The following is a 72089-nucleotide window of genomic DNA, read 5'->3' as shown; positions in this document are numbered from 1 at the left end:
GATAAATGCAGCTAGATATGCCCTTTTGAACCATATATATATATATATATATATATATATGACAATTTAGTTTAATAAACATTATTTCCTCCTCTATCCAAACTAGAATCAAACAAAATTCAATCTCAAACGAATCCAGTCTTTTCTAACTAGGTTAGGGAAGTAACTCTCACTAATTCAATTGTTAAATGTTTCCAAACAAAGTAATGAAAGAAGAATATTTCAAATGTGGTTTGACCTGCTGACTAAAATGATATCATCATCGCAAATTAGGTGGCAGAAAAGAAATATGAAAGACTTCTTGAGAATCATTTCTTAGTAAATACTGGTGATTTGATATGATAATGATAGACTTAGTTTATCATCATGATTGGGTAGATCATCACAGCTAGCTTGTTTGATTTAACTCAATCGATACATACATACAGGTGACAGTAGGGGCGTCCAAGCAAAATTGAAAAATCAATTCGAATTAAATTAATCGATGAAAAACAAAATTTATTGTTAGTTCTATTTGGTTAAGTGCTAATATATATATTTTGTTGGTATTAATCAAGAAAAGGTCTAACCGTAATCGAAACAAACTATCAATAATATGTATCATTTTCTTAAAATTTTCATTTCAAAGAAATTGTATATTTTTTAAAACATAGTACTGCTTTTAAAGTCTGAATTCGTTATATATGCGCGGTTATCTGAAGAAATAAGTTCACCTAGATAAGAAAATAAAATGGCATGCTTCCTCCATAATTTTAAAATGTCTTATATGAAAAAAATTCTGTTAACCAAAATAACGAATTACTCCACTTGATAAGATATTTCAAGATTATGATTTACAAGGATAAAAATCAAGATCCTGCGAATTTGGGAACATGTTCGCTTTATTCCTTTCAAACTCCAGATACATAATGCACTTCAGTTCTTTGAATCTTTGTGTAGCTACTAGCTATAGGCTCTCTGTGCATAGGTATTAGGTTTCCCCCTCGTAGAGAATATATATTACTTTCTCTACATATATAGGAATAGGGTTTCCTTTTCTTGTGAAATCTCTGTTCTTTCATAATCAATTGTTGTAACATCTCATATTTTGGTGATGAATCATCATGTCCCATCTCCTACCCCTCCAATCAAAATATCAAAGGAATAGTTGTGGCTTAATGCATATACAGCGCCTGAAGTTATCTCTTTTTTCTATTTTGACACTTTAACTAAGTATTATTCTTATTAAACTCTTGAATTCATTCTCAAGTGTATTTATCAAACACAATCTGACTTACATAATATTTTATCTTCAATGTAGCAACATGTTAACATATATTCTAATTTAATTATGCCATTTTTAGCTAAGATTAACAACAATTGAGAGGGGGGAAACGAGTAAGCTCTTAATTAAGCTGGCAATGGAAGAGCAGAACCAACAGAAATCGACACATCCATGACCTAAAGAATAACTTACCACACGACTAAAATATTACTTCACCTTTATTACTACAATTTAATTTTTGCTTCTAATAAAAATAAGATTTAGAGGGTTTGATAGACACACTTGAAGATGAGTTCAGGGATTCAATAGAAACAATACTTAGTTGAAGTGCCAAAATAGAAAAAAGAGACAAGCTTAGGAGACTGCATATGCATTGAGCCTTATCTATTTTTGTTTTCTTTTTTCTTTTTGCTTTTTGCTTTTTCCTTGAACTATCTTGTCCCATATTACTTCTTCGAGACACACATACCCCATCTTTCACTATTTCTCTTCCACTACCCTTTTTAATTTGTCAGTAAAAGGGGACTGTATTCCAGTTGCTATGACTTTTCATTTTTTCGTTTTAACAAAGAAAAGAAAAGTATGGAACTTGCATTGCCATTTCAGAATTTTCACAGTAAATAGAAACGGAACTTTTCTAATGGAGAGATCATTGAATATCATTTTTTTGCGCGGATTGCCCTTCATTTGGGATGGTCTTTAATTTTTGCCCTTCAAATTGGCGGTTTTAATTTTTGTCTTTCGCCTAATTCCCCGAGGTTGTGGGTTCGAATCTTAATTCAGTTTAAAAAAAAAAAATCACAAGGCAGATGTTTGGATTCGTAAGATAGAATTTTGCAAAATTCTGCCTTGCGATTGTTTTTAAAATTTTTGACTGAGCGGGGATTCGAACCCGAGATCAAGGAATTTTTAGCGAAGGGCAAAAGTTAAAGACCACCAATTTGAGGGGTAAAAATTAAAGACCACCCCCAGTGAAGGGCAATCGTGTAAATTGCCCATTGAATATTACGCCAAAACGGTGGGGGTGAGAAAATATGACAATGGCCCATAGGTCTCGAACCTGCGACCTTCGCATTATTAGCACGACGCTCTAACCAACTGAGCTAATGCGCCTTGTTGTGTACTTTGTCAGTCTCAAAATACTTGTCGTCCTTACTAAAAAATACTTGTCTCAAAAACTTATCATTTTATTAAACCAAGATAAATTAAGTAGTTTCTTTACCCTTGAATTAGTTACGTCAATAGGCTGATTTTGTGAGTTCACATACCAACATTTAAGAGGTTCTCATATTGAGAAGAGATAATATGATAAAGATATGTTAAGAGGGTAAAATAGTCAAAATGTCACCCTTATAAATGTTTTCTTAAGGGGCATGTAAATGAAAAATGCACAACTATTTGGAACAGCGGGAGTAGTATATAACGGAGACTCTTCATATTTTATCACAGACATAGGTGGAACCCTATATGTAAAGAACCAAAGCCGCGTGTGAAACTGAAGTTTTCGGAAAAGGGGAAGCCATGAAGAGTAATGAGCCTCGTTCAACATCTTCTTGTGCAGCTTGTAAGTTCTTGAAGAGAAGGTGCACTCCCAATTGCCAATTTGCACCATATTTCCGGTCAGACGAGCCCAAGAAGTTTGCGAACGTGCACAAGGTGTTTGGAGCTAGCAACGTGATCAAGATCCTGAATGAAGTGCCACATGACCAGCGAGAGGACACTGTCAACTCGCTGGTCTACGAGGCTGAGGTGAGGCTCAGGGACCCGGTTTACGGTTGCATTGGAGCCATAGCGTCTTTGCAACGGAAGATGGCGGAGCTACAACATGATCTGATGGTTACTAGATCTCATCTTGCTTACTATGAAGCCAAGCCTAGCAGCACAGCTTCTTGTTCATTCGTGGATTATGATCCTCTCAATGCCAACATGCCTTCTGATTTTGTGGACACTTCCGTGTCTGGTGGATTCTTGGATAGCTTCAGCCAGAATATCTTTAACATGGACCAAAGTGGATCCACCAATGAATTTGGCCAATTCCCATTTCCATGATCACTCCATTGTGTTTACGCATTTCCTTGTATATACAAAAAGGAAGCGGCTCATGAAAGGTAATTTTCTTTGTTTTTGTACATGGTATGATTTGCCTAGTAAATGAAAGACTAATTTAGTCATTTGCTTTTCTGATTAACGGTTATAGCCACGTTTTCTTTTATGCTTAGTGTTAAGCCCATAAAAAGTCTGTGCACCTCATATTCAGAATACTCACATGGCGGAGCATTAACACGTATTTATATCCGTGAGATTATTTGATTGTAAGGTGTTCCAATATCTATCATTTTCTGACTGAGGTGCACGAACAACGCACAAAAGTTTCGAAAATCACAAGTGCTTTGAGCTATTCCAAAAAGTAAAAAGTATACCAAACTCGACAAGGATATGTTTTGAGCTCGACTTTCTGATATGATTGATACAGAGAAATATGAAGCAATACATATTCGAAGAAATTGAACGTGTTTTCTAAAGAGAAATCACGAAAATATCATAACCTAGGACAAATTCAAGTGCGATAAATGACAATCAACAAATTTGCGAGGTAGGATCACACATCAACATTGATTTCATATCACGACTTATACAATGTTTTTACACAAACTAAGTTATGATTATACTCTAGTAGCACTTAAAATATTAATAAAGTATTTCTTAGATATTCGATAACTGAAGCTCCACAGAGATAAATCCACAAGTATCCAGCAGCTTCTGAGAAGCACAGTAATAGTTAAGCTGCTGGTACAAAGGAAACACAGTTCTTTTATCGGGGTGTCTGAAACTCCGTCCCAACTTGTTAGTTCCTGCATTATCCAGTAATGTACCCACCATGTGATAGAATCCTGCCAAGCTTCAGTGCCCTACCCCAGCAACGATACAACAGTAAGCCTGGAGCCGGGCTTACAACATCAGTCCTTTTTCTCAAAGATGAAACCCGTGTTTCAATTCTTTGCCAGCATGCAATGACCTGCTTGATGGAGCAAATAGATGAGCCTCAAGGTGAACTTTTCACACACTCGAAATATCTTTTTTCCACCTTACAAAATGACAAGTTACCATGCAACAATTTACAAGCAACTAAGTGAATTAACCTTTGCTCAGCAATGGACTTCGTTGATTGTCCTTTGGAATGCAACTTGCTGCCAATAACTACGGCTTTTTAGATGTGAGATATGACCCTTAGGCCTAACCTAACCCCAAAAGCTAGTTCATGAGGGGAGGATTTACCAAGTCCATATAAGCAGGCCACCAATCCATTCCCCAACAAATGTGGGACTCTAACCCACTCCAACATTAGAAAATACGCTAAAAACAGAAGTGTAAGCAACATTAACATCATTGAGATTGCATACTTATCCAATTGCTAATCATTAGGTAAACAAGAAAAGTTGAAGATCTTCCTATCAAGTTAAAGTAGTAGTTAAAAAAGGACATCGAGAAATACTTCATACTATGTCCGATGAGCAAGCGAGAGACACGGAAGGACGGAGAATCCTATGCTCAAAAAGTGGTGCAAAGTACCATTGCACTTTCTTTTTCAAGTTAAAATTGCTCAATGTTAGGCCGACTCAAACCTATAGAAATCAGATATCACATTGAATTAACAACAAAGAATATAAAACCAGAGAGTCAAATCAGCCAAATTGTCTAATTCACAGTTTCTGGACATTTGAAAGTAAACACTAAACAAGCAATAAAAGTCTGTGTGCAAAAATCTGGCAAATGAATGGAAACTATAGAATCATAGAGCCATAGCACTGCAACCACTTATGCTTCCCTAAATTTAAGCCCCAGTAGTTGACAATCTCATACATCACGGGGACTTACTAATGTTAACTAGTGGTTCCACAATTTAAATACTAACGCCAGATGGTAGACTGTGGAGCAAAATAGACTGGGATGTATGACAATCTTTTAGCAAAGCCATAAGGCACTATCACTATATGCGGCCAAAAACCAATATCTAGCATTTAACAACTGCAAACTTGAGAGGGCTATACAGTAATAAGAAACACCAAAGGGCAATGATGTTTTATCTAACGATATGATAAATTGACCATGTTCTCATTGAAAGATAAAAGACAGGTTGGTTCAATATCATTGCTGCAGCGTAAACTGGATAAAACAAACTTGTGAGCACACGAGTTCAAAGTTGGGTAAACATTTACCGAAACAGGATTTTTCCACCTAACCAATTCAACTTACTATGGTTAAATGATTTAATGAAGTAAAATATATATTAATTAACCATGGTTAAGTTATATGTTCAAACACATGTCATACATCATTGCTTAGGTGCAAATACCCGCGGTCGCTAAGTTGGTCGATCTTTCGAGCTCTGATAGACCTTCGCCAACATCCTTCGAGTAGAGATACTGCCCTTTTCCAACTCTATTAGCTACTGCTGCTTCAAGTTCTCAGATCTCCTCAATTACCTTCTCACTTCAAAGTTAGCCAGAGCAAAACCTTTTTCACAATTGTATGCTTTAGCATTCCCTTGAGGTATTAAACTCTTGGTCCTTGAAGAAAACATGAAGGATCTAGTGCAAAAAATACTTGAACAAAACGATTATGAAATAAGAAAAAACATATTGTATAACACCAACCATGTTCTTTCTGGATCAAAAAATTTTCGTGATGTGTTTGTAGCCACATTGTTATTTCAAAAATTGAAAGAAAATTAGTCCATACCAGAAAGATCTAAAACTTGAACAAATCAATCCAGTAATAAATTCTAAAAAGCATAACATGCACAGCATTATACTTCATCTCCTTTTTTAATCTTTCTAACTATTTGTATCAAATCGACATTCCATTACTTTGGATCAAATTACATTCATAATCCGTATGCACCATCAAACGACTACTTGATGAATTTCCTTTTTAACTAACAAACACAACAAAACCAAGTCTTTACATTTCAAAAATGCTGCATTCATACATAACAATTATCTCAATCCATCACGACCTAACATTCAATTCATAGAAATCCTTCAATCTCGGACCCATTGTCAATCTCCTTTCACTCATCTCTTTCACAAGTTCCTTAGCTTCCTCGAATCTACTTCGAGTAATCAATTTGGTCGCCAATATACCAAAATTTTCCGCATCCAATTTCAAGTCTCTCCCTGCATTACACCTAACAAACTCAACCGCCTGTTCATAATAATTATACTTCAAAAACGCGTTGATAATATGCGTGTGCGTGCAATACAAAGGCGAAACTCCATCATCCACCATCCTCCTCAACAATGCCAACGCCGCTTCCAATTCCCCCGCTCTACACGCGCCTAATACAAGTGCATCATACGTCCTCGTATCCGCCCCTAACTCTTCCTCATCAATCTTTTCCACAACACGAGCAGCAGATGTCAAATTCCCGATGAAACAATAACCCGTCAACAAATAATTATACGCGGTCAAATCGGGACTAATTCCGTTGGATTTCATCACATCCAACATGCGCCACGCTTCATCGAATTCCTCTTTCTTCGTAAGCGCGTTAATTATAGGATGAAACGTGGCATTGTTTGCTGCTGCGTGTCCTTCACTCACCATTACTTCAGCAACGCGCGTGGCTTCCTTAATAAAATGCATTTTCGATAGACGCGCGATTAGACAGTCGTAAGAGCATTTTCTAGCGAAATTATTGTCTAATTGAGCTATCGTTTCTAATAGATCGTTAAGTATGGTGAGGTTAGTTGTGGTAATGAATTTGAAGGTGTTGTTTGTGTTGAAGAAACCATCGAGCACGCGCTTGTTGAGAAGGCGACCGACAGTTTCGAAATTTCCTTCACGGCCAGCTTGGTTGATGCGCGTGTCGTAGTAATTGCAACTGGGAATGCCTGGGATAGATGCGAGAGAAGAGAGAAAACGTGATGATTTTAAGGTAGAGAGCTTGCGAAGTGATAGCATTTTCGAGGGTTTTTGTTCAAGGAGAATTATGGATCGTGTAGGAAAGGGGATTCGGGTTGTAGAACCCAGGTGTCGCTTGATTTTGGGTGTGTTATTTTGGGTCATTTAGGAAAAGACCGGAAGTCATATTCCATGTTCGTGGACTGAAGCCCATTTACTACATACTTTGGGAAAGATGGGGGTCATTCGCACAAATGTTCTATCTCGGGTACTCTTTAATTTTTATCCCTGAAATTTGTGATCTTTAATTTTTGCTCTTCAGCATTTTTGGCACGGCAGAATTCGCTCCGTATAATTTCTGTTTAGCATCAGCATATGTATTATAACATACACACAAATTATGCCGGATAAGACAAAACTTTCAACACTCAACATAATATGAAAAACAATATAGTTTTAGATTTCGTTCGGCATAGTTTATGTTTAGTTACGGCATATGGTATCATAATATCCACACAAATTGTATCGGACAAGACAATTTTCAACACTCAACATAATCAGAAAAGTACCACAAAATGTATGTCACATAACTCAATTCCTACGTAATTTATGCCAAGCGAGGCAAAAGTTCAATTGCCGAAGATAAAAAGTTACAAAAATAATGCCTTGAGAAGCAGGTCTGAATATTTTCATTAAATAAGTAATAGGGCCAAAAATTAAAAACCAGTGCGTTCGAAGGGAAATCCGCGCAAAAAAATTGGAACAATGGGAAAGAGAAATTGATATAAATAGCCACGTATCAAAATAATAGCCCGTAAAGATATATTTTGTGTATATTATATATGAAATATACACTCTTATTACAAAATAATTTATTATATATATATATATATATATATATATAGAGAGAGAGAGAGAGAGAGAGAGAGAGATTTGACTAGCAAATCTAATTATTTTTTACCAACCGGTCAAATGTGTAACTTGCTCAATGAGAAAAAAGCCACTTTCTAAACCGTTAATTAAACTTTACGTGGTATGTCAAAAAATTGAGAATTTTACATCCACATGCGTAAAAAGTCTTCTAATTACCACTCATATAGGTACTTTTAACTAGGGCGAGCGTTCGGTTTTTTGAAAGTGGACACCGAACACCGCACCGAATTAATTCGATTCGGTTTGATTTTTTGCAGTTCGGTTCGGTTCGATTTCGATTTTTCTAATTCGGTTTTCTGCTTGTAAAATGGACTTTCTTTACCAGACGGCATGCCATTAAGCTCCTCAATATTCTGCTTCCATTCTGCATTCACCTTCTAGCTGAAGCTTTCTTTTACAAGTTTTAGTATATAAATATGTTTGGTTATTACATGTCCAAAATGCCTCTTGGTTCTTAGAAGTTGATGACACCAATTATTAAACTGAAGGTATGAACTTGGCTAATTAACTTTGATCTCACTTCTCAATATGGTCAAAATTCAAAATAATCCAAGGGAGAATTGATATGTGAGATGTGACAAATTTCGTGCTAGTTTCCTCCTCTTGCATAGTAAGATTTCCTTTAAGTTTGAACCTTCTTTTTTACTTTAAGCACCTTAGTACAAGCAACTTGTTCCCACCACATAAAAAGGAACAATATATGATCCAAGGCACAAAGATAGAAAATGAATTTTGATCAGATTCTTATAATCACCATATCTCACTAACCTTTCAAAGAACAAACTAAAAAGTAATACAAGAAAAAAAAAGAAAAAAAACAAGACTGATAACAGCTGACCCTATAACATTGTTTATACCTTGCACATGCAACTGGTGCTTAATCATCATTAAAAAGAAAGGTTGATTTATTAAGTTGGTTTTGCTTCCATCGGGAACTCTTATTCACAATATTCAGAGTCATACTGTGCTAGGCAGTAGACAAAATTATAATGATCTCAATACACTATATAGTAGATCTACCATACTCCCAAACAGAAACAAAAGTAAAAGATTCTTACCTGTAAATTTTCAGTTTAACCGAAAAACTGGTGAACTGAAACCGAACACCGAATTTGTTATTTAAAAAAAATACTGAAACCGAACCAAAATACAAAAAAAAACCGAATTAATTTGGTTCGGTCCGGTTTTTCAATTTTCGGTATTTATGCCCACCCCTACTTTTAACAAAATAACAAAACATATAATATTTTGCAATTAATATCAATTTAAGAGACAATGAGTACCCCTTGATTTTAGGGAAAAAGACATACAATGACCAACATGCCAAAGTAATCCACATTTGGGTCTAATGCCATAAGCTGGCCGGGTTGCCTAAACTATTCCCAAGCGATGGCCAGCCCAGCAGTCCAAACGCCTTTAAAAAAAAAGACTTTTTGTTTTAGTCGCCACTAAAAATCCGCTGAAAAAAGGGCTATTTGTGGCGACTTCAGTCGCCACTAAAGATCTACTCTCTCTCTCTTTTTTTTTTTTTTAAGTGGCAATTAAAAAAGTCTTCACTGAAGGTTAAAATTCATATTGAGCCTTCAACAAATGTTTCAAAACATGTATAATATATGTATACTTATACAGTGATTGAACTTTCAAAAAATACTGCAAAACATGTGTAATATGTGTATATTTATACGTTGATTGAGCCTTCAAGAAATATCTCAAAACATGTATAATAATTCTTATGATACATTTTTTATACATATACAGTAGAGATACATATCGCTTTAAATCTCTTATCCGAATCTCTTAACCTTATCTGACTTCTTTTTATGCTTTTATTGAGCCGAGGGTCTTTCGGAAACAGCCGTCCTACCTTGGTAGAAGTCAGGTCTGCGTACACTCTACCCTCCCCAGACCCCACGATGTGGGATTTCACTGGGTTGTTGTTGTATACAGTAGGGATACATATTCTATACAGCAATGATACATTTTATATACTAATGTAACCATCATGGAAAACTTAACAAACTAAAATATATCAACTACAAACTAATAAAATTAGTAAGTATACATTAATCATACATTTACTAAACATAAATTATACGTTAATTATACATTTATTATACATAAATTATACGTTAATTATACATTTATTATACACGTATTATACAATAATGATATAGTTTCTATATGTATGATACATTTTCTATACATATACAGTAGTGATACATATTCTATACAACTATGATACGGTTTCAATACGTATATGTATGATATATTTTTTATACGTATGATACACTTTCTATATAAGAATGATACAGTTTATATACATATGTTGGAATTATATATACACTTTCTATACAAGAATGATACAGTTTATATATACTTTCTATACAAGAATGATACAGTTTATATATACTTTCTATACAAGAATGATACAGTTTATATACATATGCTAGAATTATATATACACTTTCTATACAAGAATGATACAGTTTATATACACTTTCTATATAAGAATGATACAGTTTATATATTGTATATGTATGATACATTGTCTAGACGTATGGAACACTTTCTATACAATAATGATACAGTTTATACATAAATTATACAATAATGATACATTTTCTATACTTATGTGTGGAATATGTACAATATGTGATTCAGTAGTGTATAATCAATGTATAACTAATGTATAATATATGTATGATTAGTGAGTATACAATACATTTATTATATACAAATTACACAACAATGATAGAAACCTATGATACATTTTCTATAGATAGACGGTAGGGACACATATTATATACAACAATGATACTTTTTTATACGTATGATACAATTTTGATACATTTTCTATACATAGTTGATCTTTAGTGGCTTTTATTGAACGGAAAAAAATAATCTTTAGTGGCGACTTTTAAGTCCTCTTTTTTTTTTTTTTTTTTTTTTTTTGCAGCGGACTTTTAGTGGCGACTTAAAGGTCGCGCTGGCTACACTTGGGGTTTGGAGAAACATGAGCCATCCGGTGGGAATAGTTTGGGCCGGATGGCCCTTTATGTCCTTTTCCTTGATTTTATCCCCTAAAATTAGAAGATCGATTTTCCCCCAAAAGTAAGATTAACCCTTAATTTTAGTATCTAAAATTGAAAGAATTGATTTCCCTCCAAAACAAGATATTTCTCTCAGTTTCTTTCTCAATACTCCATCCATCAGCGTATTAGCCATCGTCCGTGACATCATTTGCCTTAATCTTGACATTAGTGGCTGGATCTGCTCCGGCACAGGTCCTGGAGCATCTCCGACAGCTTCTCCAAAGAGCTCAACGTTGTCAGTTGCGTCGCGCCCAATCTCCATGAGCAAATAGTTCAACGAAAGAGATTTGGATAGATCCAGCGCTGGCAAATCTCTTTCCCTTATTTTTATGTTTTGTATGGAAATAATTTTTGCATTCTATGGTGAATGGATGGAAATTATGGTGGTTCATGGTGGTTTTGTAGTGGTAGTTTGAAGATGGAAATGAGTGTATGTTCAGCATATGTTATTGTATATATGGTGTATGCCATGTGTATATATGGTATATGTTTATAGCATGTTCTATGTATCACAATACATGCATTGATATACGTATGATATACAAGTACATAAACATACAAGTCTGTGTATTGTTGTATGTTATGACATGTATATATCTTTTATTTTTTGTGTATCTGAATATATATACTTGTATGTCATGTGTATTTCAAATTGTATGTATTGGCATACAAATGGTATAAAATAATATACAATGATATACAAGTGTACATGGAGAGAAGAAGTTATATAAGCCATGGAAGAAAACTTCCGTGAAAAATCAACTGATAGACCAAGTTATTTGATTTTTTAGTGAAACTCTAGCAATTTCCAGCGGAGAAGTGGTGGATGGGGGAAGGAGTAGTGGTAGATGGCGGCAAAGCTGGCGACGAGGATTATTTGAAAGACAAGATAGGAAGATCTCCAACATTCTTAATTTCCTGAAATTTATTGGAGGTTGTATACATTTTGTTATAAAATTATTGCGAGTTGAAAATATGGTTCGACCGTTGGATAAGGTAATTAAGGGCCTGCTTTTCCATTACTAGGTAAATGTCCCACTAAATCTTAGCCTTTTTAATGCTGAGATATCATTTGAATGATCATACCCCCAGACTAAAATACCGAAACCTTTCAAAATTCGAATATACCCTAGCGATTTGAAATACATACCAAAAATATTTCCACAGTTAGGAATAACATAATTCAAACTTGAGGATATTTTCACGGAATGTCCACGAACGCTTCAAAGAGGTAGCATGAGTGAAATAATTCTTTTCACATTATTTTATTCATGGTATCACGTTCAAACTTCATGATTTTCAATGAAATTTCTACTGGAGTTTAAAAGAGATAGAGTAAATAATTTTTCATATTTAGAATGTAGATAGAAAATCCCTGTAAAATGATTCTTATACAATCAGACCCTCATTTGCTTTGCTTATCTTGATATTTTGCTGTGATTACTTGCATTTCAATCCTACTTTGAGTACACTTCTTTTGAGCTGAGGGTCTATCAAAAATAACCTCTTGCCCCACAAAGGTAAGGGTAAGATCTGCGTACATCTTACTCTCCCCAGACCCCCCATTCGTGAAATTACACTGGTTATATTATTGTTGTACAATCAGACCCTCTATAACGGTCTAACAACATTTCACGAAAAAATAACTAAGTTTTCTTTGGTACTTATTTTTTATGTTATATATACCTTACTATAATAACTTTGTACCTAACAATACAATTACAATTTTGTGAATTACATCTATAATAACCTTACCTAATTTAATTTCTCCCTTCCGTTGCTAATAATTTGGATAATTTTTATTTTGCACCCGTAATTAATTTTGAGCTATTAATTTAAATAACTTTCTTAATTTTGCACCCCTAATTAATTTTGAGCTATTAATTTAAATAAGTTTTTAGCTATTAATTTAAATAACTTTCTTATCTTTTATAGCATTAAAAATAATAAATAAATTTTTTATTGAATGATTTTTATCAATAACAAATAAATAAGATTTAAATATCAAATTTTTTTATAATTATATAATTGTTATGAAATAATATTAAAAGTATACGGCAACAAAAAATATAGTCAAAGAAGTTGGGGGAGAAAGAAATATTTTTATTGCTCTTTCAATTGATGTACAAATAAAATAAATTGAGTTCCTATTTGTAGAAGAAAAAAAGCTGTTGCGAGGCTTTTCAGGAAGCTGCTGCGTACTTTTCAAAAGTTGTTGACAAGCTGCCTGATTGAGCTACTTGCAAGCTGTCTGCTTTATTGCAAGCCTAATGAAGCTGCTAAGTTGTTGACAAGCTGCCTGCTTGAGCTACTTGCAAGCTGTCTGCTTTATTGCAAGCCTAATGAAGCTGCTGCAAGACTTTTCAAGGAGCTATTTGCCACTTGATTGCATGAGCTACTTGCAAGTTGCATGCTTGATTGCAAGTTTATCCAATTTCAAGTCTATTCAAGAAATCGTGCATTTGAATCAACATTAGTAATACAATGATTTATAACAATAACAATTAATTACTTTAAAAGATTAAAAAAATCAAAACAAACGAAACTACTGTAGAGAGGTTTGACCGTTATTACTTACTTTTTGTTATTATTCATCAACAATCTATGTATGTTATATCCTCTACATAATATGTTCGTGAAACATAGAATGTCAATGCTCAAGGGCGGTCAGACAATGCCATAAAACCATGACAATGGGTCGGGTCGGGTCGGGGGGTGGGGGTTGGGGGGGGGGGGGGGGAGGGGTTTGCAAAATTTCAATGGTTTTGCCTAAACCAGGAACCAGAATAAAGTTACTTTTTTCGTTTGGCGGGCTTAATAAGAACTTCTTTCGTCTCATACTAAGTGTAGCAAAAAAGAATTATTGCATAATAAGAGTTTGTTTGGATGGACTTAAAAAAGCCGTTTATAAGCAAAAAAAAAAAAAAAAAAAATGCCACAATTTTTTTTTTTTTTAACAGCTTATAAGCTGCTTTTTAGGCAAACCGACTAATTTATTTTTTTAGGCTTATTTTAAGTACAAAATAACTTATAAGTTGGCCAGCAAAACACTCAAAAAAGCTAAAACAACTTATAAGCTAAGCCAAACGAGCTCTAAGTGTTATCTTAGGAAATCAAGACATAAATTAACTAGTTTTTTCAAGTCTACCCTTTGACAAAACGTGACAAGTTAAAATAATATCTAAATGATGATTGAAAAAATCACATAATAATTTGGTATTGTTGGATTCCCAATGTCAAAAGATTTACTACTTGTGCATGCTCTAATTAAGAGGAAAAAGTAATTAATTTTTATTATGTAGGGATAATTTAGTAAACTTCACATTGTATTATTAATTTTCTTAATATGCATATTTTTGATAAAGGCGATACTTATTATGAGACGGAGGGAGTATGTGCAACTCTATTTCCTCCTTATCAAATTATTTGTCTCTTTATTGTTTTGTAGGTTTCTTAAGAAATATTACTAATTAAGAAGGATATTTGACTAACTTTCCTCTTATTTATGTCAAATTATAATCTCTATTCATTACATTACATGGAATTAGTTACAGAATTTGTCAGTAATCTCCAACTAATTAATGCTAAATAGCTTCAAGCTAATTTTTTTTTTTTATAATCCGTAGCTAAATATGATTAGCATGGAATTTTTGTTGTTTAGTTATAAAATTTTGTCCGCAGCTAATTCCTTATTTTCTAGTAGTGTTAAATGTTTATCCTATTTATGTATCATCTTCATTAACAATAAAATTACACTAAGAATAAAATAGTAAAAATTAAAAATTAAGTTTTAAACTCTAAAAAGATAAATAATTTAAAATAATTATTTTTAATAATCACCGTAAATAATTTGAGACCGTAGAATTACAAGTTAAGGATAGATAAGTCATAACAATTGAAGCTATCAGGCTGCCTCTTACTTTCTCTCTCTCTGGGGTCCAAACCTGTTTACATTAAATTTTCGCTACGAGTTCCGAGGCCTAGGGCGTTAATTGCTGCTGTTCACATGCTGTCATAGTTTTTGGCGACACCATTTGAGTCTCCCATGCAAATTTCTGCAAGTAAAAATCCTCCTCGCTGCGCCGTCGTGAATATTACTCACATTTAATGCTACTACTCCTCCATGGCGTTACTTTCAATATTGCAGTGGAATTTGTGGTTCCTGCAGGCTTCACACAAGCACAGAATGTGAACGAGACAACGCAGAAATTTGCACCTTCCTTAATGTACTCCCTTCGTCTAAATATGTGAGATATTTTTTATTTTTCAAGAGCTAATTCAATTAAGTTAGACCTGAATTTCACTTGATCAATTTAATATTTAAATTAAAATTTAAATATTATAACTATAAAAAAATACTATAAGTTGCAATTCTTCTCATACTAATATGATATAAATATATATTTTAAAGTGGTTCCTCTTATGCTTCGATCCTTCTTCGGATCCCGCATAGCGAGAGTTTAGTGCACCAGACTTTTCTTTTTTATAAATATACATTATACAATAACAACAACAACAACAACAACAACCCAGTGAAATCCCACATCTTGGGGTCTGGGGAGGGTATAATGTACGCAGACCTTACTCCTACCAAGGTAGGATGACTGTTTCCGAGAGACCCTCGGCTCAATAGAAGCATAAAAAGGGGGTCAGATAAGGTTAAAAGATTTAAAACGATATTGCAATGAAATAATGCAAGCGACACAGTAAAACAGGATAATCAAGGAATTCAAAGCGATATGGAAATGCAAATCACGAAAGCGGCACAGATAAAATAGAGTAATCAAAGTACAGAAAGTAGCAAATAATAACATAAATCAAAGCACAAGAAATTATAATGCGCTAATGCGCCTACTAATAAGGAAAGATAACGAGACTTATATACTAGCCTTCTACCCTAATGTGGGTCCTCCACACCTTCCTATCTAAGGTCATGTCTTCGGTAAGCTGTAACTGCGTCATGTCCTGTCTAATCACCTCTCCCCAATATTTCTTTGGCCTACCCCTACCTCTTCTGAAACTATCCATGGCTAACCTCTCACACCTCCGCACTGGGGCATCTATGTCTCTCCTCTTCACATGCCCAAACCATCTCAGTCGCATTTCCCGCATCTTGTCTTCCACCGAGACCACTCCCACCTTATCCCGAATAGCCTCATTTCTAATCCTGTCGCTCCTAGTGTGCCCACACATCCATCTCAACATTCTCATCTCGGCAACTTTCATCTTTTGAACGTGAGAGATCTTAACTGGCCAACACTCCGCCCCATACAACATAGCCGGTCTAACCACCACTCTGTAGAACTTGCCCTTCAGTTGTGGTGGCACCTTCTTGTCACATAGCACTCCTGAAGCTAGCCTCCATTTCATCCACCCTACCCCAATACGATGTGTGACATCATCGTCAATCTCTCCGCTGCCTTGCATGATAGACCCAAGGTACTTGAAACTACTTTTCTTTTGGATGGCCTGAGCACCAAGCCTAACTTCCACGCCAACCTCCTAAGGTGTCTCACTGAACTTACACTCTAAGTACTTTGTCTTGGTCCTACTCAGCTTAAATCCTTTAGACTCCAAGGTATGTCTCCAATCCTCTAGCTTAGCGTTAACTCCGCTACGAGTCTCATCGATCAGGACTATGTCGTCCGCGAAAAGCATACACCATGGCACCTCACCTTGAATTTGTCGCGTCAATCTATCCATCACCAAGGCAAATAAAAACGGACTAAGAGCTGATCCTTGATGCAACCCCATCACAACTGGAAAGTGCTCTGAGTCCCCTCCTACTGTCCTTACTCTAGTTTTGGCTTCCTCATACATGTCCTTGATCACCCTAATGTATGCTACAGGTACACCTTTAGCCTCCAAACATCTCCATAGGATTTCTCTTGGAACTTTATCGTAAGCCTTTTCTAGGTCGATGAATACCATATGCAAGTCCCTCTTCCTCTCCCTATACTGCTCCACCAGTCTCCTCACAAGATGAATGGCTTCTGTAGTTGAGCGTCCCGGCATAAATCCGAACTGGTTCTCTGAAATAGACACGCCTCTCCTCACCCTCATCTCCACCACTCTTTCCCACACTTTCATAGTATGGCTTAGTAGCTTGATACCTCTATAGTTTTCGCAACTCTGGACATCCCCCTTGTTTTTGTATATGTCACGACCCAACCCCGTGGGCCGCGACTGGTGCCCTACTTAGGCACCCCAACCAGACTCACAACCAGATTATCGTATTCAGACTCATTAAAACTCAACATGCGTTATTCGAACCGAAAATGAACAGCAGACGCCAGCCGCAAACATTTATCGAACACTTATCTTAAGCGGTCGCCCGTTCAAATTAGTCAAATCAAAATCAGAAAGGTGGCGGAATATACGTCGCCCAAATGCACACACACGTACAAACTCGGGGGCCGTCTTGGCCATAGTAGCGTACGGGCCGCTTAAGATAGCACAACAGATTCACATACAAACACACCGGACCCACGACCCACAAATCTGACTACAGGCCTCTAAACAAAACAGAACATATGAACATATGACGGGACAGGGCCCCGCCGTACCCACACATCCACAAATGTACCGAACACATACGTACAACGGAAGATATGTACCAAAAGTAGGCTCCGAATCAAGGGGAGCTCTCCAACACAGCAGAATGAGTAGCCTAAACTGGAGGACCACCCAAACGAGCTTCTGTACCTGCGGGCATGAAACACAGCCCCCGAAGAAACGGGGGTTAGTACGGGAGAAGTACTGAGTATGTAAAGCAGAAGGTACAGAAATCACAAACACAGCTGGAGTCAGAAAGAACAAACACACCGCCAACGTAAACAAAGCAAACCTGTGCGGGAGGCGAACGTACAAATGCAATCAAATCATGTATAGGGTTTAGGAACGTGGTCACCCCCCCGACGCTGGTGCCACAACACATCATAACTCCAGAAGTTTTCAAATCTCCGTACAGTCTCCAGACACATCATATCACACACACATCACATTATCAGAACATATCAAATGCCATATCACATCATAACTCCATAAACGGTAACCGGCCCTATGGCGAGGCCTCGGAAACCGTAACACATCATAACTCCCGAATATGTTATAGCGCGCACGATCACAAAGTCGGCCCGGGTACCGACGAACGAACTCATAGCAGACAGCACGAACAGAGTAGTGCAGAAACCATATGCATATCAAAAATAATTTACCGGACTTAACATATAGTTTACATATAGGTATATACCGACGCCAGAAGGCTCGGAGTAGGAATCAGATTGAACAAAATTTGTGTATAAAAGTTACGAAGTTCCAAACCGCCAAATCTTTAGAAAAAAGCTGTTTATAGGTCATTTTCCGAAAATCTCACATTATTCAAAGTACAAAACGTTCACTAACGGCATAGGAAGTTTCAAACGCACCATTGAGTCATAAACAAATGATCACTGGTCATAGCGGACGCAAACGAACCAAACAAACCGAATAAGGGGAGCCTCGGGGCTCGTGGGCCCACCTCGAGTCAAATTGAGGCGGCGGACGCAAATCACAGACCTTAGGCTCCCTAGAGCCATCTACGAAAGTTTCGGAGGGTTTCGGGCACAACCACAAAAGTTATGACGATTCGAACATTCCTTTGACCAAATGCCACAAAAGGGTTCAATTGCGCTGGATGAATAGTACCCAAACTTGAACCTAAATTTCCAAGAGCAGAGTTACCCCCGAGATTCCGATATTAACCTAATATGACTAGGACATGCCAAAAGAAGGATAGGTAGGCTTTACATACCTGGTTGGCGCCTTACGCTCGTCAAATCGCGATTCCCGTTTCGTCCGAAAACTGCAAATGGTCACTTTTACCAGTTACTATTCATGAGAGTTAGCATTTTCATCTTTGGGGCTATACTTGGCTACCGAAATTTCGGCAGCATTTCCCCTATAAATCTAACATCCCCGAGACTTGGCTCGGCTCAAAATACAACAACAACAACAATCCCAAACATCATTACACAATACAAACCACAATCAACCACACTAACTTCAAAATTGCACCTTATTACATAAGTTGGTAATTCTATATTCAAACTTCAAAATTCCAAATCTATTTCCACACTAGTCTATTCATTCACAATTATTCAAACACACCACCAACAATTTCCAAACCACATACAAACTTCCCCAAAGTTCATTACTTTCCATATTTCATTCAAAACACCAAAAGTTACGACGAACATTCTAACTTGCGTCGTTTCATTCCGAATTCATTATCATCAACCATAAATCATATTTAAAGTCTTTAGTATCATAAATATACTATGATATACACAAATATACCAAAGGTATACACTTTCCGATAACGTTCCGAAATCATTTTCTAACACCAAATCAATTCTTCAATCAATCATTTACGTTATAAAGGCCATGACGACACAACTAACAACCTTAAACGAAATCAATTCACACTTGTTTTCCCATCTAAGGCACACGGCCAAACACACCCTTTTCACACACACACGCCATGCACAAACACGACCCCATCCCATAATCTTCATGCTAATCCAATCACTAACACATACATATCCATTTCATAACATTAAGAGGACAAAATTCATACCTTTTCTTGAATTTCCGACTTGTCGCAAACGTCGCTCTTTCTCCAAACTACTTGTATCACGTCGGAGAGCGTCTTGAGTACTTCACAACTATGTAGAAATTAAGAATTTTGGATTAACAACAAAGCTTGGAAAATTATTTCTTTCTCCTTTTCTCTATTCGGCCGAACCCCCTTTCTCTTTTGTTCTTGAATTTTTGATTAAGTTCTTGATAATTCTAAGGACCAACATGATATATATCCACTTATAGGTCATGTGCATAGCACATGACCTTAATGAAATGGGCTTGGACTTGCTCCCTTGGCCGGCCACTTCACTCTTTGGGCCTCAATTTTTGTATTCAATTTTCTTGGCCCGATTCATTAAAAGTCCCGTTTTGTAATTCCCGAAACTAATTTCCGAAATTCCAAATTTACCCTCGGCCTTCCCCGAGGTCTTGACATTAATGATTCCATAACCAACATAGTCATATTTACTAAAATCAAGTTATGTCCTTAAAACACACAAGTCGAAATTATTTCTCGATTTCCAATTACACGAAAACACGGGACATAACAGTATAGAGGGATCATTACGCTCGACCTCCATTCTTAGGGCATCGTTGCCGTCTTAAAGATGACATTAAACAACCTAGTTAGCCACTCCAAACCTGCCGAGCTCGCGCTCTTTCAAAATTCCCCAGGGATCTCGTCAGGTCCGGTCGCTCTTCCCCTGCGCATCCTACGGACAGCACCCTTAACCTCCTCGACCTTAATACTCCTGCAATACCCAAAATCGTGACGCCTCCCTGTATGCTCCAAATCTCCCAACACGATGTCTCTCTCCCCTTCTTCATTCAAGAGTTTGTGAAAATATGACTGCCATCTCTGTTTAATGAGAGTCTCCTCTACCAATACTTTTCCATGCTCATCTTTAATGCACTTCACTTGATCCACATCGCGCGCCCTTCTCTCCCGCACCCTGGCTAGCCTGAACAATTTCCTATCCCCACCTTTCTCTTCTAGTTCAGCATAGAGGCGTTCAAAAGCTGCCGTTTTTGCCATCGAAACCGCCGACTTCGCCTCCTTCCTCGCTATCTTATAAAGTTCCCTATTCGTCCACATCTCCACCTCATCCTTGCTTTATATCAGCTTCGCATACGCCATCTTCTTTGCTTCCACCTTCCCTTGCACTTCTCCATTCCACCACCAGTCCCCTCGATGCCGACCACGACTACCTGTCGAGACTCCCAACACTTCCCTTGCTACAACCCTAATACAACTAGCAGTCCTATCCCACATACTGGTCGCATCCCCACTACTATCCCAGGCCCCCATATCCTTCAATTTCTCTTCCATCTCCAGGGCACTAGCCGTGGTCAAACTCCCCCATCTGATCCTAGGTCGATCATCCCCGACCCTCTTCTTCCTCGTCATCTTGATCCCTAAATCCATCACCAAGAGCTTATGTCGGGTTGTAAGGTTGTCCCTCGGAATGACCTTAAAATCTTTGCACAAACCTTTATCATCCTTCCTAAGAAGTAAAAAATCTATCTGAGTCTTAGCCGCCGAACTACGGAAGGTTACCAAGTGCTCTTCCTTCTTTGGAAAACTCGAATTGGCTATCACCAACCCAAAAGCTCTTGCGAAATCCAAAAGTGAAACTCGTCCTCCATTTCTGTCCCCGAAGCCAAAGCCTCCATGCACATCATCATAACCTCCCGAAATAGACCCGATGTGCCCATTGAAATCCCCTCCCACGAAAAGTTTCTCAGTAGGCGGTATGCCTCCCACTAACTCGTCCAAATCCTCCCAAAAGCGCCTCTTCTCCTCCTCGCGTAAGCCCGCTTGCGGCGCATAAGCACTAATGATGTTCAAAGTGGTCCCTTCAACGATCACCTTAATCGACATCATCCTATCGTTGACTCTCCTAACCTCCACCACCTGATCCCTTAAATCACTATCTACTAAAATGCCTACCCCATTCCTATACTTCGATCTACCAGAGAGCCAAAGCTTATATCCGTCTACCTCCTTAGCTTTAGGTCCTACCCATTTGGTCTCTTGGACACAAGTTATATTAATCTTCCTCCTCTTAAGGGTCTTAACTAGCTCTATGGACTTTCCCGTTAACGTCCCAATGTTCCAAGAACCTACTCTCAGTCTAGATGCTCCTTTAACCCACTTACTCCTCCTAACCCTCGTCCCCGTCCCCGTCCCTGAACGAGAACATGACCCTAGTCTACCATCAATATCCAAAGCCACGAAAACGCGTTTGAACTAATAAATTAGTCAAAGGTCTAAAGTCAGCAAATGTAGCTACAAATGTATGAACAAAGCATAGATATGAGAACCGGAGGTACCAACTCCAGTCGAAATGAACCTGATCGCCGCCGGAAAATACTGTTCACGTCGGAGTACTGTTCATGTCGGAGTACTGTTCACGCGGAGTACTGTTCACGTCGGAGTACTGTTTTCGCGGAGTACTGTTCACGTCGGGGGTACTGTTCACAGTGAAAAAATCGGAAAAGCTGCCGGAAAAATTCGCCGGCGACTGAGCAGCGGCTATCCGGCAGATAAAAAGGGAAAAAAGTAGAAGAGAAGAAGAAGAGGAGAAGAAAAAGGAAAAAGCGAAAGCAAAGTAAATGTAGCCGGAAAAGTCGCCGGCGTTACCTGGTCGCCGGTATTACCTGAATGTGATAGTGGCCGGAAAAGGATCTGAAATATCAGATATCAGATCTAATCTGATCTAAATCTCAGATCTGAATGGTGAAGGGAAGAGGAGAGAGAGAGGAGAGAGAGGAGAGAGAAAGTTAGAGAGAGGAGAGAGAAAGTTAGAGAGAGGAGAGAGATGGTCTCTGACCTGCATTTGATAAACATTATACAATATTGATAAAAAATTTATATAGTTTGAATTTGAAAAGGCAATAAGTGTCACACAAGTTAAAAATAAAGAGTATTACAGTATAGATGTATGTTTGATTGAGTGAAAAATAATCTTTTTTATTTATGACATGGGAACCGCAACCTCTACCCTTCGTGTGCGCACAGAGTAAACCCAACTCCTGTGTAATAACTCGCAAACCACACAGGAGAGATAACCCGCACTAGGCAAGCCCCGTGCGATGAGCTTGACCTAGAAGGCAAATTCCCTGCTGTCGTAAGCAAGGAGTTTCAAACCTGAGACCTCCATTATGAAACTCCCATGCTCAACCAACTTGAGGACCGCTTATTGTAGGATAATTTGTTTGATTCCGTTGTGGAGGAAGTTACTTAAGTTTGATGTGCTAAAGTGTATACTGTAAGTTTTTTATACCGTCAAGAAAAGCTAGCTCCTTATAACAAGTTTAATATGATAATTTAAACGTATAAAGTAATAACTTGTTATAAATAGTTAATAAAATTGATGGTCTAAATTAAATTTCTTTACATTATTTGTGTTTTTTTATCATAACTTAATCATAAAGGTTTAATCCAACAAGCATATTTGTTATTCAAAGCTAATATTGATGGCACTATGAGAACATAATGTTGTTTTTAGATTGATTTTGAAAAGTATTTTTGAGAAAGTCATGATTGTTGGAAATATTAACAATATTAATTAGTAAAAACGAAGAAAAATATATAATCAACTCCTCGGATGAAATGCGTCTATGCCACTGTCTTAAAAGTGATTTTCGGAACGACAGTGATGCAAATCGTTTAGCTCGATCGCTCCTCAAGGTTCCACAACACTTCCAAACATTGGAGTTTGCATAAATACAATTGCCCAAAAGGAGAAGGAGAAGAAGAAAAAAATTTACTTTGTCTTTGTTTTTTGTTTTTTTTTTGGCTTTGTCCAAAGATGATCCCGTAAGATCATATATATAGCAAAATAATTAGCTTTGTCTACAAACATTTTTGGAAGGCCATAAAGACAATTGTAATGAAGGCCGTAAAGGCAGTTGCCCATAAAGACAAATTAAAGCATTTTTCTTCATTATAAAGGCTACCATTAAGGTTCATAAAACATATAATCAATTCTGCTTTTGATAAAAAATAATAGTAGATATTATAGAAATTTCAAAGATGATTCTTATTTTTTATTTGCGATATTAATGATATAAGTATATATTTTACAATGATAATTCCTTTTTCAAAAGTATAATCTGAAAGGAAGCTTACGTGCTTCAATATTAATATTGTTACAGAAACTCCGATAAAATGGAGACTATAAAATTTGTTTATTCAAAAGTTATCGGCTTAATGCATATGCGGTCTCTGAATTTATCTTTTTTTTTTCTTTTCATTTTGGCACCTCAACTAAGTGTTGTTCCTATTGAACTCCTGAACTCGTCCTCAAGTGCGTCTATCTCCATTCCATAATAAGTGGTATTTTAGGCTTTTGATTTTGTTTCAAAATAAGTGGTGTTTTAGGATTTTAAAAAGAAATTGATCTTGTCCTTCTAAACTTACCCTTATTTATAATCAAGAATCATTAAGTACTTTTTTTGTTCCTAGGCATTAATTAGGAGTATGTTAGTAAAAACACTCATAATTTTCTAAAAATGAGTAATTTCTTAAGAAATGTGCATAAAACTTATGGACGGAGGGAGTAAATTACAATTATTCTTATATCAATATAATAAAGAAAATACATTTCGAAATGTTAATCAAACTTAACTTGAATCTCGAAAAATAAAAAGCACTACCTCATAAATTGGGATAAGAGTAGTATTTACCTTAATTAGTCGGGGAGCTTTTCATCATGTATAAATGAAAAATAAAAGGATAGTGAGGGGACTAGTGAAAAAAAGTTTTCCGCGTGTAAATATACCCTTATCTCCAGTTACCACAAGTCACATGGAGTAATTGTCTCAGTAAGTCTACCATGTTCGTCTTCTGTTATTCCAGTTCCTGACCTACTGTAGTTGATACAACATATTAAACGACAATTAATAATCCAAGGCAGTCAAAGATTTAAAAAGATTATCTTTCTAGGGCCTTCCATTAGATGGAGAGTTTTGCTTCTTTCCAACGACCAAAGTCGATCTTACAATATGGCCAATGAGGAGAAACATCTCCGATCCAATTTACCTGTTATTGTCATGTCTATTTTTCGCATACATTCTCAAGTGAATATTCGCATTAGTTAACCACATTAATATAACTATCTGTCCCAAAATATTTATCCATTTATAAAATTAAAATAGGATTAAATTAAATTAAAATAGAATTAATTAAATTTTTCTTATTTGCCCTTAACATTAATTATTTTTTAAAGTAATCAATATTAGTCAGAGTGCAATTAATTGGAGAAAAATAAAGGTAATATAATAAAAATACACTTTTATTTATGAGTCTTAAATGGCGTGCAAAAGAGAAAGTGGGCAAATAGTCCCTCCATTCCATAATAAGTGATATTTTAGACTTTTCATTTTATTTCAAAATAAGTGGTGTTTTAGGATTTCAAGAAGAAATTGATCTGTTCTTTTATACTTACTCTTATTTATAATAATCAAGAATCATTAAGTAATTTTTTTTCTAGGCATTAATTAGGGGTATGTTCGTAAAAGCACACATAATTTTCTAGGAGTGAGGTATTTCTTAAGAGGTATGCATAAGCTAAAAACACCACTTATTATGAAACGGAGAAAGTAATATGGGACGGAGGGCGCAACTAAGAAGATAAATTTATTTATTCTTTTTCATTTCATGCTAATGTGTCTTTCATCACTTTAATCTCTATTCACATTTATTATAAGAATAAAAGTGAAAAATAATTAATTTTATCTTGAAATTCTTTTATATTGACAAATATTTTCAAACTAACTATTTTTAATAACTATGACAAGTAAAATGCATGAGAGGGAGTATATCTTTAGTTTTTAAACTTCTTTTAAAATAGCTGTTTGATATCAAATTAAATATTATTTTGAACTAATTATTTTTAATAATCATGACAAGTAAAGCTTTAGTTTTTAAACTTTTTTCAAAATAGCTGTTTGACATCAAATTAAATACTTAAAGTTCAAAGGGAGACAGGAGTGACTTTTTCTATTTAAAAACAAAAATTCATGGTGCGATTGTAAGGTACAAGAATCATATACCAATATGTTAATGAAGAACACTTGTTTTTAGCCTCCTTACAACGTGTACACTACGCCGTACATCTCTGCTATACAATTTTAAACGAGATACTGTAGAATGATCTGACTACCCAGCAGCTCTCTTACGCTTCTTTAGTTCTGTGAAGAGAGTTCCTTGCACTATTAACTTGCTGGTGAAGTAACGTACTCCCAAGTTTGACAGAATGATAGTTTACACTTAATACTGCTCGCCCTGTATATACGCAGTCTCTACATGCCCCTGTTACAACAATAAAAAAGAATTGTTACATACGCTTCTGCGATATGGGAACATTTTAATGAGTTGAGTTTAATACTTTATTTTCTCTTAAAAAATCAGATGTCACGTCATTGAATTGTAGTCACATATATCATTAGGCCTGGGTGACCTTTTGATTAGAGCAGCAAAAACTAAATGATTTTTGTGATTATAAAAATAAAATAAAATAGGAATTGGCTTTTTGAGTAGGGCTAGTAGTTCAAGACTCCCTTATCTTTTGTTCAGTGTACATTTAAACTATATTTCATTCTAATTACCCCCTTAATTGAACGTGGTAATTTGACAGCATTCATGTCACGATCCGAAGTTTCTTAAGCCGTGATGGGCACCTATACCTCACTCCGATAAGCGAATATTTCTAGTTTTATCTAATTTTCATTAATTACTAGCATAAATTAAGCATGTAAATAAAACATTTATAAGTCATAAAGGCATCTCAATGGACAGAAGTAATCAACTCCCTCAAAATTGTGAGGAAAGTACTCCTTTCATTTTTTTAATTAGTCCAGTATATTACAATATAAATTTCTCTTTTACTTTTTTGTTTTAGCCAATCAAGATAGATTTATTTATTTTCTTTAATTTATCTTTCATTAAGTAATTATATTGGAGTATTACTACTCCAATAGTTAAATTTGAATTTTCAGTGCATAATTAATGCAAACAACTTAATAGATAAACACTACTCATTCTGTTTCAATTTGTTTGAACTTATTTCCTTTTTAGTCCGTGCTAAAATAAATGACTTCTTTCCTAATTTGGAAACAAATTCACTTTATAAATGATTTACAGCCACACAAATTTTCAAGGCTTATTTTGAACCACAAGTTTCAAAAGTCTTCTCTCTTTCTTAAATATCATGCCCAATCAAATGGATTCATATAAATTAAAACGGAGGAAGTATTATATAATATTTTAATGGACGTGCAAAATTAATGCTGGGCTCGTAAAACAACGAAGAGAGTGGTACTCTCCTCTTTTTTTCCCCTCTTATCGAAAGTAGTTTTAATTCTCTGACTTCCTGGCTCACTTTGAGTAAAAAATTATGTCAGCAAATGTTGTGGTCACACTCACACTTTCTTTTTTCATTATACGTCTTTTAGGGGTCGTTTGGTGCATGGTATAAGCTGGGATATTCCAGCATTAATTTTTTTGTATCATGTTTGGTAGATGGTATAAATTTATCTTGGGATAAATTTATACTTTATATCAAACAAAATGTAAAATGCATTCCATGGTATAGTATAAGCTGAGATATACCTTCTTTACCACTTATTCTGAGACTATTTTATATCATCTAGGAGATGATATTAATCCCGGAATAATTTTGGCCATGCACCAAACGACCACTAGTATTTTAAATTGGATTGTACGCATACTTTTTCTGTGACAAGAAGAATCCGAGTATCAACGTTTTGAATACTCAACTTATTGAAATTTAAATGCTAATTAGGCGGCGATGAAGGCCAAATGAGGCGAATAATATGAAAATATCACTGTCTTTCGCTTTTTTCATTCTTCGCTTTCCTATTGACAATTTTCCTTTGAGTTTAATTTGTATATTGTTATTGTAGAAAAATAATGTAAAATGGATAATAGCATTTCAGCTCCTTAACTATTGAAAAATTTCACAACAATCTCTTAACCAACCTCAAGGAAAAATATATATGTATACATTATTGGATAAAAATAAGGTATATCAGTCGTTTATAATTTGTCAGCAGATAATTATTCTCGAACGGGACAGTTCAGGATGTAAAATATCACTATGTGATAAAAAAAATCAATTAAAAAAGATCCCATTCATAGTGTTTGGGGACGAAAGTTTGATTGAGGATTAGAGAGAAGAGGTGGAAGAGAGGGCTCGGGATGGATTTAGGAGTCGTTATACAAGTCGTATGTGGTGAGAGTGGCACGTACGGTGACCAGGGGGTTCGCGTCTATACGTGTAACATGGTGCTTAGGTTTTTGTTCATCATAATATGTAATTAAGCGTATGTAATATTGAATTAATAACAATGTGTATTTTTAGTTCTATTTTGCATGAAATGTGTTACATGTAGACTATTTTTAGCATTATTTACACTCAAATATTGAGCAACGTTGTAATCTTATACATAGGCAATCAAATAGTGTCGTAATTGGTGATACAGGAAAAAAGGATTAAAAGTGCACCACTTTATTTAGTTGATATTTAAATATAATTAGCTAGTCAATTATTATAAGAATTAAAATCAAAATTTATTCCTATTATATCACGTAAAAAACTTAAAAGCATTTTCTTCCCGTTAATTAACCTTATGAGATAGTGTCAGAGGTCCAAGATGAAACGAAAGAAACTTGTCATGGACAAAAGAAAGTGGGGAAGTTCCCTTCAAAGTATATAAGACCACCGCCCTCATCCACCATTTACAAATACCATCTCTCTTTAACACCAGCCTTCCTACAGTCCTCTCTTTCGACTCATTGGCTAAACAAACAACGAGGCACCATCTCAATTTTCATCTCTTTGGAACCATACACACTATGAATAGCATCAGTGAAGACTTTAACCCCACCAACCAGGAAGAAAAAGCAAGTAAGAATACCTCAACTAGCAACAAGAAAGGTAAAGGTAAAGGAGGACCTGATAACAACAAATTCAGGTTTCGAGGAGTTAGACAACGCAGTTGGGGAAAGTGGGTGGCCGAGATCCGCGAGCCGCGTAAACGAACACGTCGTTGGCTAGGCACATTTTCCACTGCTGAAGACGCTGCTCGAGCCTATGATCGAGCCGCTATTGTACTCTATGGTTCAAGGGCTCAACTCAATCTCCAACCAAACACTAACTCATCCTCTTCTTCTTCGCCGTCTAATTCTAAACGCTCGAGTTCATCCTCTAGTGCACAAACTCTTCGTCCTTTACTTCCTAAACCTTCCGGATTCGATCTTTCTTTCTCTTCTACTATAGCTCCAGTTTCTGCGTCCGCAAATGCATTGGCTGCAGGTGGTTACGTACCATACGGATTTTATAATCCTGCCGTACAATATGCTGACATGTCCCAAGATCCTCACGAGCAGTTAATTCTTCAACAGGAACAGAAACAATACGGACCTTGTGATGGATATCTCGAGGGTAAGACCACTAAAGCAACTGGGGCGGTTTATTCTGATTCAAACCCTAACCCTAGACATCATTTTCAACAAGAATATCAGAATCAACAATATCAGCAAGAGAATTGTTTGTATGATGAGATAAACACTTTAGTTGGGTCAGAGGGTCCATCTTTGTCTCTATGTTCGACTCAAATGGTGGCTGTTGCACCGGTTGTTTCCGATTCGGTGGCGGTAGTGGGAGATCCAGGATCTCTGGTTTTGTGGCCTACTGGTGATTATAATTACCCACCAGTTGATATTTGGGATTATGGAAATGATCCATTCCTGTTTGATTTTTGAATGAAGAGGATTAGTAAGACTTATTTCTTGTTTCAAATTACATGCAAGAACATTGAAGCAGTAGTGTTATTCTGGTCAATTATCCTAAATTTGAACTCTTTAGTTTCTTGCGGAAGGAAATATTAGGAAGTCGGGAATAGCATTAATTCAAGCGGTTGCATGTTACTGAATCTGAGGCACAAGAAGGATTTTCTACGGCTTTAAATTAGTTGAGATATGAGAAAACATTAAAAAGAAAAATCATTTTGCATACTGCTTCATGTTAATTATGTGATGCACATTTTCTCCTCTCTTCTTTCACTTAATTAGTAAGCTTTTGTTTTTATGATTAATTTTCTTTATTTATGGCTTTTGCGTGTCGTCTAAAATTGTTTGACGTTCCACAGTTGTTGCTCGAAATAAGCTTTCATTTTTAGTATATTGTTGATTATATGTAGCTTGGTAATAGTATGGTTTGGTGAATGAAACGAAAAATGTGTTGATGAAATAATTATGTATGCATTCCCAATTCATGAATCTGGCATTTATTTTCACTTTTTAACTCCCAGTTCAGTTCAGCAGTAGAAATCGAGAACTCAAGTAGTAGTTCAACGAAATTCTAATAAGCCAGGTTTAGTAGGAGCTAGTTAAATATACAAAGATTTGATCAGTGAAATTACCTCAGCAGATCTTAAAAATTTTCAATTTAGCCTTTTTAGAGAATTTGAAAGAATCTTATAGTTTTCATGTAACAATTATATTTGAATCCACATAGACAAACAAAATAAGAATATACCAACTAAGAGCATCCAAAGCCTTAACCACTTGCTAGGAAAGGTGTTTCGGCCATTGAACCTCTAGGCAGCACCACAAGTCCATCTCTCTAGTTACAAAATATTTGTATCTAAGTGTTTTCCAGTGAAATGAGATTTAACTTAAAATCAGTTAGAGATTTGTTTTTATAGGATTTAAAGACAAGTGAGATATATCCAACCTTGAAAAATCTTTTTATGTAACGACCTGTTGATCGTTATAGCGCTGTTGACCCATTTACCCCCGTTGACTCTTTCCCGAGCCCTAGTAGTACGATTTTGACATGCGGGGATGGGTGGTATAGTCCTTGATGTGATCGGGCGGAATTTATGATGACTTATGTGAAATAGAGCCTTAAAGTGAAAAACATTTGACCAATAGTTGAATTTTGAGTAAACAGACCTTTTTTTGAAATTCGTCGATTCCGAGAGGTCCGAATGGTCGATTATGACTTGATGGGATGTTCAGTTAGGTTCACTCATTTATTTTCTTTAAGCATGAATCCATGATAGAAAATCTATAGATTTAAGAAGGAAGATGGGTTTTTATGTTTACTTCATTATTTGAGTTTTAGTCTTTGTAAATGAGATTCATTAGTGGATTTGACTAATCTAAGAATGAAATTTGATGAATTGGTGATTAATAGGCTTGCATCTTCCATTTATGTTGATGAATTGAAAGTTTGCAAGTTTGAGTTTATATCCAAATTGGGGGTTTTGACTTGAATGATGAAATTGACCTAATTTTGAGTTAATTTAGCATTTGAAAAGTATAATTGAACCTCTAGAATGTTGGGTTGCCGATTTCACCTTTGAAATACCTGTTTTGCCCTTATGGGCTCCTTTTCCCTCTTTTTCCATAGTTGATTTTGATTCGAAAGATAGTATAGCAATATGGGTATCGTTGTTTCTTATTTCTAACTTAGAATTCGATAATGGATAGACTTTGAGGCTCTTCGGAAAGGCAAGGTGAAGGTTTTATTGTTTGTGGCTCCCGCTCACAGGTAGGTTACGACTTACTTTATAGTTAGACTTCGATTAGCGAAGCATATGTAGAGTTAGTGATTGTCAGAGAAAGCATGTCACGACTTCGGGTATGAAGTCAGGATGGATTACCTAGGTTGGTACTGTTGTTTGATTGTGGGCTTGTTGACTTATTGTGATCTATTGGCTTATTGTCATATGTGCGATATTAGACTTGATACTTAGTCACCTTATCGTGATTGTGAAACTGCTATTGTTGCACCTCGCACTTTCGGAGCATGAGTATGCCACGTACTTCACCGTATTAATGGAGTATATCGGAGACGTCCCATGAAGTTTTGGAAGGTATAAGCCACGGGAAGTACGTAATAATGAAGTAAAGGATGAATTACGATCTCGTAAGTCGTAACCGGGAAGGACAACCTTGAAACCAAAGGACATGACCATTATCAAGTATGATTAATGATAGATATCATGTATGAAGAGTTTCGGAAGATTCCGGGCCAAGAAAATTGAAGAAATTAAGTTTGTCGAATATTTGGAAAAAAGTAGGCAGAATTTTGGATAGAATTTTGGGTAAAATTTGGAGGGGTATATCTCCAGGTATATTAGGAGTTTTAAGGTGTTTAAAAAGCCTAAAATGAAGTTCGTCGAGTCTAGTTTCCAACGCAACAAACCGCTCATCAAAAGGACATCGGAGTAGGGAGTTATGGCCATTTTAAGATGACCCATCCAAGCTGCAAAATGGCTTTCGCGGGTCCCACTTGGGAAAGTCGGTGGAACCGACTTATGAGGGGTATAAAAACACCATCAACCCTATTTTTCCAGCATTTTACACACCCATGAGTTCTAGAAATCTTCTAACACATCCCCTAAACATTTATAGCCCATTAAATCAAGAATTTAGCAAGATTACACCAAACTAGTCCATGAAAGGTGATTATTCTTGCTTCTACTTGAAGTTGTGGTGAGTTTGGTCTTGAAGAAAGTTGGTATGGCTAAAGTTCTTCAAGTATAAGGTATGTTCTTCATCCTACCTCTTATGATGAGTTGATTTGAAGGTTTAGCAAGTCTTAAAAGTGAAAATAGTTATGGAGGAAAGGTCATGAAGTGTTGTGTTGTACACTACAACATGAGGCATGTGTTGCTAAAAAATAAGTTGTAGCTAAATATGAAAATTTTCGTGGCTAAACACTTTAGCCACAATATTGTTTTCCGTAGCATTCGTAGCAAAATGTAGCGTAGCTAAAAGTTAGCTACAAACTTTACATGGTTCGTGGCTAAGGACTTACACTTATTGCTACGAATTTTTTTTGTGTTGTAGCTGCGATGATAGAAAATTTTTTGCCACGAAAAATATACTTATAGCAAGTGATTTTATTCTTTTGCCACGATGAATAAAAGTTGTAGCTATCTTCATATTGTAGCCACTAGATGTTGTGTTGTAGCAAAAGATTTAATTTGTTTGCCACGCAAACTCAAATTTTATGGTTGTTTCTATAGCTTAGTCTCGTGGCAATAGTACTCATATTTAGTTACGAATTAAAAAATTCATAGCTATGAATCAAAGTATTTGCCACAAATTTTCTCATATTGTAGCTAAGAATTCACACTTTTAGCCATGAAATAAATAGCATTATAGCTAAAATAATCTTCATTTGCTACGGAAAGTAAAAAATTACAGTCATATTCTTCATATGTGGTAATTGCGACAATATGTCTAGCTACGAATTCGAAAACTCATAGCTAAAATTCCTTACTTTTCTGTCACGATGAATAAAATTGTAGCAAAAGATTTTCTTTGTTTGCTATGGAAATAAAAATGTGTATCCATGTTCTCATTCGTGTGGCAAATATATGTATTTTTAGTATGAATTCAAAAATATCATAGCTATTAATTGAAAATTTTGCCACGAAATGTTAGCCTTATAATGTAAATGAGAATTCATTTTCGGCATGAAATTTATAGACAATCGTAGCAGAATATTTTCAATTGTATAATAAATACAACATTAAGAAAAAACGTAATATTGAACAATATCATTCAAAATAGTGAAACATCACTTTTTAAACTATCAATATACTTTTACAGGAGTAATAATAACTATTCATGTCTCCATTGATTTTGATGCTTCTGTCACTCCTCCAAAAGCTGCAATAACAATTAAAAAAAAAATAAGAAAATGATACAATAAATTATTCGTTGAAAAAATTAAACTTTATTAATATGATATTTTTTAGAGATCATATATTTACTGAATTAGTAATATAAAAAGATATAAATAAGCTACTTACAATTAGATTTGCATCATTTAATTGTCGACCTTGAGTTGCAACCATCATTCGAATTTTTTCTTCCCATCATTTACTCAAATCCGCTATCTTATTTCCTTTTCTTTCTTTATTTCTTCACCACCACCACCGGTAATACACTTTCGGCCGGCCAGATCTCTCTCTCTCTGTCCTCTGTTCTCTCTTTTCTTTCCTTCTTCCTTTTTTGTTTTTTTCCTCTTTTCCTCTATCTTCTACCCTGCGACCGGAAATCCTCCACCAGTAGGTTTTCGGGCAGTTTCTGCACAGGTACTCGAGTTTTCCGGCAGTTCCTGTCGGTGAACAGTGATTCCGGCCAGTGAACAGTATTTTCCGGCAGAGAACAACATTTCCGGCGGCGAACAGAGATTTCTTGGTGGTGAACAGGTTTTATTTACTTGGAGTTGGTACCTCCAATAGCCCATTTCTTGTCTTTTAGCCTTATAAATTTTGCCTGCTCCGCCTATTTCACCGCTTATAGACTATTGCTAACTTGTGCTTTAGTATTGATCCTTCGTTTGTCTTAGATTAACCTTTCACTAGCGTATATTTGCTTTACTGGCTTTGGTAAGGGATGGTAGACTAGGGTCATATTCTCAGTTGGGATCGGGGGCCAAGGTTTGGGAGGCTAAGGGGGCTGAGGGAGCTTCTAGGTTGAGAGTAGGGTCTTGGAATATTAGGACTTTATCGGTAAAGTCCATAGAGTTAGTTAAGATTCTTAAGAAGAGGAGGATTAATATAGCTTGCGTCCAAGAGACTAAATGGGTAGGACCTAAAGCTAAGGAGGTGGACGGGTACAAGCTTTGGTTCTCGGGCAAGTCGAGGTATAGTAATGGGGTAGAGATCTTAGTAGATAGTGAGCTTAGAGATCAGGTGGTAGAGGTTAGGAGGATCAATGACAGAATGATGGCGATTAAGTTAGTCGTTGGAGGGTTCACCTTGAACATTATTAATGCCTACGCGCCACAAGTGAGTTTGGACGAGAAGGTAAAAAGGTGCTTTTGGGAGGACTTGGACGAAGTGGTGGTAAGTATACCACCTACTGAGAAGTTATTCATAGGAGGAGATTTCAATGGGCATATTGGGTTTGTTTTGAGGGGTTATGACGAGGTGCATGAAGGATTTGGGTTCGGGGACAGGAATGGTGGAGGAGTCTCACTCCTAGATTTCGCAAAAACTTTTGGATTGGTGGTAGCCAACTCGAGTTTTCCGAAGAAGGAGGATCACTTGGTAACCTTCTGTAGCTCGGTGGCTGCGATGCAAATAGACTTTTTTCTTTTTTGAAAAGATGATAAAGGCCTCTGTAAGGACTGCAAGGTCATACCGAGTGAGAATCTTACGACCTAACATAAGTTATTGGTGATGGATTTGGAGATAAGAAGGAAGAAGAAGAAGAGGGTCGTGGATGATCGACCGAGGATTAGGTGGGGAAGTTTGACTCTGTCTAGTGCCCTAGAGATGGGGGAGAAGTTGAGGGCTATGAGAGCGTGGGATAGTAGGGGGGATGCGAGCAGTATGTGGGATAGGACGGCTAGTTGCATCAGGGAAGAAGCTAGATAGGTATTGGGGGTCTCACGAGGCCGCCGTGGTGGGCACTGAGGGGATTGGTGGTGGAATGGAGAAGTCCAAGGGAAGGTAGAATCAAAGAAGCAGGCATATGTGAAGTTAATTGGTAGATATCAAGGATGATGAAGAGAAGCGGATGAACAGGGAAAAGTATAAGATGGCGAGAAAGGAGGCGATGTTGGCAGTTTCGATGGCTAAAACGGCAGCCTTTGAACGCCTTTATGCAGAACTAGAGGACAGAGGTGGGGATAAGAAGCTATTTAAGCTCGCCAAGGCGAGAGAGAGGAAGGCACACGACTTGGATCAAGTGAAGTGTATCAACGACGAGGATGGCCAAGTGTTGGTACAGGAATCTCGCATTAGACAGAGATGACAATCATACTTTCATGAACTCTTGAACGAAGGAGGGGACAGAGACATTGTGTTGGGAGACTTGGAGCACTTGGATAGGCGTCGTAAATTTGGATATTGTAGGAGTATAAAGGTTGAGGAGGTTAAGGGAGCTGTTCGTAGGATGCGCAGGGGAAGAGCAACCAGACATGACGAGATTCTTGGGGAATTTTGGAAGAATGCAGGCAGGGTAGGCTTGGAGTGGCTGACTGGGTTGTTTAATGTCATTTTCAAGACAGCGAAGATGCCGGAAGAATGGAGGTGGAGTACAATGATTCCTGTGTACAAGAACAAGGGAGACATTCAAAGCTGCAACAACTATAGTGGTATCAAGCTGCTAAGTCACACTATGAAAGTATAGGAAAGGGTGGCGGAAATGAGGGTGAGGAGAGGTGTGTCTATTTCAGAGAACCAGTTTGGATTCATGTCGGGGCGCTCGACTGCAGAAGCCATTCATATTGTAAGGAGAGTGGTGGAGCAGTATAGGGAGCGGAAGAGGGACTTGCACGTGGTATTCATTGACCTAGAAAAGGCCTACGACAAAGTGCCAAGAGAGGTCCTATGGATATGCTTGGAGGCTAAAGGTGTACCTGTGGTGTACATTAGAGCGATAAAGGACATGTATGATGGAGCTAAGACCAGGTTAAGGATGGTAGGAGGAGACTCGGAGCACTTCCCTGTTATGATGGGGTTGCATCAGGGATCAGCTCTTAGCCCGTTTCTATTCGCCCTGGTGATGGATGAGTTGACGCGACAAATACAAGGTGAGGTGCCTTGGTGTATGTTGTTCGCGGATGACGTAGTCCTGATTGACGAGACTCGCAACGGAGTTAAAGATAAGTTGGAGGGCTGGAGACAGACGTTGGAGTCTAAAGGATTTAAATTGAGTAGGACTAAGACAGAATACTTGGAATACAGGTTCAGTGGCCTACCGCATGAGGCTGACGCGGAAGTAAGGCTTGGTACCCAGTGTTGACACCCAATTTTGTCCCTCCTTTATTCCTATTTTTTTTCTGCGGGCTTTTAAATTTATTAACGAGCTAAATAGTTTGTTTTCACTATTATTTTATTTGCTATTATTAATATCATTACTTTCATTTTCACTGTTCTACTATCAACATTAATAGTATTACTTTATCACAAGTTTTAAATGGTTCGTCATCGTTTCATTTTAGGATTTGTACTCGTTAAATTAATTTTACTTTATTAAACCCTTTACTTTCTACATACTAGTTATTAATTGTCTTCACATAATATATTTTTTACTGGTTATTAAGTTAAAAGCCCAAATAAATTAATTGAAGGAAGAAAAGGGCCACATTTTCGGACCAACAAACGGACCAGCCCATATATTAAATAGCCCAAATCAGCTCACCACTACAAACGGACCAGCCCATTACACATTTTAAATCCGACCCGGCCCACGGTTTCTATTTTCATCACCTAAAACCTAAACACAAAAGGGCAGCCGCACTCTCTCCTTCTCTTTCCTTCATCTTCCTCTCCTTCCCCTTTCAACCAAGAATCAAGTTCCTTTAGCCATGGCAGAACCCGCGCCCCCATTTTCGTGCAATACACACTCGTCCTTTTCATCTCTTTCCCCTTTCACACAAGGTCCATATTTCCCAACAACAATGGCAGATGTTGACCGACCCATTTTCGTGCAAATCTTCCTCCCTCCTTTATACGCGATCTGGTCAAACACAAGTGGCCAAAATAACTTCTGAAATTTCTGAAAAGAGAATCAACTTTAAAGATTTGATTCCGATTTCAAACGGCTATGCACTAAAATCCCGCCCATTTCGAACCCAAAAAACCCTAGCCTTTTACCTATAAATATGATCTTAAGTCATAGCCGAAGGTGGGGACTGATTCGGAAAAAAAAAGAATCCCGACTCTCTGTTTTAGTATCGGGTTCGATTCATCAAGAAAGGAAAGAAAAAAAAAAAGAGAAAAAAGATCCTTAGCATTTTTTTAGCTGGCAGTCTAAACTTTAAGATTGCTAAAAACATCTCGTTCTGTCTCGGTGAACTTTAGCCGCGACTAAGATATTCGGTTTACCCAACTTTAGTTTCGAAATTGTCCGTCGTATTCGAGAATAGATTCGAGGCTTCGCGTCCCGTTCACTGCACCCGACAAAGGTGATTTTTCCCTTCCTTAGTTGTTTTAATCAGTTTCTGTCGATTGCTTGCTGTTTCGTTTCACATTTTAGTTAAAATGTGGTATTAGGATGTTTTGGTGTCGTAGTCAGAAGATCAGCCTATCTATTCGTGACTTATTTGTTAATTAGCAAAGTATGCGATAAGATATTAGTTTATATGATGCGTTGGTTAAGTGATCATGTTTAGCTTAAATGCTGGTTGTTGTTGTTATTTTCCGCTGGTTCCCAATCTTATGCTAGTTCGGTTTATTTTTAGCTGGCTTTAGTTCCCTTTGTATGGAGTATGGTCGAACTGGTTGGTTTACTCTTTGTTATGTCAAATTGTTTGTAAACTGCTATTAGTTCAAGTTTTGTTCGGGTTAGGCGATCGGTTTTCATTTTCTAAAAATCTGTGTGTGTTATGTATGATCGAATGTGCTTGGAGTTTATGTAAAAGGTCAGTATTTGCTTGCCCCCTTTTTTTTTTTTTTTCAGATTCTGTTTTAGTGTAGTCTTTTCAGTGTGTTCGTTTTGTTTTGCGGGTTCTATCGCTATCTCACACTTTCGACCCATTGGTTGGCTCTGTTCTAGGTGTACTTAAGTTCGAGTATGAATTAGCTAATTAAATTCAAGAGTGCTTTCGTTTATTTGAGTTGTTGTATTATGAAATCTATCCCTACCTTTTTCCTTTCTGTGCCCACATGGGTGTTTTAGTCGTCTAAGTATGGCTTCTTCCTCATCTCAGTTTATTTCCTTTTTGTTAAGTTCTGTACGTATGTCAATTTCGTTATAGATTAGTTTAGTTCCGGAACACTGTTAGAGTTAGATAAAGAAGTCTCCTATATTCACCTTAAGGTTTTGTTTGATGTTTTTCTGCCATTCTGTTCCTGTTTGGGTTACAGTCTATCGGGTAAGCGGTTTAGTACTAGGATTCGTTTAAACGTGCGTTAGTAGAAAACATGAAGTTATCGTGACACCCTTCCAATATAGATCTGAATAGTAGCATTGTAATGTTCATGTGATTAGCTTGTAGTTCAATTTAAAAGACTATGCAATCTGGTTCCACTTCCTTTCATGTGATCATGATTCATGCGTTTTGAATATGTTAGGATCTTTAGCTGTCAATATGGTGTAGTATGAAGAGTAGACTAGTCAACCTAGTTTAATTGACGAATTTGTGGATGTTTCAGCATTACTTGGGTTTTCTGGAATATGTCTGTCTTACTATGTTTTCTCTTCTTCAAGAACAGAGGAGGTGGTAGAGTAAAGTCTGTCCATATATTCAACTAGTTCATCTTATACTAACAGCTAAAAGGGGTTCTGTTATAAGTACTACTACCTGCTCAAACGTTAATAGTTGATCCTTTAGTTAATTTAGAAGTTCTGGATCTGGTCGCATGCGTTCCATACTAATCTTTTTTTTTTTTGCATGTACACATCGGAGAAAACGGAGTCTCAATTCGGGACTCATCCTCTTCCACATCTGGCGTTGGGCTAAAGCCCAACATTGCCTCCTCTCGAGTCAGCCCATCCGCAGCCAAAAAAATAAAAAAGAATTCTGGGCCGAGGCCCATAACATTGGCAGCGAACAACAGCAATCCTAAAATGGGCTGAGCCCATTTAAGTCATTTTACTTCTTTATTGTATTTTCTTTGTGCATTTAATTTGTAATTACATGACTAACATTTTACTTGTTTTATTTGTTTAGATTAGACGAACCTTAGCGAAATTAGTCGGGTTGGTTTTTAGTAAATGGGTAGGAAGAACTAATATTTAACTCCATAGTTCCATTTTCTTTTTTATATTAAATTATCTATAGTACTTATAATATTTATCTATATTGAAATAACTGATTTTCAAGGGCGCGAAACCATGAACACATATTATACAAACATGAACTCAAATACATTTTATAAACAACTCTTCAAGTTTAAATCAAACACGTACATTTTTAGCTAGGCATAGTTAATAAACATGATAAAAAGGAGAAGGGAAATTCCATCTCGTCCGTACTCTTAAAAACAAAATTAGTTAAGGCCTCCTCCTTTTGAGTTATTTTCAATTACGTCTAAAACGTTACATATCCCGCGCTCCTTCAGTTCATAACTAAACTCTTTTATACAAATTATTATTTTTTGCAAGTCTTATTTTTAATAATATTATTACATTTTCCTTTAAAACTTTAGCAATATTTATAAGGTATTTCCCAAACATTTAGAACACTATATTTACACTTAGTCTAATTAACTCTAAGTCCGGTCGGTTAACCATTATTAATGGAACTTAGAGGATGCCTAATACCTTCCCTCTAAGTTAGTTGAACCCTTACCTAGAATTTCGGTTTCGTAGATTTAAAACGGAGTTAACTTTAGAAAATGACTTTAATAAACTTTAGGTGCCCTAATTCACCGTAAATAATTAGGTGGCGACTCCTAACTTTAAATAACCCCGGAATTACCCGGATGTTGTAAACTATTTTGACCCCGGTTAAAATAGGGTATAACAGCTTGGCGACTCTAAACCCACCAAACCAACCACCTACAAACACCACTTATAACACACCACCTCCAGTCCAAAACGCTCCCACTGTCCAAACTTATGCAACCCAGCATATACAAGGGGCACATTTTGCCACTCCTAATGCGCAATATGTTCCTCCAGTATATGCAGCGGAAACACAAGCCTTCACCAACCCAGTAACGGTCAGGTTCCAACCCGAGGTAGATCAATACGAGGAAATGGAAAAGGAGGCAAAAGCAAGGGCGGATGATATGTTGTTGAAAGAGATCCACAGTCTCAACGAAGCAATGAGAACTTCAAGTTGCTAGGGGAAGTAAGAGTGTAGAATACGAAGATCTGTGTGTCCAGCCTGACGTCGATTTGCCCTTAGGCTACAAGCCGCCAAAATTTGATACATTCAATGGGTCAGGCGACCCTCATACACACTTAAGGGCTTATTGTGACAAACTGGTCGGAGTAGGTAGAGACCAGAATATCAGGATGAAGCTATTCATAAGAAGCTTATCTGGTGAAGCTCTTACTTGGTATACACAATAGGACGTCCGTAAATGGCATGGTTGGAGTGACATGGCCCAAGACTTTATGGACCGATTCAGTTTCAACACCGACATCACACCGGATAGAGTCTACATGACTAAGTTAACTAAGAAGTCAACTGAATCGTTCCGTGAGTATGCACTGCGTTGGAGGTCAAAAACAGCCAGGGTTCAACCCCCGATGAGCGACAGAGAAATGACTGCCACCTTCATTGAATGCCAAGCTGGCATATTTTATGAGAAAATGATAGGCATGATGGGGAATAAATTCACAGAAGTTGTCAGAATGGGAGAAGCCCTAGAAGAAGGAATCAAATCAGGGAAAATTCAGGATCTTACGGCTTTGCAAGCTGTAAACAAGGCTATTCAATCTAGTTCTATCAGCGGGGTTAAAAAGAAGAAAGAAGATGTCGCTGCAGTCCTGAATGTCCCAGGACATGAGCCGAGACAAGCCATTACATACTTTAACCCCCCACAACAATCTTTCTACCCTTACCACTACACTGCACCTTACCAAACTCCACTATCTCCTTACCCTGTCTACAACGCTCAAGCAAACTACTACCAACCCCGAGCACCTCCACATCAAAACCCACGTCCATATCAATCTGTTCGAGCTCCCACTTACCAAAATCGACCACATACCACACCTAAATCCCGTCCAAACCCTGACATCAAAAACACCCGTAATTACACTCGGTTCGCTGAACCCTTGGCTCAATTGTTCGAAAGACTGAAAGCCGCAGGCGTGGTACAACCAATTGAGGGAAAAATTCCCGATCCTATTCCAAGATGGTTTGATGGCTCCAAGCGTTGTGCATACCATTCTGGAATTGCTGGGCACGACACTGAGGATTGCTACAGGCTCAAAAACAAAATTGAAGCCTTAATTAAGGAAGGAGCGATCCAACTTACTAGAGCTCAGCCCAATGTGGACAACAACCCTTTACCTACTCACGACAATCCTAACGTGAACATGATAACTGTTAAGGAAGAGGGGGATCTGAAAAGAAACATTATGCCCATTGGAAAAATAGAAAAGGGCACGTCATCAACTTTTGTTGCTCCCGTGGGAACAATTCAAAAACAAGCCCCAATAGAGATTGCTGCTACAACTACTCACAACACCGAAGGTGATGACATAAGCCTGAAAGCTAGCAATTCAAGAAGAAAACAAAGGACGACATTAAGTTAGACAGCCTAGTTTGCAACCCTTCCTTTAACAATCAGTACGAACTACGCTGACCTGATTCCCGTGGTGGGACGTAGGCAGCCCACATAGGGTTCGGTTGCATTATAACAGAAAATCCAAAAGTCCTTATACAAGGGGAATTATGCATAACCTGATTCCCTCGGTGGGATTCACAGACTTTTGACATACGACTTAATTATATTTAGGTAGAAATCCAACAAACCTTTTACCATTACACAACAGAACTACGCTGACCTGATTCCCTTGGTGGGATACGTAGGCAATCCACGTCGGGTTCGGTCCCTTTATTAGAAAATCTTAAGCCATACTATATGAACTACGTTCTGACCTGATTCCTTGGCGGGATACGTAGGCAACCTATATAAGGTTCGGTCACACCACAACATAAGTCTAGTACACCCTTCTGAGCCTAAAACTGGGGCATATTTTGAAAGATTAGACAAGAGTAGAGTTAGACGTTGACGAGATTAAGGACAGGAAATATTGTAGACAAATGACTTTTCAATTGTTTCAGAAGTGTCACAATCTGAAGTTGGCAGAAATATTTTACAACTTACATATATATATTTACATATATATATCTTTCCTTACATACATACATTTACATATATATATTTCACAACTTATATACATATAGTTACATTTCCTTATACATATACTTGCATACCTACCTTTCAAATGAAATACATTCTTTCAATCGTTTTCACTACTATTTATCTACCGAGACTTCGAACGGAGATCACAAGATCCAAACAGACAAGACGAATGGAGCGCCAACAACGTCAAGTTTCGAGTCAACACGAATCGACTTCCCCCTCCCAAACTAAGAATTTTTCTTTGAGTGCAGGAACAAAAGACCGCGAGACTAACAGTGGTTGAGATCAAAGACGAATTAAATCAGGATTACATCGAAGACGTCATCAACATCATAAGCCAAACGGCTATTCTATCACTTTACTCCATACTTTATCAATTATTTTTATCATTCACTTTACCTACTTTAACCACTTACCCTTAACTTTACAGGAATCAACATTAAGTCTCCGAAGACAACCAGAGGCATCATTTGGCTATTCAACCTCTTCTGCATTAGCCAGACGGCTACACTATCACTCTACTCTACCAATTACTTTATCATTTACTTTACCAACTTTATCCTGAACTTTACAGGAATTTTCATCAAGTCTCCGAAGACAACCGGGGGCATCATTCGGCTATACAGCCTCATAAGCCAGACGGCTACACTATGACTTCACTCTCTACTTTATCATTCACTTTACCAACTTTAACGACTTTACCCTGAACTTTACAGGAATTATTATTAAGTCCCCGAAGACAACCGAAGACATCATCCACTTTACGACTTTATCCCGGACTCTACGGGAATCTGCATCAAAGTCTCCGAAGACAACCGGAGATATCATATGGCTATACAGCCTCATTTTCATAAGCTAGACGGTTGCACTCTTACTTCACATTTTACTTTACTAATTACCTTATCATTCACTTTAATAACTATACCTTAATTTCACAGATATCCTCGGGTCCCCGAAACAAGTTGAGACATCGTTTGGCCATATGGCCTCATCAGCATATCATTTACCATCAAGTCCCGAAAACAACCAGAGAAATTATATGGCTATACAGCCTCATCTGCATAAACCAAGCGGCTACACTTTTACTTTACTCTCTATTTTATTACTTTACTTTACCATCCACTTTACCTACTTTAACGACTTTACCTTAAATTCCACATACATCATTTATCACCAAGTCCCGGAAGACAGTCGGAGGCCTTATTTGTTATATCCTGCATTTTCGAACGTCGAATTATTTGTAAGCTGAGGTGGGACCCACACGTCAAGATTTTTTTTGGGACATGTGACAAATTATATGAATCACATATGTGAAGTTAAACACAACTCAAGAAGGACCCTTGGGCCAAATCAAAGTGGAAGCCCTCCAAAAGGACAATTTAAGGAAGCATTTTCGGATGATCTGACTTCCAGGGGCAAAAAAGGTATTATAAGTTTGGAATTTGGGAAAACGCCCAGAAATAAAAGTTGTAGATAATTGAATTATCTTTCCATCCATAGGTCGTGGGCCCTCATACGATATCGGGATCAAAAGTTATGACCGTTTTACTGAACAAACATCCAGTCAGAAATTTTAACTCTACGCGATCGCGCCAGAAGGCAGCGCGATCGCGAAGAGCAATTTTCCAGCTGCTTCTGGCAGCTTCCAAATCAATCATAAAGTGGGGGAGACCCCCTCATTTTCAGCCAAAACCCACGAAAAACACCCCAAAAATCCCAGAAAATTTTCCAACTTTCCACCACCAAATTTTAGCCCAAACCAGGTATAATTTCCCAATTTCAGTCCGGATAGCGTATAGTTTTCACTGCAGAATCGTATGGCAGTGCGTTGTGGCATAAAACTAAGGTGAAAAAGGGAAGATACAACAATATTAAAAGGAGAAAGGTATGAATCTCTTCCTATTTGTGTTAATACTAGTTTATTTACGAAGAAGACGCGATTAAATAATTGTATACTGAGTTAATTACTTATAAAAGTTGGAAAACAGCGTGTGGGCTGTTTTATGGAATATGTTGATATGAAAAAGGATATTATTGATGTTGGTATTGTTGACTGCTGAATTAAAAATTCGGGCTAGGCATATAAGCAGGGGAGATGCTGCCCAAATTTCTGTAGACAAATAGTGAATTAAAGAATGCTAAAAGCCTTACTATTGACAATTGGCAAATGTGACCATTTGTAGATTTTGAGCGAAACGGGAATTGAATTTGGACAAGCGTAAGACGCAGCTAAGGTATGTAAAGTCTTTCCCTTCATTCTTAGGCATGTTCTGAACATAATAGGCTCGGCCGCGAGCCTTAAATACGACTCCGTTCCTCGGAATTCGATATGGAAATCTGCTCCAATTCCTTCAGTAAGATTGAAACCATGTCCTTATAAAATATCTTTAAAGTATGCTTTTGTACGAAACCTTCCTAAACGGAGCCGGAATACTTTCGAATGATTATGGATGACCTCATAAGGTCTTTTATCAGTAATTTATGTATCTTGCCTCGAGTTGGTCCGAGGTGGGCCCACGGAGCCCCGATACCCCGTGAATGATCTAAATTGCCTCATTTCCGTCCGTTTTTCACAGGCAACATCTGAACTATCATTTTGAACATAATATGACTGTTTTTATATAAATCTCACAATATGGTTTTGATATCTGAAAATCTAGTTCCGGTTATGATCTGTCGTGCCTCCCCAAGTGACGTGTAGGTGCGTAGTTTGAAAACTATCTGAATACTTTGATTCGATCTGCCAGTTGGCCTATTTCTGTTCCGTTGAATCTGTACGACGATCTGTACGTATGTGGTTTTTCATTAATCAGTTCGTGCATGTGCTATGATTCCTTTCACCGGATCCCGGGCCGGTATGTATATCGTGCGGATGGGCCGCCGAGCCCCATATGTGAATTCCGAAGTATGATGTGTCCGGTTTCGGGGTACTGTGGTATATGTCCGTCCCCGGTTACCGAGGATATATTATGAAGTATGATGTGTCCGGGCTCGGGGTGCTGTGTTATCTGTCCGCCCCCGGGTACCGTGGTTATGTTATGATGTGTGACAGAGATTGGAGAAGAATTTCTGATATCTGACGTATTGTGGTGCCAATGGCAGGAGTGGCGACCACGTTCCTGTACCCTATGTGTGATTCTGTCTGTCTGTATGATTTATGATTCTGTCTGTCCGTCTGGATTATCTGACCGACGGGTTACGCTTCTGTCTGTCCGTCTGGATTATCTGACCGACGGGTTACGCTTCTGTCTGTCCGTCCGGATTATCTGACCGACGGGTTACGCTTCTGTCTGTCCGTCCGGATTATCTGTCCGACTGGCTATGATTCTGTCTGTCCGTCCGGATTATCTGTCCGACTGGTTATGATTCTGTCTGTCCGTCCGGATTATCTGTCCGACTGGTTATGATTCTGTCTGTCCGTCCGGATTATCTGTCCGACTGGTTATGATTCTGTCTGTCCGTCCGGATTATCTGTCCGACTGGTTATGATTTTGTATGTCCGTATGGATTCCGATCCTGTATGTCCGTAGGGATTCTGATTTTGTCTGTCTGGACCATGATTCTGTCCGTCTGTCGGGACCATGACTCTGTCTGTCCGGCTTATGAGCCTGTTTATTATATTTCTGCGCTTCCGGTCCAGATCATGATTATGTTTGATATATTTCTGCTTTACATACTCGGTACATTTTTGTACTGACCCCCGGTTCTTCGGGGGCTGCGCTACATGCCCACAGGTACAGACGCACCAGGTGATACGCCGCCAGCGTAGGGTTCTGATTCAGCTGTTTTGAAGAGCTCCTTTGATCCGGAGCATACACTTTTGGTATATATCTTCTGTTTTCCGTATGTTCTGTATGTATGGAAATTCTGGGTACGGCGGGGCCCTGTCCCGTTATATGATTCTGTATGTGTGTAGAGGCCTGTAGATAGATGTGTGGGTTACGGGTTTCGTCTGTATGTTAGCCTTATCGGCTTATCTGTAAATGTCTGCATGTTCAGGTATATATATATGTTTGCGCGCGTGCCGTATCTGTATCGGCCTACTTCTGTAACATCCGTTTGAAAAAAAAAAAAAGAAATCTGTACGATACGAAATTCGGTCAGATAGGTATGTACAGGTACCCAGCTAGGGTACCAGTCGCGGCCCACGGGGTTAGGTCGTGACATTATTATTATCATTAAAGTCTCCAAATACAACTGGAGATATTATTGCATCCTCGGCATACACATCACACATTCATTCAAGTCCCTGAAGACAACCAGAGACAACATTTGGCCACACTGCCTCATTATAAGCCACACGGCTTCGTCCTCACTCTCGCACTCATATTTACTATCATTTTACACTCTTTATAATTTTACACTTTCAACTTTATTACTAATTTTGACATGAATTTCAGTTTTGACAGAAGGTACAATCTACATACAGAGACGCAGCGCAACGTGGAACTTTATCTTACGCAGTGAACTGGAGCAAATATGCTGAAGAGGATTATCAAACTCACAAGCAAAGGTCACAGATCTACTCCCGAACTCAACTTCTCCTACGTCCACAAACATGTGATACGTAGGTCAATTTTTCTTTCATATCCACCGTCAAAACTCTACTCAGTCAACTCCTTTCACAATCTTGTAGTTTTACTATATCCCAGTATTACCATAATTCAACACTGGGGTAAAAAGCGTAGCGTCAATATCGACCCTCTTCTTTCCAACTTCATACAACTTGATTTTCACAAAAACCCGAGATGTGTAGGAAATCCGGAAAGGGTTTGACCATAATTTTCCAACATTCCTTCTGCCCCATAATATTTTCCACCGATTTTCCTAACCCATATTTTCTCAAATTCTTCCGAGTTCACATTTGTTGGTCGAAACAAAATCGGCTTTCACGTCAACTTCTTTGCCCGAAAACTCTTACATCGTCTCCGGTCGAAGAGGGGGATCTGTTGACACCTACTTTTGTCCCTCCTTTATTCCTATTTTTTTTTCTGCGGACTTTTAAATTTATTAACGAGCTAAATAGTTTGTTTTCACTATTATTTTATTTGCTATTATTAATATCATTACTTTCATTTTCACTGTTCTACTATCAACATTACTAGTATTACTTTATCAAAAATTTTAAATGGTTCGTCATCGTTTCGTTTTAGGATTTGTACTCGTTAAATTAATTTTACTTTATTAAACCCTTTACTTTCTACATACTAATTATTAATTGTCTTCACATAATATATTTTGTACTGGTTATTAAGTTAAAAGCCCAAATAAATTAATTGAAGGAAGAAAAGAGCCACATTTTCGGACCAACAAACGGACCAGCCCATATATTAAATAGCCCAAATTAGCTCACCACTACAGACGGACCAGCCCATTACACATTTTAAATCCGACCCGGCCCACGGTTTCTATTTTCATCACCTAAAACCTAAACAGAAAAGGGCAGCCGCACTCTCTCCTTCTCTTTCCTTCATCTTCCTCTCCTTCCCCTTTCAACCAAGAATCAAGTTCCTTTAGCCATGGCAGAACCCGCGCCCCCATTTTCGTGCAATACGCACTCGTCCTTTTCATCTCTTTCCCCTTTCACACAAGGTCCATATTTCCCAACAACAATGGCAGATGTTGACCGACCCATTTTCGTGCAAATCTTCCTCTCTCCTTTATACGCGATCTGGTCAAACACAAGTGGCCAAAATAACTTCTGAAATTTCTGAAAAGAGAATCAACTTTAAAGATTTGATTCTGATTTCAAACGGCTATGCACTAAAATCCCGCCCATTTCGAACCCAAAAAACCCTAGCCTTTTACCTATAAATATGATCTTAAGTCATAGCCGAAGGGGGGGGACTGATTTGAAAAAAAAAAAAAGAATCCCAACTCTCTGTTTTAGTATCGGGTTCGATTCATCAAGAAAGGAAAGAAAAAAAAAAGAGAAAAAAGATCCTCAATATTTTTTTAGCTGGCGGTCTAAACTTTAAGATTGCTAAAAACATCTTGTTCTGTCTCGGTGAACTTTAGCCGCGACTAAGATATTTGGTTTACCCAACTTTAGTTTCGAAATTGTCCGTCGTATTCGAGAATAGATTCGAGGCTTCGCGTCCCGTTCACTGCACCCGACAAAGGTGATTTTTCCCTTCCTTAGTTGTTTTAATCAGTTTCTGTCGATTGCTTGCTGTTTCGTTTCACATTTTAGTTAAAATGTGGTATTAGGATGTTTTGGTGTCGTATTCAGAAGATCAGCCTATCTATTCGTGACTTATTTGTTAATTAGCAAAGTATGCGATAAGATATTAGTTTATATGATGCGTTGGTTAAGTGATCATGTTTAGCTTAAATGCTGGTTGTTGTTGTTATTTTTTGCTGGTTCCCAATCTTATGCTAGTTCGGTTTATTTTTAGCTGGCTTTAGTTCCCTTTGTACGGAGTATGGTCGAACTGGTTGGTTTACTCTTTGTTATGCCAAATTTTGTGTAAACTGCCATTAGTTCAAGTTTTGTTCGAGTTAGGCGATTGGTTTTCATTTTCTAAAAATCTGTGTGTGTTATGTATGATCGAATGTGCTTGGAGTTTATGTAAAAGGTCAGTCTTTATACTTGTTGGTTGTTCCTCATGGTCAGGTAAACCCGCATTCGTTGTGATAATATGTTAAAAGACTCTATCTTCCTTTGCTTGCCCTTTTTTTTTTTTTTTTTTCTTTTTCAGATTCTGTTTTAGTGTAGTCTTTTCAGTGTGTTCGTTTTGTTTTGCGGGTTGTATCGCTATCTCACACTTTCGACCCATTGGTTGACTCTATTCTAGGTGTACTTAAGTTTGAGTATGAATTAGCTGATTAAATTCAAGAGTGCTTTCATTTATTTGAGTTGTTGTATTATGAAATCTATCCCTACCTTATTCCTTTCTGTGCCCACATGGGTGTTTTAGTCGTCTAAGTATGACTTCTTCCTCATCTCAGTTTATTTCCTTTTTGTTAAGTTCTGTACGTATGTCAATTTCGTTATAGATTAGTTTAGTTCCGGAACACTGTTAGAGTTAGATAAAGAAGTCTCCTATATTCACCTTAAGGTTTTGTTTGATGTTTTTCTGCCATTCTGTTCCTGTTTGGGTTACAGTCTATCGGGTAAGCGGTTTAGTACTAGGATTCGTTTAAACGTGCGTTAGTAGAAAACATGAAGTTATCGTGACACCCTTCCAATATAGATCTGAATAGTAGCATTGTAATGTTCATGTGATTAGCTTGTAGTTCAATTTAAAAGACTATGCAATCTGGTTCCACTTCCTTTCATGTGATCATGATTCATGCGTTTTGAATATGTTAGGATCTTTAGCTGTCAATATGGTGTAGTATGAAGAGTAGACTAGTCAACCTAGTTTAATTGACGAATTTGTGGATGTTTCAGCATTACTTGGGTTTTCTGGAATATGTCTGTCTTACTATGTTTTCTCTTCTTCAAGAACAGAGGAGGTGGTAGAGTAAAGTCTGTCCATATATTCAACTAGTTCATCTTATACTAACAGCTAAAAGGGGTTCTGTTATAAGTACTACTACCTGCTCAAACGTTAATAGTTGATCCTTTAGTTAATTTAGAAGTTCTGGATCTGGTCGCATGCGTTCCATACTAATCTTTTTTTTTTTTTGCATGTACACATCGGAGAAAACGGAGTCCCAATTCGGGACTCATCCTCTTCCACATCTGGCGTTGGGCTAAAGCCCAACATTGCCTCCTCTCGAGCCAGCCCATCCGCAGCCAAAAAAATAAAAAAGAATTCTGGGCCGAGGCCCATAACATTGGCAGCGAACAACAGCAATCCTAAAATGGGCTGAGCCCATTTAAGTCATTTTACTTCTTTATTGTATTTTCTTTGTGCATTTAATTTGTAATTACATGACTAACATTTTACTTGTTTTATTTGTTTAGATTAGACGAACCTTAGCGAAATTAGTCGGGTTGGTTTTTAGTAAATGGGTAGGAAGAACTAATATTTAACTCCATAGTTCCATTTTCTTCTTTATATTAAATTATCTATAGTACTTATAATATTTATCTATATTGAAATAACTGATTTTCAAGGGCGCGAAACCATGAACACATATTCTTTAATTATATTTTCATTCCTACTATATTGGGAATCTTAAGGTATTACTGATATACAAACATGAACTCAAATACATTTTATAAACAACTCTTCAAGTTTAAATCAAACACGTACATTTTTAGCTAGGCATAGTTAATAAACATGATAAAAAGGAGAAGGGAAATTCCATCTCGTCCGTACTCTTAAAAACAAAATTAGTTAAGGCCTCCTCCTTTTGAGTTATTTTCAATTACGTCTAAAACGTTACATATCCCGCGCTCCTTTAGTTCATAACTAAACTCTTTTATACAAATTATTATTTTTTGCAAGTCTTATTTTTAATAACATTATTACATTTTCCTTTAAAACTTTAGCAATATTTATAAGGTATTTCCCAAACATTTAGAACACTATATTTACACTTAGTCTAATTAACTCTAAGTCCGGTCGGTTAACCATTATTAATGGAACTTAGAGGATGCCTAATACCTTCCCTCTAAGTTAGTTGAACCCTTACCTAGAATTTCGGTTTCGTAGATTTAAAATGGAGTTAACTTTAGAAAATGACTTTAATAAACTTTAGGTGCCCTAATTCACCGTAAATAATTAGGTGGCGACTCCTAACTTTAAATAACCCCGGAATTACCCGGATGTTGTAAACTATTTTGACCCCGGTTAAAATAGGGTATAACACCCAGGCCGTTCAAAAGAAAGAAAGTTCCAAGTATCTTGGGTCTATTATACAGGGAGATGGGGATATCGACGACGATGTTTCACATCGTATTGGTGCAGGGTGGATGAAATGGAGGCTCGCCTCCAGAGTGCTGTGTGATAAGAAAGTGCCACCAAAACTTAAAGGTAAGTTCTACAAAGTGGTGGTTAGACCGACTTTATTGTACGGGGCGGAGTATTGGCCAGTCAAGAAATTTCACGTTTAGAAGATGAAAGTCGCGGAAATGCGAATGCTGCGGTGGATGTGTGAGCACACTAGGAGGGATAGAATTAGGAATGAAGATATCCGAGACAAGGTGGAAGTGGCATCGGTGGAGGAAAAGATGCGGGAAGCGAGGCTGAGATGGTTTGGGCATGTGAAGAGGAGAGACACAGATGCCCCAGTGCGGAGGTGTGAGAGGTTGGCTATGGACGGTTTCAGGAGAGGCAAAGGGAGGCCGAAGAAGTATTGAGGAGAGGTGATTAGACATGATATGACACAGTTTCAGCTCACCGAGGACATGACCTTAGATAGGAGGTTGTGGAGGACTCAGATTAAGATAGAAGGCTAGGTGGCTTATCCTTTCACCATAGTAATTGTAGTTTTGCTCATTTGTTTATTGCCATTTGATTTCTGCATTTGATTGCTGCTTATATTTGTTGGGCCGTTGTACTTTGGTTATCTTATTTATCTATAGTAGTTAATGCTCCTTTCTTTCCGGACTGTTCTACCATGACTTTCTCGCTTTTGTTATTCCTTGTTTTCATATTGTTTTCAATATGCTTGGTCCTATCTGACCTTTTCTTGTTTTTCCTCTCTTGTTCTCCTCTCTTGAGCCGAGGGTCTTTCGGAAACAGCCGCCCTACCTTTCAAGGTGGGGGTTAGGTCTGCGTACACTCTACCCTCCCCAGACCCCACATGGTGGGATTATACTGGGCTTGTTGTTGTTGTTGGAGATAAAGAGGAAAGCCACATTGAAATTAAAGTGGCATCTAAGTGAAAGACATCAACTTGTGTTCCTTGTTTTCTCTTGTGAGATTCCATGAAAACTTCAACATGAGAAGAAGTTTATCATCTTTTTTCTCTACCTGTGAATATACATAATCATATCATTAGTTGAATTTAGATAATGAAATATAATTTTTCTAACTTTGTTCAAATATTATTTATAAGGGAAAATAGTTTTAAGATACAAAAATTATTTAAAAAACATACATTTCAACAATAAAAAAAATAAAATTTTCTGTTTCGTAAATGACATTTTATTCATTGATTAAAAAAACACTTTCACAAAATTCTGAATGTGACAAGAAGTAAAAAAAAAAAAAAAAAAAAGAGTACAAGATCGGGGCTCATAAGAATTATAAAAAATAAGACATACATTTCAAGAACAAAAAAAAACACTTTTTGTTTCTGTAAATAGCATTTTATTCATTGATTAAGAAATCACTTAACAAAAATATGTGAATGAGACCAAAATAATAAAAAAACGAGTGCAAGAACGTGGCTAGTCATGTCAATTAAAACTACTTAGATTAATCAGATCCTCATCTCACCAGATCAAACCAATTTGTTTAAAACATAGGGTAAAACAAGTAAGAAATCAAAGGATATAAAATTTACCTTAGGTATATGTCTCGAGAGCAAAAGTTGAAATCAGGAATTGAGATGGAGAAGATGACGGTGCCATTTTTGTTTTATTTTGAGGGCTTAGTCTTCTAGGGTTTTGGGTCTCTTATCTCTTTAAAATAGGAAAAGAATGCTATGATTTAGGGTTAAAATTTTAGAGGGAAAAAAGCTGGAGGGAACTCTTTTGTTTTTTGTTTTTGTGTTGTCAATTACTTGTTCTTTTCAAATTTTAGGCATAGCTACGGTTTTTTCAAAATTAATTTCGCAATTTAGAGGTAAATTAGAGTAATCATCATGTTTCCCTCCTAAATCTTAATAATCAGAACAATAGAAAAAAATTAGGTAAAAAGTTTGTTAAGAAATTGCATTGTAATTTGATAAAAAAAAGTAATAAAATTTATCCATTTTGTCTATAACTTATTAATTATTGAACATTGTTTGAAGATAATACTCTTTTGATATAAATTACGATACAGATTCACTTCTATGTTGGTTATATTAAATTGTCAATACTTAATAGAACGAATTATAATTAATTTTTTAATAACCATTAAGTAATTGAATTAGCAACAAATCATAAAGTTTTTGTCTTAATAGATCAGGTCCAAGGTAATGGACATAAAGAATACAAAAGAAATTTCGAATTTAAATTGTTAAAACTTAATACAACGAATTATAATTAAATTTCAATAATCATTAAGTTATTGAATTAGTGGCTAATCATAAAGCTATTTTTTAATTAAGAAATTCAATTGTTGGACATAAAGAACACAAAAGAAAGAATTTTGAATTTACAATATACCATTTATCCAGATCTAAAGTATCGATTCCAACAAATGTTGAACTAAAATAAATTTTTGATGTCAAATGGTTTGCCATTTGAAATGAATCTATTATTTCGTACCTTTCGTTCAATGAGAAAATGGGTCAAATTCTACAGGATCAAACTATGAGACTTAAGGAATGATATAAAAAAAAAAGAGGGAAAATATTCATATTAAATAAATATGAAGTAGAAGAACTCAGATTCCAAATGAACAAATTCAAACTTGAAAAGGATCTTCCTTATTCTTGAAGAATGAGGGGCAAAGGGATTGATCAAGAAAGATCTTTTGTTCTTCTTATATATAAGATCGTGATTGGATCCGCATATGTTTGGTAAAGAGAATAATCTTATCCTTTGATTATTTTGATTTGTTATTGAATATTGTAAGTATGCATACACAAAATTGTTGAAGCACAAGAGTAGGATGAAGCTTGAGTTGGGCTTACATACATATTTAGACATTATTACCTATTTATCTAAATTATATTTAAAACTTACAATTACGAGTAAGATTCTGTGAAATTAAATCGAATCAAACTATTAGATTGATTAAGATATTGTTCCAATAATAGAGGTCCGAGTCAAATAACTGTTCTTGAAGCACTTGTTCAGGATGAAGCTTGAGCCTTAGTGATGCTTTATTCAAATTTGATATAAGTAGTCAATTAAATTAATTATATTTAATCGAACAATTCATTAAATTATATTTGAAACTTACTAGTATGACCATGTAAAATTGAATCAAATTGAACAATCAACACCTTATTACATTAAATCGATAAAGGAATTATCCTTATTAAACACGTTCAAATCAAATAATAATTCTCAAAGCACTTGATCAAGACGAACTTGAGTGAGACTTCGAGTGTGTTCGAATTGGCTTTTAAAAAGTTTTTTATAAGCTAAAAGCCAAAAGATTAGATATAATTAGTGAAGTTTTATAATTTAAATTCGATATAATTACTTAATCAAACGTTATTAGATATAATCATTATTTAGTCAAATTATATTTGAAACTTAAAAGTATTTCTGTAAAATTGAATCGAATCGAACTATGAACAACTACAATTACACTAAAATATATTGTTTCAGTAGAATGGGTCGAACCAAATAACAATTTTCGGAGCACTTGATCAAGGTTAATTAATTAATCAAAATTAATTACATATAACTCCTATTTATTTAAATTATGTATGAAATTACAAGATAAGAAAAATGAACACCTCTAACTACACTAGCTCGATAAAGGTATTGTTTGATATAAGAGATCTGAGTCAAATAACAATTATAAACGCAAGATGAAGCGTCTCAACACTTATGTCTCGCCCACATCAGGTAAAATGACTCACCTCACGCCCACTCTTTTTAAAGCATTGGTTAGATTCCTAATAAATTATATTCTAGTTATTTATTTTCTATGTCGATAAATTATTTAATTAATTTGGTCGGGATAAATTTGAGCAAAAGAAATTACAACTTGTGTCAAAAATAATTATTAGCTACGAAATTTGATGACAACAATAAATCTGTGGCTAAAAGATTAGTATTGATACAACAAATTTCAACTTGTGTTAAAAAATAATTGTTGTTGTTGTAGTAGTAGTTGTTGTAGTATCGATTTATTAAAATTATAATAAACGATAAAATCAATAACTTGTTTTGCTTATTTAAATTGCATATAATTAGATACAAGCACATAATTGTTAAATGTGATATAATAAGATATTCAAATTTAATTACATAAAATTAAATAGTTACTTAAATTATGTAGATGGCTCCTACTAGCTCCCCCCCGAACCGCATGTGCGAGTTCCCCCGCATACGACTCAAGTGGCGAAGGCCCTTTCCTTCGCGCTTGGTAAGCACTTCGCTGTAGCCAAGCTCATTGCTAGCCTATCGGCTAGAGCGAAGCTTCTACCGCGACTGCTCAGTGAGTACTACACGAGCTCGTAAGTCAAGTACGGAACGAGCCTTGTCTACGAAGCAGAGCGACCTCATCTTGTTTGCTTTTGGCGAAGCTTCTAGCTATAAATAATAGGAATTCTGGTATTCCAGGAATACTGTCGACCATTACAAGCGATAGCGAAGCCAAGCTGTATAAAGGCTGCATAAATTATGATGTAATAGTTATGATCTAATAGATGGGCAATGAGTTTTATGATAATAAATAAATTATTAAATTCGAAAAGGACCAAGCCATGGTAGCTTTTTTTATTTGGCTATATTAAATAAATATAACTAATTAGACAATGTAATCAAACACGAGCTTATAGGTGTTTAATTTTATATAATTAGTTATTTACACATTAATTAGATATAAATCAATTGTTTCTCTAATTGTGATTTTAACTCATAGGTAACTTAATAAAACTTACAATATAGTTGGTTTTAATATTAACCGTATTAAATTCTTAATTCTTAGTGCCACAAGATATAAGCAAAATATATTCTTATATTCAACATAATTAGAAAAACATAGCTTTTTAAAAAAAAAAAAAAAGAAATATTATATTATATTGTTAGAAAGGAGATTTCATGTTATTTTTTTTAGCGCCAAAATTGGCAACAAATTTCATTTTTCATCGAAATTCATAACTAATTATATATATATTTCTGTTTTTATTAGTGAAAGTTTTGGAATTTTATATAGATAATTAGTTACAAAATGTCATATGTCAGTAAATCTATTTATTTTTCTTTTTGTAGTGTTAGCATGTTCCTCTTAAGTAAATCTGAAGATGTGGTCATTTGTCAAAACTAAATGCACTAAAATTACCACAAAATTCTTCTGTGTATGAGTATTTATTTAAATATAAGTTTTTTAGAAATATTAATTTACTCTAAGTACTTTTTTATAATAACTAAGGACCACACATACATAAATCTCTCTACAATTATTAAAGTTTTCATAATACTAGTACTTTTATAAAAATAAGCATTTAAATATAAGAAAAATCTAAATAATTTCTCTAATTTGTTTTTGATAAATTGCTATCCTGATTGTTGTAACCGAAGAAAAATATTTATGTAATTAATTTATTATGATCAAAATAATATAATATGATATGATAGTATCTACAAGTGCATGAAGAAAATTTATAACTCGCCATGAAAATTTATTGTCTTTCTGATTTTGCGGATATATTATGTTGTCATAAAAAATAATTGTAGCTGTTATCCAACTATTGCTATTTTTTTTATATCATGACGTGAAAATTTTTAGCTATAATAACTTGAAATGCGTAACAAAAACTTATGTATCAACAAGTTTGTAGTTATTAAGCTAATTATTGCCACTGCTTTTTAGAACTTGTAGCAAAAATATCAGTTTAACAACATTATCTTATTTCAAATAAATTTTTGTGGCTAAAATTATCACTGTTACTACAGTAACTTCAAATACGTGGCAATAACACATTACTTGTTACGAAATTTTATTGTAGCAATAAGTTTGTAGCTATTAGGATAGTTATTGCCACGTATTTTTATAACTTGAAGAAACAATATATCTATTTAGCTATAATATTTTTTTTCAAGTAATTTTTGTGGCTATAAGATTATTATTGCTACAATAACTTCAAATGCGTGGCAAAAACATAGGATTTAGCTACGATATTTTATGGTAGCAATAAATTTGTAGCTATTTTGGTAATTATTGCCACAGATGTTTATAACATGAAGCAAAAATATCTATTTAGCTATAATATTTGTTTCAAGTAATTTTTTGTGGCTATAAGATAGCTATTGCTACAGTAACTTCAAACGCGTGGCAAAAAGATGTGATTTAGCTACGTCATTTTACTGTAGCAATAAATTCGTAGCTACTTGGGTAATTATTGCCACGATAGTTCGCAACTATAGAAAAAATGAGGAATTAGCTTTGCCATGTGAGTTTTGTAGCTAAGAAATTTTACGAAATTGTAAATAGCCATGAAATTTTAGTTTTTGTGGCTATTGCTAAGTATTAGCCACGATTTTAAAATTTATAGCTGAGAATTCGTAGCTATAGATGCCTAATGTTGTAGTGGTAGTTGTTGTGTTTGTGGACTGTTTTGAGCATGTTGTGGCCGTGTGGTTGGGCTGATTTACATGTATATGTTTGGTATCTAATGTTGTTGGTGTGTTGATGAGATTATGCGCCTTGATTGGGAAGAAAGGAAGTGTATATTGTTGTTGTATGTTGAAAAACATCGTGTGGGGGTGTTTTATGGAATATTTTGGTATTGATGATGATGTGGTTGATATTAGTATTGCTCTTGTTGTTGTTTTGTTGGTATTATGATTTGGGGCTAGGGATATAAATAGGGGAGATGCTGCCCGAATTTCGGCAGATTTTAAAAGGAATTAATTTGAGGGCTTAAGACAAGCATATGACGATAAGCCTAACGATAATATGAATTCTCTTGAATGTAGATTGACGAGCTTGGGAGGATAAGCGTTAAATAGTTAAAGTTAAGGCGACCGAAAAGATATGTAAGGCTAGTCCCTTTCTTTCTAAAGGCATGACTCCTACGCTACGATTCCATATATGTCTTCCATAACATCCTTGTTCCCGAAAAGCTAGAAGTTCATGATTCTCAAGATTTTTATGATATTAAAGACAAGATGTTTTCTATGAGGACCATGATGACTTTTTCCTTGTGAATCCATACATGTCTTCCATAATGTCCTTATTTCCAAAAGCTTAAGATTCATCATTCTTAAAGTTTCTTATGATGCTAAAGATGATTATGTTTTAATGATGAAAATGATGATGATGATGATTTCGTTTCTAGAAGTTTCAAAGTTTATGATTTTAAATGCTATGATGAGATTGTTGAGCTTACTTCATGATTTTCTTGATTTTATTCATTGTTGTTGATCTCACCTTATAATCATTGTTCCTTCAAGGTGAGGTAAAGCGATGATGATTGTTCCATAAGATAATCGGAGGTTACCGACCTTACGTCACTCCGATAAAGTGATATCTGTTATTTGGGCTCCCATGCATGCTACTTATATTATATATGTATATGATGTATATATATGTCTATAGGGGATATGGAAAAAGGGCGAGGTGTTATATACGCATAGCCACATAATCGGTTGGTATATCATGACATTATCCCGGATGTGGGATATGTGGGTATAGATCGGGCTGCATGTTCCACAATAATATATATATATATATATATATATATATATATATATATATATACACACACATATATATGGATCGGGCTGCACCTTCCGCAGCAATATAAAATATTTATGGATCGGGCTGCACGTTCCGTAGTACTATTATGTTATACAAGTATGAGAAAGGTTTTTGTGACAAGACTAAGCATGCATGATATGTGCTCTAAGAGGCAATCAGACCTATAGGTTATCTTTATCTTATGTTCTATATTTCTTATTATGTTTTTATTCATGCCTTACATACTCAGTACATTGTTCGTACTGACGTCTTTTCTTGTGGATGCTGCGTTCATGCCCGCAGGTAGACATGTACACGGATTTGACCCGTAGGTGATTTATAAGTGGATTCTCAGGAGCACTCCACTTACTTCGGAGCTGCAGTCTATTGGTATTGGTCCTTATGGTCACTTATATTCTATGTAGAGGCTCGTAGACATGTGTGTATAGTTAGACATTTTATAACCCTACCGGTTCATATCATTGTATAACATTTTGGTAGCCTTGTCGGCTGGTGACGATGGGCATAATTGTTGAAGATTATAAAGAGATATGACGTTATGTTGTGATATATGTCCTTACGGATTATGATATCCATGAGCTATCTTTATGGTCCACCCAGAAATGATTATGAGATGTATGTTTAGAGGTGCTCGGTGTGTTAGCTCCGGGTGCCCGTCATGGCCCTCCGGTTGGGTTGTGACAGCTATTCCTCACATATTAGGTATTATCTTGGATAGAGGAAAGAACTTGACTTATTATTTATATTGAGATATGTGTCTATGTGTGGAACGATTGATTTTGATATGTTATCATTGATCATTGATATTATGCATAACACTCATTCTCATATTTTATGATACACTGATATGAGGTGAGACTTGGTATTGATGATGATGAAAGAAATGAGTGGTCGATGCCCGAGGTCTGTATCGGGATCGAGAGAGTGTCTAATGCCCGAGGTCTTTGCTGGGATCATAAGAGTGGTACATGAACTTCACGGGTCCCTCATGTGTCATGACTGTCGAGGCGTGGAGGTATTCCGCGCAGAGCATGTGTGTATGGAGATTACATTGGCCATTGCATACCATTGCATTGCATAGGCACTCATTATTACATTCACTTACTTGTTGGATTCGGACTTAATATTTCTGTACTTGAGTTGTTATTCTTGGATTGTGTTGTGCTTATACTTGGTTGTGAGCATGTCTATTCTTCAGTCTCTTCCTTTATATATTTTAGCTAACTGTTGTCGGCCTATGATACCTACCAATACATAGTGTTTGTACTGATACTACCTTGCTGCATTCTTTCACGAGTACAGAGTACGTGACAGGTTTCACATCCACTCCTCGCGACTGATTCTCGTGGCTTTTGCTGTCGAGTGTCTAGGGTGAGCACATTGATGGATCCGCAGCCTAGAGACTGTTCATATTACTTGTCTTATCTTGTTATTCCGAGACAGTATTTCATTTTTTGAGACTTGTATTTATTCCCGACTAGTTGATGTAGTAGTGACTTTTGTATTGCCTTTATACTAGATTCCTTGGGATTGTATTAGTAATATATTCCACACTTATTTATATTTACGTTGAGACTTATATTTCTATTATCCTATTTACTTCATTGTTGTTGAATTAATGATTTGGGAAAGGATTCGCCTATCAAGGTGGGAAATGGTAGGTGCCCCCATGACTAAGATATTTTGGGTCATGATAAGTTAGTATCAGAGAGCATGTCTAGTAGAGTCTTGCGGATCGGTACGATGAGCTCTATACTTATCTGTGAGAGGTTATGGGACATTTAGGGAACTTCAAATGCTTTCATTCTTTTGTGCTACTTTATTCAAATTGGTATTTAGAACATTCGAATTGCTATCTGATTCATTTACATTCTCTAATGGTGAGGACACGAGATACTATCGCGAGGGACGAGGTGCTCGAGCCCACTGCTGGGGCCGGCATGAGATGATGGGGACAGGATTGAGGCTACGATCGAGCTAGAGGTCGTGGTGCTGCACCGGCCAGGGGCATGGCCCTTGTGGCTGGACAAATGCGCGATAAATCAGATTCTCTAGAGCATTTGCCAGAGCATCAGCTAAAGCGCCAGCACGCTAGTGAGCAGGCAGTTGGGAGAGGTATGGGGCAAGCACAGACTCACCCCAAAGTCATGTCCGATCCAGTATTCTAGGACACTATGGCCCGCATCCTTCTTTATATCGATGCCCAGCATGCCGTGGGTGGTGCCACTACTCCAGGTGGTTAACAGACCACAGTAGGAGTACATACTCCTGAGCAGGAACATACACCAGGGATGTAGCCTGCTACTACCATAGCTCCACGCATTGATGGTATACCAGCCCCTGAGGGTGCTCCTAGGCCTGTAGCAGGCCAGGTCTTGACACTTGGGGATCAGGATATTATTGGCAGATTCTTGAAGATGAAACCGCCCAGATTTTTTTGGCATACCTAGCGAGGATGTGTATGAGTTTATTATGAAATGCATGAGAGGCTATACAATATGGGTATTGTGGAGTCGCATGGAGTGGATTATGTATCTTTCTAGATTTACGGGGATGCGAAGACATGGTGGAGGTATTTTATTGAGGGAAGACCTATTGGTTCACCTCCACCCACCTGAGCACAGTTTCACTAGGCTTCTTTTGGAGAAGTACGAGCCACGTACATTGAGGGACTAGCACAGGGATGAGTTCACTCATTTGTAGCAGAGGGGTATGTTAGTGGAAGAGTATGAGGCCCGGTTCATTTTTTGGCTCGATATGTGACACAGTTGATTCCGATAGAGGTAGAGAGGGTTCGTAGATTTGTAGGTGGACTTGTGCTTCCACTTCATATTGCTTGGCTTCAGCTTGTAGCCTTGGGATTTTCCTTTTGGGCGGTAGTGGATCATGCCGCGGGTGTCGAGTCGACCAAGGCTCGATCTTTTGGAAGGTCTAGTGAAAAGAGGCCTCGTCAGTATGGCAGATACAGAAGTTATAGTTCTACAGGGGGGGGGGGGGTCAGTCTTCCAGGACCTATCAGTCACACCCCAGTAGCCAAATTCAATCTGCACTTTAGGAATCTACTCGTAGCCCTTTTAGATGGAGTGATTATAGGTCTGGCTGGCTTCTGGAGGTTCGTTCACTCGACCAGCCAACCCAGGTGGTCCTTCTGGTTCTTCAGTTTGAGTTTATCAACCTCTAGCACCTAGAGAGCATTGGGTTTGTGGTGATTCCGGTCACATCGCTAGAGGGTGCATCTAACCTAGACAGAGTGGGACTCAGCAGGGTTCCCGGTTCTATAACCCTAAGACTCTGGCATCTTCTGGTAATTGGGGTGGTTCTTCAGCTAGAGACGGTGCTCATTCAGGCCGCGGTGGTTCGCATTAATTTAGGGGTGGACATCACTCCGATAAGGGTAGCTCCCAGGTCTACAGGGGAGGAGTGCAGTCTGGCCAGAGTGGCCGTGGTGGTGATCATTGCTATATTTTTCCCAGTAGGCCCGAGGTTGAGGCATCAGATGCTATGATCTCAGGTACTATTTTTGTTTGTCATCATGAAGCTTCAATCTTATTTGATCTCAGTTTTACTTTCTCATATGTGTTTACTTATCATTCTGTTAGTTGGGATTTGACTTGTGACTGTCCTGATATACCTATTCATGTCTACTCCAGTTGGAGATTCTATTGTGGTTGATCGAGTTTATCGGTCTTGCTTAGTTACTTTTATGGGGTACGACACATGGGTAGACCTTATGATCTTGGATATGTTAGATGTTGATATTATTTTGGGTATGAGTTGGTTGTCCCTGTATCACGCGATCTTGGACTGTCACTCCAAGACAGTCATCTTAGCCATGTCTGGGATTCCGAGACATGACTGGAGAGGTACACTTAGCCCCACTCCGAAAAAGGTTATTTCCTATCTCCGCACGAAGAAATTAGTAGACAAAGGGTGTTTGGCCTACTTGGCCCATGTTCTTTAACCAAAGATAACAAATAAAGTTTTCTCAAAGCCCAAAAGGGCAGACATCAGGACAGGCCCATAAAACAGATTTCAAAGAAAAGACAAATTTGACCCAAACTTAACATGAATACTCAATCTCCTAATTTTTATTCAAAGAGTATATAAGGTATACTTCCTTGTATACAAGTCATGTATACTCTGTATACACTTAATGTGGCAGCATGGCATCAATCATAGTATAGAAGAAATGCAATAAATAAAATCTTATCCAGTAAAACGGATTGGAATAATTCAGATAGTGATACATATTAAATACAAATTACTATTGTGTATTAAGCCATTAGGACTCAACAATTTATCCCATTGCATGAGTGTAAACAAACCAGTCTCAGATTTGTAAACAGATCCCAAAGATGGCAAACATGAACTAAACATAACTCAACAGACTTAAAAGAAATCAATAGCAAAAACCACACAGACTCACAATGTAAAATAAGATCAAACTACAATATAACTTGGCTAAGCAGGTTTCTGATTATATCAATTAGACATTATACCTTCTGATTCTATTTAGACCAGACCAAGGTGAAATTATAGGAATGAGGTCTAAATGAGGCATATGAACATAGTTTAACAAACTCAAGCTAGGACAATAGCTTATGAAATTAGAATAGCTAGACTAAATCAACTATTCAACACTGCAAAGAGTCTTTTAGGGAACAAAGCAAACACCTTGTGCCATTTTTTAGAATTTTCAACATAGTTTATAATAATTCCCTCGAACTCTATAGATTTTCATCTCTTAGTTGGATCCCATAAGGTATGTTCTAGCACAGCGGAACCCCAACATATTGAGAAGAGGATGACTAGGCTGAGTTCGACAAGAAACTCAAAGCCTAGTCCACTCTCTCTCTCAAGACCTGGGTAAGTCACACCTATGTGTCAAACATGCCCTTAAGTGACACCTCTTGATAATGACCTTCAAATCCCACTCTATTTACTCAAATGTAATCAGATTTCTAGCTATGTGTAAACCAAGTGAGCATTCTTTTTAAAACAACAATTTTTAATAGACTCAAAGCTTTAAAGCATGGATACCCTTTAACAGACCCCTAGTGAAGGCAAACAAAGCTACAAACTAGTTTTTTTTTTCTTTTTTTTGTCCAAAACATCAATTTGCTCATAGGCAGATCAGATTCCAAAGGGACATAGTATATCTGTTGGTTCATATAATGTAATCAGAGTATTTGTTCATTCTTAATGGGAAAGACACCAGTTAAACAATACACAATTAGTAAGCTACCAGTTTGAAATAGGTATAACATTTTTGAAGCAAAGGTCACAAACTCAAACTAATGAGTATGGTTTAACTGTTACACAGACCAAACTATAACAAACTCCAACCATGATCTGGCAGACTAGCATGAGGCAAACATAGACCAAACAGCTCTTAATAACCACTTATGTGCATGCGCATGGTAAACAAAGATCATGAACTCACTTAACTTAAACAGGTTAATGAAACAGACAGGATCAACAGTTTTGAATCAATAAACCTTAGAAATAGGTAAGAACTTTTAGACAGAACTAACAAACTAACAGGTTAACTAATCTCAAACAAACAAGCAGACTCGTTTTGACATGATTAATAGGAATTATAAGCCAATTAACCTTACACAGGTAGATACTTAGACATGATTAGCAAGTTACAAATCAGTTAATTCTAAATAGATAAGTGCTTTGACATGATTAATGGAGGTTATAAACTCCTAATCCTATTTGAGCAATAAAGCTATGAGTATCCAATCTAGTCAAACACACGAACGTGATTAATAAGCAATTAAGATAAACATAGCAATAATCAAATAACATTATCAACACCTAAGAAGTACTGACCTAATACCAAAGACAAAATTAGACTAAAAAACTAAACTACTACAGGGTAATAAACTCACATAATAGCAATTTAAGACATAAGTACTAAAATTAATTAAAAGAAAGGGGGTTACCTTTTCGAAGTGCAGCCCGTCGTCGAGAACGGAGTTGAAAGATGATTTTGCTCCTCAAATCCAAATTGCTCAAACCACACGAACAAAAGAAAAAGAAAATATTTAAAAATTAACTTAACTCAGGATTTTTTTTTTTGTTTTAGCAGATGTGCCAAAAAACTTAAGTGTTCCGAGTTATTTGTGTGAATCTCACGATATTTCAATGTTCTCCTCCTTCAAGTGGTAGAATTAGGGTTCTTTATATAGAAACCCAAAATCTTCAAACCTTAGTCCCCAAACGATATGGGAGTATAGCAAATCTGAGATTTGCTTATCTCAACACCACATCTAATGGCTAGGAAACAAACACACCAATGATTTAACGGTCAAATTCGACCTACTCGAGGTGAATCCGAGTGGTTCTTGGAGAACCAATGAAAAATCGATATTCAAACACATGCATACAAAAAATCATTAAGGATCTTCAGAGCTTTTGACCGTTGATTCGCAAAAAGCAAAGAGAAAATGAAACTATACCGTGTTTGGGGTGAACTTTGGGTGGTGATAGGTGAGAAATGGTAGAGCGTTGAATGCCCTTGCCATTCTAGACTCACAACTGTAGAACCCAGGTGGACCCTCATCTTTGCCAAATCCGGCATAGATGACGAGGAGAGAGAAGGGGGTGACATGGTAGCACTAGGGTTTGGCGAGAAAATCTTCAAAACTCTTAGGCTTCGTTTGGTCTTTATCCTGAAGAGAATGAGGGGTATTCCCCCCTTAAACGCATTCGATGGCCGGGTCGGTCCGTATTTAGACTGGGCCTGGCTAATTTTTTTTAAAGGGGGGGGGGGGGGGGGAGGGTAGCCCACATGTATACATATACATGTATAAACACATATATATTTTTATACTTGTGTATACATGGAAGGGTAAAACTGATCCTTTTTAAAAGATTGCCCAAAAATTGAAAGTGTCTATTGATTAAACATTTCAATTATGACCTGATGATAACCAATTGACAAATTAAGAGCTAATTTGCAAAAAAAAAAATGACTTTAGTTAATCTTAAACCATGAAATTGGTTATTTAATTAAGGCCATAATTTTACTAACAATTAGCTATTTCAATTGTAGCCACGATTAGTCTCATAATCAGCAATTTATGGAATTAACCATAATTAAATATCCAATTAATTATGAAAATTCCAAATTACGAATTGAGGGGTAAAATGATTAATGCATTTAATTAATCAGATTCCTTGAACTAAACAGGGTAAAATATTTGCCAATTGATTTTTGATAATTCAAACAATTAAATAAATAATTATTTTAAAATATTTCCTTGATTATATTTAGCAAATATATCATCATTGTTGCAAATTAATTTCCAAATGATTTATAACATTATAGAAATTATTATACCAAATAATAATGGTAAATATTATGTGAATAATTTTATAAAATTATTTTGACTTCTAAAAAAATTCATATTTTACTCTGTTTATGATTCAAGGACATGGGGTAATTAAAATAAATTGTGGAAGGTCAAAAATTTGGTGTCACCGACTACCCCTTCGGTGTTGGGGTATGGCGGGACTATCCTTGAGCAACGAAATTTGACTAACCCTGATTTTTGACTGGGCCAACTTATATTACCCCTCATTTTCATGCATTTTTCAAAATATATGGCCGGTCCCTGGTTTCTGGATTTCCTACATATCTCAGGTTTTATGAGAGTTTTGGCCATTTGTAGTTCGATTAGTTATGACTTCTAAAATGCAAATTTATAAAAATCTCAGATTTCCCGGCTATTAAACTAGGAAGTCCGGAGTGATTGGTTGGGTGTGACTGGCTCTCTGGCATTGAGTCCGCCTACATATCCTTGTTTTGGGAATCAAGTCACTTGTTGTTCGGTTTGATCGGAAGAAAAGGTTATCCCTTATGGGGGAGTGCCTTGTGTGTGCTGGTGTATATCTGACCGTTTACGAAATAATAAAAACAAACAAAGCATATGAGAAAATAAGCATTCTTGTATGGCTGAGTATGGTGAGAAGTGATCTTCCAAGTCCTGGCGGGAGAGCTTGACTCTCATGGGTACCCTATCTCGACCGGCTGCGTAAGAAAAGTTCTAAGTTTGCTCCGTAATCTGTCTGGATTTGATTTGATCAACCTGCTCTATTTGGTGGCTACAAATCTGCTTCCATCTGCTGAATAATGTTGATTTTTGGTGACGAATACTGCGGTCATTTGACCGAATTTAAATCGTCTTGTCTTCTTGAGCGAATACTGCGGTCTCTTGACAGGTTTTACTTCACTTTGTCTTGTTTTTTTTAGCGAATATTGCGGTCTCTTGACCGGTTTTACTTCACTTTGTCTTTTTTTTTAGTGAATATTGCGGTCTCATTACTGGTTTTTCATCGCTTTTTCGTCTTGATTATATTTGGTAGCTTGTATGCATGGTCCTTTTTTGGCTATTTGAATGAATGGCCATTTTGGCGTATTTGTATGAATGGCCTTCTAGGCATGTTTGTATGAATGAACCTCTTGTCTTATTTGTACGAATGGCCCTCTTGACATGTATGTATGAATGACACTCTTGGCGTGTTTGTATGAATGACCCTCTTGGCGTGTTTGTATGAATGACCCTCTTGGCATATTTGTATGAATGGCCCTCTTGGCATGTTTGTATGAATGGCCCTCTTGGCATGTTTGTATGAATATGACCCTCTTGGCATGTTTGTATGAATGACCTTCTTGGCATGTTTGTATGAATATGGCCCTCTTCGCATGTTTGTATGAATATGACCTTCTTGACATGTTTGTATGAATATGGCTCTCTTGGCATGTTTGTATGAATATGGCCCTCTTGGCATGTTTTTGTGAATGTCCCTCTTGGCATGTTTGTATGAATGGTCCTCTTGGCATGTTTGCACGAATATGGCCCTCTTGGCATGTTTGTATGAATATGGCCCTCTTGGCAGGTTTGTACGAATAACCCTCTTGGCATGTTTGTATGAATATGGCCCTCTTGGCATGTTTGTATGAATATGGCCCTCTTGGCAGCACAAAAATAGATATGCAATGACCCTCATGGAAAACAAGAAGAAATGATGACCCTCTCGGAAAATAGGAAAATAGATATGCAATGGCCCTCATGGAAAATAGGAAAATAGATATGCAATGGCCCTCATGGAAAATAGGAAAATAGATATGCAATGGCCCTCATGGAAAATAAGAAGAAGTAATGGGAATGACAGATATGACCCCTTTGGATAAATCGTCTTTCTTTCGTCCTTTATGCCGATTGTGACCCTCTTGGTCAGGTATGCTGTGTTGTTTCACTACGACCCCATTGGCCGGTGATTTTGCCATTATGGCCTTTTGTTCTTTGTGGGCTCTCATAGCCATGTGTTTCCCTTTGTGACATTCAGATACTTCATAGCCTTCCTGACTGGATATTTTTTCTGAAAGCCTGATCTCAGCAGCGGTCTTGACCTTTTGTTGGCGAACCATTTACTGCACATGAAGCAAAGTTAGAAAAGGATCGCCCTCTGATGTCCTGGGGACCTGCATAAAAAATGGGTTAGTTTTTTTCTATTTAAAGTTGATTCATGTCACCAACGCTGTTGCATCTTCAGCTTTCTCTTCGGTTCCGGTATTCAAAAGATGAAGTTATTTTCTTTATGCGAAAAATCGTTTTTGTAAAGTTACCATAAAGATATCTGTTTGTGGGTGAAATAAATGCATTGTTTTGAAAGCTGTAAGGTTATTTGTCATGACATGTGCTATGAATGAGGGAGATCCCTTCTTCCGTGACTGGGGTTCTTCGCTTCCTCGCGCGAAATTTTTTGAGACCTTTCTTACAAAATTCGGAGGGGACCTCAAAATTTCTGCCCCAGTTTATGGTATTAAAAAGACGAGAAATTTTGAGAGCTTCTCAAAATTTCTGCCCCAGTTTGAATTGGCTGACTCTTTGTAGTGGATTGATAGCACGAATTTTTGAGATTTTTCTAAAAATTTCTGCTCCAGTTGGGCGTGCAGCAATTCTTGCGTCCTTCGTGAAGTCCTATCTCTGAGGCTTCCTAGAGGTTTCTTGGTTTTTTCCTTTGGTATGACCGAACTCAAAGAGCGCCTATGTATCATGTCACAGCAGGAATCAGGTCGAACGTAGTTCGGAATAAAACTAAATGAGTTTTTAATTTTCACTAATAATGCGTCCGGGTCCCAGATGGACTGCCTATGTATCCCGCTATGGGGAAATCAGGTCATTGCGTAGTTTATATTATAAAAATTGTTTTGCTTTTACCGTCTATTACAGGTCTATTACAACCAACAGAAATAACTAACACAAGCAAAGAAGAATAATGATTACAAGCAAAGGGTACAATTACAAACTGCGAAACTTTGTCTTCATGCATAGTAGCGCTTGATTTCATCTGAGTTGATCAGCTTTGGCCACTCTTGTTTATCCATTTCCTCCAGTACTACAGCTCCTCCGAAGAGTAATTTGTGGACCACGTAGGGACCTTGCCAGTTGGGAGCGAATTTTCCTTTGTATTCATCTTGATGTGGGAAAATCCTTTTGAGCACCAGTTGCCCAATTTGAAAGAGTCGAGCCCTGACTCGTTTGTTGAAGGATCTTACCATCTTTTGGCGGTATAGTTGACTGTGTCATAGGGAGACCATCCTTTTCTCATTGATTAAAGCCAACTGCTCATATCGAGCTCGGACCCATTCAGCATTATCCAGCTCGGCTTCTTGAATGATTCTCAAAGAAGGTATCTCAACTTCAGCGGGTATGACTGCTTTAGTACCGTAGACTAACAAATATGGAGTTTCTCCTGTTGAAGTTCTGGCTGTAGTATGGTATCCCAGTAAAGCATAAGGCAACTGATTTTGCCAACCTTTATAATTATCTATCAGTTTCCTCAATATCCTCTTGATATTCTTGTTGGCTGTTTCTACGGCTCCATTCATTTGTGGCCGGCAGGCTGTTAAGTTTTGATGAGTGATTTTGAATTTCTCACAAATATCCTTCGTCAGATGGCTATTCATATTTTCTCCATTATCAGTTATGACGGACTCAGATATACCGAATCGATATATAATGTTGTTTCGCATGAAATCAGCTACCACTTTCTTTGTTACTGACTTGTGTGATATTGCTTCCACCCATTTGGTGAAGTAGTCAATGATGACTAAAATAAATCGATGCCCGTTTGAGGCTGCGGGTTCAATGGGTCCAATGACATCCATGCCCAAGCAACGAAGGGCCATGGTAAGCTCATAACATTAAGCTCACTAGGTGGTACTCTGATTAAATCCCATGGATCTGGCATTGATGGCATTTTTGTACATATTGGCAATAGTCACTCTCCACAGTTATCCAATAATATTCGGCTCTAAGGATTTTTTTTGGCCAGCATAAATCCATTCATGTGGGGTCCACAAGTCCTCGCGTGTACTTCTTTCAGTAATCTGGTGGCATTGCCGGCATCTACATATCATAGCAATCCTAGATCTGGTGTCCGTTTATATAATACTTTCTTGTTCAGAAACAAACCATTTGCCATTCTTCTGATGATCTTCTTTTGTCCACTTGTGATGCCTTGAGGATATTCCCGCCTTTCCAAGTACATTTTGATGCCATTGTACCATGGCTTGCCATATGGCTTAGCCTTTACGTGGCAACAGTGGGCATGCTCTTCTTTTAAGCTTATCCTTAGCGGGTCAATGTGACTTCTTTCAGGATGTTGGATCATTGATGCTATTGTGGCCAACGCATAACAAATACATTCTGAGCTCTTGGCGTATGTCGGAATTCGATCTTTATGAATTTCTAGCACAATCTTTGTGCCAAGTTCACATATGGCAAGATCTTTTCATTCTTGGTGACCCATTCGCCTTGTACATGATGAATCAATAGGTCAGAATCTCCAATGACTAGTAATTTATTGATGTCTATATCAATGCCATTTGGAGACCTAGAATGCAGGCCTCGTACTCAGCCATGTTATTGGTACAACAGAATTTGAGCTTTGTGGCCATGGGGTAGTGTTGCCCATTTTATGATATCAGGACCGCTCTGATTTTGGAACCTTTGTAATTGACTGCTCCGTCGAAGAACAATCTCCAGCCAGTGTAAGACTCTAGTCCTCCTTCTTCTATGGCTAACACCCCTTCGTTTGGGAAATGAGTGCAAAGTGGTTTGAGTTCTTCATCTACCGGGCTTGCAGCTAGTAAGTCAGCCAAAGCCTGTCCTTTAATGACCTTCTGAGCTATGTGCACGATGTCGAATTCACTTAACAATATCTTCCATTTGGCCAACTTCCCAATGGGCATGGGCTGGCAGAATATGTACCTCGACAGATCCATCTTGGTTATAAGGTGAGTGGTGTACGAGCATAAATAATTTCTCAATTTCTGAGCTACCCAAGTTAGAGCACAACATGTTTTCTCCACTAGCGTTTATCTTGCCTCACAGGCAGTGAATTTCATGCTCAGTTATTAAACGGCACATTCTTTTTTCCCTTCTTCATCGTGTTGTCCTAACACGCAACCGAAGGCATTTTCGGCAGTGGGATCCCGAGCCTTGGTAGTACCAAGACTGGTAGATTGGACAGGTATCTCTTGATAGTGTCGAATGCCTCTTGGCACTCCTCTGTCCATTTCGCAGGAGCATCTTTTTTCAAAAGCTTGAGGATGGGCTCCAGAATGATGGTGGATTGAGCTATGAATCGTCCAATGTAATTTAACCTTCCCCCGAAACTCATGATTTCTTTCCTAGTTTTGGGATGAGGTAATTCTTGGATTGCTTTGATCTTCGTTGGGTCTAGCTCTATGCCCTTTTGGCTGACTATGAACCCCAGTAATTTTTTGACCGATACTCCGTACGCACATTTAGCCGGGTTCAATTTCAAGTTGCACTTTCGGAGCTTATCGAAGAATTTCCTCAAATGTGTTGTATGCTCTGAACTTTCCCTTGACTTGACAATGACATCGACCATGTAGACTTTAATTTCTCTATGGATCATGTTGTGGAAAATGGTAGTCATCGCTCTCATGTATGT

General features: G+C 37.0%; 3 protein-coding genes across 3 annotated transcripts; 2 read left to right on the top strand and 1 right to left on the bottom strand.

Annotated features, from left to right (window-relative positions):
• The first annotated feature begins 2666 nt into the window (after nt 1-2666).
• LOC132603284 (LOB domain-containing protein 21-like) lies at nt 2667-3594 on the top strand. The gene has a single exon (XM_060316298.1). The coding sequence runs from the start codon at nt 2786-2788 to the stop codon at nt 3311-3313; it is 528 nt and encodes a 175-aa protein (XP_060172281.1). The 5' UTR covers nt 2667-2785; the 3' UTR covers nt 3314-3594.
• Nucleotides 3595-6015: 2421 nt separating this feature from the next.
• Nucleotides 6016-7333, bottom strand: LOC132637965 (pentatricopeptide repeat-containing protein At2g40240, mitochondrial-like). The gene has a single exon (XM_060354973.1). The coding sequence runs from the start codon at nt 7331-7333 to the stop codon at nt 6275-6277; it is 1059 nt and encodes a 352-aa protein (XP_060210956.1). The 3' UTR covers nt 6016-6274.
• Nucleotides 7334-28538: 21205 nt separating this feature from the next.
• Nucleotides 28539-30006, top strand: LOC132603229 (ethylene-responsive transcription factor ABI4-like). The gene has a single exon (XM_060316219.1). The coding sequence runs from the start codon at nt 28700-28702 to the stop codon at nt 29606-29608; it is 909 nt and encodes a 302-aa protein (XP_060172202.1). The 5' UTR covers nt 28539-28699; the 3' UTR covers nt 29609-30006.
• Nucleotides 30007-72089: the final 42083 nt, after the last annotated feature.

The sequence above is a fragment of the Lycium barbarum genome, chromosome 1, assembly GCF_019175385.1.
Source record: "Lycium barbarum isolate Lr01 chromosome 1, ASM1917538v2, whole genome shotgun sequence".
Classification (NCBI taxonomy): Eukaryota; Viridiplantae; Streptophyta; class Magnoliopsida; order Solanales; family Solanaceae; genus Lycium; species Lycium barbarum.
The sequence above is the reverse complement of the archived record's forward strand: the minus strand, read 5'-3'. Positions and strand labels throughout refer to the sequence as shown.

Coding starts and splice junctions, on each gene's coding strand:
- LOC132603284 (XM_060316298.1), top strand. CDS start 2,786: ATGAAGAGTAATGAGCCTCGTTCAACATCTTCTTGTGCAGCTTGTAAG.
- LOC132637965 (XM_060354973.1), bottom strand. CDS start 7,333: ATGACCCAAAATAACACACCCAAAATCAAGCGACACCTGGGTTCTACA.
- LOC132603229 (XM_060316219.1), top strand. CDS start 28,700: ATGAATAGCATCAGTGAAGACTTTAACCCCACCAACCAGGAAGAAAAA.